Here is a 72089-nt window from a genome sequence, read left to right as displayed (position 1 = left end):
TTGGTTACCCGTAGCAGAGCAGTTTCACAGCTGTGCCGCGCCCTGAAACCAGACTGAAAGGGTTCCATCAAATTATTAGAGGTTAGGTAATTGGTGAGTTGGCAAGCTACAACACGCTCAAGAACTTTTGACAGGAAAGGTAAGTGGGAAATAGGCCGGAAATTGTTACGATTGTCAGCATCAAGGCCAGACTTTTTTAACATTGGGGTTACAGAAGCAATTTTAAAAGTGAGCGGCATGGAGCCAGTGTCAAGGGATGAGTTTATTATTGTTGTAACAGTCTGGATTATGGCATGAAGGCAGGATTTAAGTAGTGTGGTGGGGATGGGGTCCAGTACACAAGTAGTCGGCCTCATCTTACAAAGCAGGTTATTAACAAACGCAGAAGTGACTGGTGAGAACTTAGAGAAGGAGCTGGATGGAGTGGGAAAACAGGGAGAGATATAAACAGATGATATATTTATGTTAGTTGAATTATTTAGATCTTTAATTTTGTTACGGAAAAAGTGGAGGAATTCCTCACAGACTTCAGTAGAAGAGGTAGTTGGACCACATGCGGGTTCGAGTAGTTTATTAACTACAGAGAACAAAACCATTGGGTTATCATGGCCACTTTCTATTATTCTGCCATAATGGGTGTTCTTGGCAGAAGTTAGTGCTTCTCTGTAAGCTCTTTGGTGGTCAGAGAAAGCCTGGATGTGCACGGTGAGGCCAGTCTTACGTGACATTCTCTCAAGGCGTCGGCCAGCTGCTTTCATAGATCGCAATTCTGAGTTATACCAAGGAGCTGAGCGCTTAAAGGAAACCTCCTTATGTTTTAAAGGAGCTGTTTTATCTAATGCTGAGTGAAGGGCTGTGTTATAGTGGTCAACAAAACTATCTAGTGTTGCTGGAATAGGTGCAGACAGTAAAAGATCAGAAATGGATCCAGAAAGGATAGAGGGACAGATATTTTTAAGGTTTCTGTAAGAAATTTGTTGTTTACAGGTAAGAGGTGGGATAGGTAATGAGACAGTGAAAAATACTGCTTTATGGTCAGAGAGTCCCAAATCAGTGCTGTAAATGTTGGCAACAGATAGTCCAGAAGTGCAGATCAGGTCCAATATATGACCGCCAGAATGCGTTGGAAAATCAACATGTTGTGTCAAGTCAAAACAGTCCAGTAAGGACAGGAATTCATTTCTCAGTTTAGATGTGGGGGTGTCAATATGGATGTTGAAATCACCAAGAAGCATAATTCTCTGAGAGTAAGAGCTTAGGTGGGTCAAAAGTTCAATCAGATCAGATAAGAAGGATGCATTGTATTTTGGGGGACGATAGAGAACAATGAGTGAGACAGGACCTAATTCCGTTATTAGTTTAAGAGCCAGGCACTCAAAAGACAATGGGCAGTCAATTGGGATTCTTTTAATGTTTAAGTCTTCTCTGATAATTACTGCCAGCCCGCCGCCTTGTCTTGAGCTGCGAGGCTCTGAGTGGAAAGTGAAACCAATTGGAGTCGCCTCTGTGAGAGACGCAAATTCGTTTGGTTTTTGCCAGGTCTCCGTTAAACACAGAATATCAAGTTTGGTGTCAGTGATGAGTTCTGACAGCACCAATGCTTTGCCATTAAGAGACCTCGAGTTAAACAGTGCAACATTACATAATGAGGCTTCTTTCTGCACAGAGCCGCAATCAGGGTTTATTTCCACATAATGCAAATTTGGCACACCGACAATTCTATTTCCAGGGTCATGAGAAGGACGGCGTATTCCTGAGCAAATGCTGCCGGTGGTCTTTTCATTCGCAGCCCGGCGGTGGCGGCGACCTGACCCGCGATGTATATATTTCGGGCGCTGCAAAATACCGGCGTCCTTTAGGATGTTGCAGTCAGACCATTTGCTCTGGACAAACTGTTTAATAAGAAGGAGTTTGTCATGAGAGTATTTTAGCATGATACTGGGCAATACTTATCTGAATAGCAGTGGAGAAGCAGCACAGCACAGCGGAACCGGTAGGACAGGAGGGTGTGGTAGAGTAGGTGAGCGGCGATAGCAAAACAGCAGAAAGCATAGCAGGAGGAGGTAGCAGGAGTTGGAGGTTCCAATACACAGCCACAAACAGTAACGCTTGGTAATTTCAGGCGTGATCGCCCCGGAGCCAAAAGCCAGATTAGTATGAACATCAGATCAGTTCCCAGTCATAGAGTACTGTAAGATGAAACGGGAGCAGATCAGCAAAGCGAATTTAATATAATCACGGAGACAGATCATCCCGAGGTCCTAGATTGCCAGGCACAAAGAAATGCTTGTAGGTTCTCGTCCCGTGATCCACAGACTCAGCTGTTCCCAGTCAAAGTAGAATCCATAAAATCTGTAAATATAAGCCAAATCCATACAATTCGAGTCAGCTGTATCCACGAACTATACGTACAATAAAAGAAATAAAACAAACGTAAGGAAGACCTTATATGACGTTCCTTTATAAAACAGCGGAGAGGCTTTGTGAAGTCAGCTTCACAAAATAACAGATCCTTAACAAATTGTTATTGGTATATTTTCACTCAATTTAAAAAGGTTTTTTTCTTAATAAAAATTTAAAAGCAGTACTTCGCCACTGCAAAGCACGGGGATGTATATATATATAGATAGAGATATATATGTATATAGTGTATATAGATAGATAGATAGATAGAGATACATATATATATATATATATATATATATATATATATATATATATATAGATAGTTAGATAAATATATATATATATATAAATAGTTAGATATATATATATATATATATATATATATATATATATAGATAGATAGATAGATAGATAGATAGATAGATAGATAGATAGAATTATATATATATAGATAGATAGATAGATAGATAGATAGATAGATAGATAGATAGATAGATAGATAGATAGATAGATAAGAGATATATATATATATAGATATATGTGTATGTATATAGATATGTATATATGTGTATATATATGTAGATATGTAAATATATATATGTATATATATGTGTCTGTATGTGTATACAGTAATCCCTCCTCCATCGCGGGGGTTGCGTTCCAGAGCCACCCGCGAAATAAGAAAATCCGCGAAGTAGAAACCATATGTTTATATGGTTATTTTTATATTTTCATGCTTGGGTCACAGATTTGCGCAGAAACACAGGAGGTTGTAGAGAGACAGGAACGTTATTCAAACACTGCAAACAAACATTTGTCTCTTTTTCAAAAGTTTAAACTGTGCTCCATGACAAGACAGAGATGACAGTTCCGTCTCACAATTAAAAGAATGCAAACATATTTTCCTCTTCAAAGGAGTGCGCGTCAGGAGCAGAGTCTGTCAGAAAGACAGAAAAAAGCAAACAAATCAATAGGGCTGTTTGCTTTTAAGTATGCGAAGCACCGCGGCACAAAGCTGTTGAAGGCGGCAGCTCACACCCCCTCGTCAGGAGCAGACACAGAGAGAGAGAGAGACAGAGTTTGTTTTTCAAGCAAAAATCAATACGTGCCCTTCGAGCTTTTAAGTATGCAAAGCACCGTGCATGTCGTTTCAGGAAGCAGCTGCACAAAAGATAGAAACGTGAAGATAATCTTTCAGCATTTGTAGACGAGCGTCCTTATTGTCTAGGTGTGCGAACAGCCCCCCTGCTCAATCCCCCTACGTCAGGATCAGAGAAAGTCCGCGCAAGAGAAAGAGAAAAGTAAGCTGGGTAGCTTCTCAGCCATCTGCCAATAGCGTCCCTTGTATGAAATCAACTGGGCAAACCAACTGAGGAAGCATGTACCAGAAATTAAAAGACCCATTGTCCGCAGAAACCCGCGAAGCAGCGAAAAATCCGCGATATACAGTATATTTAAATATGCTTACATATAAAATCCGCGATGGAGTGAAGCCGCGAAAGGCGAAGCGCGATATAGTGAGGGATTACTGTATATATATATATATATATATATATATATATATATATATATATATATATATATATATATATATATATATATATGTGTGTGTATTTATGTATGTGTATATATATGTTGATATTTCTATATATATGTGGATGTGTATATGTATATATATATGTATATATGTAGATATGTGTATATGTAGATATGTATATATAAGTATATATGTTTATGTATATATATGTTTACATAACCTCTTTAACACACTACTTCTCCGCTGCGAAGCGCAGGTATTTTGCTAGTAACTTATAAAAACAGAATGTGGAGATTTAAAACAAAACAAATAACCCTTTAAAAGCCAAGGTTAAAACATCGCTGGAAGCAATTCTTTAAAACAATTAAAAGCCCAGTACTTCTTTTCCATTAGCGTCGCACCTGCTTCTCCCTCTAGGGCCCTGCAGCAGGCAAGACACTCTCTCTGCAGCTGACCTCTCTCACTCACTCCGGTCTGGAGGCTTTCCGATCCTAGCTTCAGTCTTGCTCTCATCCCAGACCAAGACTTAGCTTCTCTCCCAACGGCCAGGACTCCCACGCTGGAGATTATAAAAACTAAGTCATCCGACTCCCGCTGTCTTCCACGGTGAGTCCTCTTCCTCACTAGTCACTCCCACTCTTCTCCAAATGCGCAGAGGGAGCGACTACCATCAACTGCCCTAGGTGTTAACTACACATCTCACTATGGCCCACAGTCCAGCTGCAATCGAGCCTGCTCTTGCTCGTGCTCATTCGCCTACGCGCGTGCATGCGCTCTCTCTCTTTCTCTCTCTCTCTCTCTCTCTCACCGGCTTTCTCCTGCCCTGTGCACTCCAGTAACCTCGTTCTTTTGTCCTTTTTTCCTTCCTTCCTAACCGTCTCAGGCTTCTCTATATAATGGACATGGCAGCTGTGGCAATCAACAGTCCCCGGGTACAATTACGCTGCAGACCGTCCCTCACCTGTGCACTTAGGTGAGAAACACCTGCAGCACGAATCCACCCGGAAACCGCTTCAGCCACACGACCACGCCCCCTCGCAATGCCACGAGCGCTGTGATTATTTATTTTTTTACTTATTAATTTTATTGTAATCATTCCATACAAATAGATCAATTTATAACAAAAAAAAAAAATGAAGACAAATCAAACCCCACCCCTGAGAAGGAGAGCTTAGCCAAAGGATAATTGCTTAGGGCTTTTTAATAAGGCAACAATAAACAAAAGAAAGGAAGAAATATATATATAGGTAAATAAAAAATGGAGGAGAGAATTAAATGCGGTAATAGTTATTTCTCTTATTCTAAAAAAATATTGATTAGATCCTGCCAGGTTTTAAAAAAATTCTGTACAGATCCTCTAACTGAGAATTTGATTTTTTCCAATTGATTGTGATTATTTATTTAAAACAACTGGCCTTTGCTGGGAGAGCTGTGGACCCACAACACCACATAGGGGTGTAGAGCATAGAAAAGGTAGGGGACCATTGCAGTAGAGCCGGGGTACTCAATAGGCGGACTCCGGTCCGCATCCGGACCCAAATACGGTTAAATCTGGACCGACGCCAAAACAAACATGCAAATTTAATCATAATCCAAATGAGTTCTCAATGAAGTGCGCAATTGTGATTCCGCGCGATATATCTTTGAGGTTTCTACTCGGTTTGGTTGCTTCATCTATGTCCAATCACAGCAGCTGTAACAGTATCGTCATAGCAACGTTCCCACTACTCCCCGCCTCCCCCCAATACTCGCTCGCTCGCTCATTCACGGCAGCCAGATTTATGTACCGGTCACGTGCTCTGGGTCAGGCCGGTGAACAGGCAGTCTCATCACTCGCAGCCAGTGCAAATTTCGATAACTGAATTTTTTTTTTTTGCTGACTGAAAGTGAAGATGGCTGGCTCAAGACAGTACATTGATAAGAAAAGAAAAGTTGATTTTGAAAACCGCGAATTTAAGAGTGAGTGGACAGAAAAATATGCGTTCGTGCTCCCCGTGGGAAGCAGAAAACCAATGTGTTTAATCTGCAACGAGACGGTAGCAATAATCAAAAGTGGTAATGTGAAACGCCATTATGAAACCAAGCATGCACATTTCGAACAAAATTACCCTCAGAACTCAGAGGTAAGGACCATAAAAATAAACCAGCTGAAATCATCATATGAAGCTACAAGCAGTGTAATAGTTAGATCAGCCACACAACAGGAGCGGGTAACAGAGCCTCACTTAGAGTAGCATGGGTCCTGGGAAAAACAAGAAACCCTTCTCTGATGCTGAAGTAGTCAAAGAGTGTATGAGTGAAGTGGTGACTGCTCTGTTTGAAGGGACTCAAAAGGATGAAATAATCCAGAAAATAAACCAAATACCCTGTTCTGATTCCACTGCTGCAAGACGAGCTGAAATACTCGCTGATGATTTGCTTGAACAACTTAGTTCTGCTATAAAAAAAAGCCAAATTCATTTCATTGGCTGTGGATGAATCCACAGATATCACGGACAATGCACAACTCATGGTCTTTGTCAGATTTTTTGATGAAGAAAAGGGAGAATTTCATGAAGATGTTTTGGGTCTCACAAACCTCCATGGACACACAAGGGGGGATGATATCTATGAAGCAGTGACACAGATGCTTAGAGACAGAGCGATAGACCTGAAGCATGTTGTTTCCATTGCTACTGATGACGCACCATGTATGATTGGGAAAGAGAGGGGATTAGTGTCACGCTTGAGAACTCACCACCCTGACCTCATGGCATACCACTGCATAATTGACCAGATGGTTTTGTGTGCCAGCCTTGGAGAAAGGTACTCAGAAGTCATGACAACAGTCAAAAAACTAGTCAATTATCTGAGAGCATCCTCTGCTTTGCAACATTGTTTATTGCGCTCATTTCTAATAGAGGTGAATGCAACATTTGATGATTTGCTCCTTCACAACAATGTCCGGTGGCTTAGTAAAGGCAAGGTACTGGAGCGTTTTTGGGCACTGCGGAAAGAGCTGGAGACATTTCTGTTGGATCAGAAGAGTGCAAAAGCCAAACCGTTTGTGGATTTCATGAAGAATGATGAGAAAATGGAAATTGTTGCTTTTCTAACGGACATTACTTCCCATCTTAATGACCTTAATATGAAGCTCCAAGGCAAAAACAGCACAGTGTGTGACCTCATGTTAGCTGTCCGTGATTTCCAGAGGAAGCTGGAGGTGTTCAAATGTGACTTACAGCAGGACCTGCTTCACTTCCCAAGACTTTTGGATCAGACTGCAGGAAAACATCACCATCACAATTATGCTGAATTCCTGGACAAGCTGATTAAAAATTTCCAAACTCGCTTTGAAGATTTCCCTTTGGGAAAACAAGTCTTGCTGTGCATCAAAAATCCATTTCTTGTCAAAAATATTGCAGAATTCTCAAATGAAGCCACAAAAGTCTTCCAATGGGCCAGTGCTGCTTCTCTGCAAACAGAGTTAATTGAGCTACAAGAAAACCTAGCACTGCAGGAATCTCACTGTGACCTTGTCACCTTCTGGACAAAGATGGTTACTGCGGCAGGTGTTCCTCTCCTGCAGAAGATGGCCCTTCAAATTCTTACAATGTTTCCCTCAATGTACTGCTGTGAATCTGCCTTTTCCACTATGAACATGGTGAAAAACACATACCGCAACACCCTCACCAATGAACATTTACATCAGTGCCTCCGCCTTGCCCTCACACCTTTTATGCCCAAGTTCAAACAACTGGTGGCACAAAGAAGGTGTCACCTTTCACACTAAAAGGCCTACCATGTCATTTTTTTGTGTATAGTTCTAAAGTTTGGGGATTGCCTTTTTTTGGAGTTCTCTATTTGGAATTTGACCGTCACTTTTCCGGACCTCAGACTGAATGGAAATTTAGTAAGTGGACCTTTCAAATTTATATTTGAGTAGCCCTGCACTAGAGCCTACACTTTATACTTTGAGGAGTAAAAATGACAGTATTCATTTCAAGTCGTATTTCAAGTTTTGTCCAGTGTCACGGAAATCTCTCTATTATAAAAGAATATTTTGAGATGAGACTATTGCCAAGAGATTTTTTTAAGTCCAGCCCTCCTTTCAACCATTTCCGGTTAACGGCCTACACCCACGGTCCTATCACATCTCATTCGTGTGAATGCTTTGTCAGACACAGTTTCTGCACTCTCAGCTCTTATAAATTTTTACATTTTCTTCACTTTAAGTTCACAATAAGTGAAGATGTATTATGTCCAAATCTTATTGAAGAATTTCATCCCAAAGGGTTATCAACAGAAGAAATGAGTACATGGGCAATCCTAGCACCGAGAAATGATGAAGTCAAGTGAATTAACGTGAAAATTGCCGATCGGTTACACGGCATATCAATAGACTATGCTGTCAAACAATTCTGACATGTAAAATTTTAACAGGCGACAAGAAAGGTAATGTAGTACATTTTGTGGGGATGACATTAGACACCAAAGGAGATCTTGATATGCCATTCGTATTAAAACCCTTACAGTTTCCCGCTAGAATAGCTTTTGTTATGACAATTAACAAATCACAGGGACAAAAATTCAACAAAGATGGTTTATTTATTAGAGAGAAAGAAACGATATTCACTCTTGGACAGTTATACGTTGTGTTGTCACAATGTAAGTCCAAACATGGAATCAAAATTCAATGCAATATAGACGAAAAGTTAATTCAAAAAATTGTTTTTACTGAAGTTTTACAGTAAAAGTGTAAGTTTAAAAAGTATTTGCGTGTTAATTTCAAAGCCAAACAGAATGAAAATGTATAACGCAATGAATACCTCTAACGCAACATGAAACATCATTTTCTTTCAATTTATTACGTTTTACTATTTTTTACTATGGTTAATTACGCGCTGTAATGTAAAATAGTTAGTTCTATTATGGATATGTTACAATTCCCATGAAAATAACAATCTTTTTAAATTGTACATCTGCTTCTCCATACGAGAGTGGTAGTTCTGCGAAGTGGCTAGCGCGTAGCACCCACCCAGGGGTTGGTGAGTGAAGCGAACAGGGGGAGTCCCCAGTTAAATAAATAAATAAATAAATGAAGACATTTTTTAAAAAGTTCATAAGTAAGCAACAAAGCACTTGTTTCATGACACATGTATATTTATGTATTGTTTTTAGTTATTCATTGTCATGTTTCAGAACATAAATTAATTTGTTTGCACATTTATTTTCATAATTCATTTTGTTTGAAATCATCCTCCATGCACAGGTAATTTAAAAAGTCAATTAACATAGCATGTATGCATTTGTAAAGTTGGTGGAAATCTCAAAAGTATGAAAAGAAAACCCCATATGGTGACTTAGAGAAAAATAAAATGCTATGTAGACAACAACCAGGTCAGCCTCTGGAGCTGTTCAACACTACACTACAAAGTAATAAGAAATGAAATAAAACAATATCAAAGTCATCTAAAATTTGCATCTGACAATTTGCAACAGATCACAGTAAGACAACAGATTAAAGTAAACTGTACTATATAAAATTGTTTTTTAATTGGACATGATGAACGTCAAGGTCTTTTTTTAAACATTTAAAAGGAATATCTTTGTTTTCCTTGCAACCAAAGTTGTTTATGAAATTCTTGAATGTGAATCCTTTGAAGGACACATCTTTATTCCATTTAAATGCCAAAGCTTTACAATTGATTTTCCTTTCATGCTTTGGTGATTTTTTCTGAAAACATTGTGCTTGTAATTTTGTCTTAGCATAACATTGTAAGAATTATTCATAGCAAGATTCTTCTATAATTTTATGTTTTGTGATCCAACAGGGGTGCTGCAGCTCCCAAACTCCTGACACACAGGCTTGGACACAAGTTCGCTAGTGATCAAAGAGGATTTAATTGTGGGGAATTCTTACAATTAAGTGTTTTGCACCCCACAACCACAACACTGTCTCTCTGTTGCTCTCTGTCTCCTTCTCCTCTGCTCCTCTCGCAAGCTTTGTGCTGCTCCTCCCATTCTGGCTTCCATATTGAAGTGGGGCTGCTCCTTTTATCCCACATTTCCGGGAACGTGAAACTGCCAGATAAGGCTGAAGCCCCATACATTAGTTATTACCGATCCTTGCAGCTTCCCCTGGCAGATGCCACGGAACCCAACAGGGCTGCCCCCTGGGACTAAAACACCCAACATGCCCTGCAGGTATCTGTGTAGGAATCCTTGCATAGATATGCTGCCATCCAGTGTCTAGGGGAAGGAACCAGAGTGAATAAACTGTCTTCCCCTGTCTTTCCATTATAATGGCTTCCCGGGCTGGTAAGGATCCATGTTTGGTCCTGGCCAAGATGCACACCTATACAGTATCCAGTCTAAAAATGAAATGAATAAAGATAATATGAAGACCTTTCGATACACAGCTACTTTGTATTTTAATAAATACAGACATTAGTCCACACTATTAGGAAACAAAATTAGTAGGGCCCCTATGGGTAGTAATGTTTTAGGATTTTTTCCCTAAATCTTTTAATTTGTATTTACACTATCCTGCCAAAACACCCTGTGGATTAATTAACTTTAATTAACCCCTTATGTTCAAATGAAAACCTGTATAGCATCATTGCCTTATTCACATTTTATCTCCTTGTATCTACTTCAACTTTTCTTACTGTTTAAAACTACATAGTGAACAAGACAAAGAAACCTAATTAATTAGATTCTAACTACCAAATCAATAAGTGTATGCATTATTTGAAACTAAAAGATTTACACTTCAATGATCTATCCATCTTTGTCCACTGCCGCTTTATATCAGTTAGAATCCCTTGAAGGCATGGCTGTCTTATTTGGAATATAACTGAGTCAGGAATTCACTCTAAATGTTATTCTGGTTAATTGCAAGGCACACATAAAATTCCTTCCTCTCACACTCAGTCAGTTTAGCGTTGTTATTTCTGACAAAATGTCTTGAGATTGAGTCCTTGAAGTAAACTAGTGATAAAATTGATATATACCCTTTACTTTCTCTCTTACCATTTTACCAATTTAATTTGGTGCATACTCAATTTCAATGTCAGTTTACTGGATTTTCAAACTGCTTTCCCTTTATTTATCTCCGTAAATTTAAGTTTATTTATTTTGCCATTTTTCTTTTTTTCTTGATCTTTAATAACCCTAGTTCATAACTTTCATACTTTTCATTGCAGTTTTTTTTTCAAAGTCCACCATTACATCAAATAGAGTTGATTTTTTTCTCCATCCCTAATTATATAACCTTGTATACGAGGTGAGACACAAAAATAACTGGACTGGGCTTGGGGCTTTCCTGGAAAACCGTGTGGAGGTCATCCGGACATGAATCATAGAACTATATCCCCTCCTACACGCCCTCTCAAACCGCCAATCGGCTAAGTATATCCTGTGAATAGCTCAGTCAGTATTTGCACAACAATCGTTATAAGAGTTGCCGCAATAAGGTCGGGTGAAAAAATTGAACAAGGAATCAACATCAAATTTCTTGTAAATTTTATATTTTTCCACAAAGCAGTTTTCACTCAATTAAGCTTCCTGAGATTTTTACTTCTTCATGAAAATCAAAAGTGACCTGAAGGGAACACATTTTTCTTCAATGGATGAAGTGAAGACAAAAATGGCAAGCCTGTTGAAGACTTCCAGCAATGTTTCAAACAATGGAAGATACATATGGAGCAGTGTAGAGGTTGGAAGGGGGAGTATATAAAAGGTGACAATGTTTAGAATACTGGAATTCATCAATAAATATATATTTTTTTACCAATCTGGTTATTTTTGTGTCTCACCTCATACTATACATGAGCTTAAACTCTGACTCACAGCTACTTCTCAGTATAAACCGGGAATGCATGTTGAAGTCCCAGAGAACAAAATGAAATTCTAGGGTTGTACAGCTAAAGCTCCTCTCAGCTGCCCCAAGCGTTCCATCAATTATAAGCATAATGGAGAGTGCTGAATTGGCTCTTCTCAACAGTATGCTCAAAATGTCATAATAATTTTTTTTGGTTATTCAATACTCTCTGGTGGCTTTCTGAACTCCAACTAATAATGATATCATAATTATTCAGAAATTATTAATATTAATTATTTGGAGTCTCATTTTGAATTAGTACCTATCCCTGCTTACTACAAATAGTGATTCTATTTGATATTCAATTGTTTAGGCCATGCCTTCTGAATACTTTCTCATCCTTTATGTTTGTTTGTTAACTATTTAATAACTTTTGTGACCGTTACGATTTCTAACATATCTTAATCTAAATCAGATATATGAACAGTGGGTACAGTATATTCTATATTTTCACTCATTCCAGTTCTTGACTGTTCATATTCCCAGTTATACATTTTAAGCAACATAATTTTCTGCTTAATCTTAAGTGGATCATATTCATTTTTTAGTCTTAATAAATATATATATTTTTTGTGTTGCCTTTCCTTCTTTATTTAATATTAAATTAACAGTTTTCCTCAACCTCAATCATCTTCCTTCACTTGCTGCTTTCATCATTTCTTGCTACTTTTTCATAAGTAGCCAGATTTCTTACTGTATGATTTGTTATTGTAGTAAATTACAATTCTAGCCTATAGCGACCCGATTGATTTTTGCTCATTTTGTCACTATTCTAGTTAACTTACTATCCTTAGAAGGATTTCTCACTGTGACATGCTAAGATGGTTATAGTGTGGTTGTAGCATGTTCACCTTTTAATAGATTTCCCCTGCAGCTAGCACTATAGATGTTGATTCTATAATTGTTTGCCAGTTATTCCTGTCTTGTCAAAGCTGCAGTTCTAGCCTTCTTCCTCCTCTGTTTAGGAAGCTGGAGTTGTTTCATAGCTCCACTGTCAAATGGTCAGCTGTCCTTCCAAGGTGCACAATGATTGAAATGGTGCGAAGGTCTTTTCTCCTGCTGTAGTCATGTGGCCAGGGGCCAGGGCACAATGGAAGTTGATAAAGTTAATGGCATTGCAGCCATGATGTTGCATTGGGAGGTGGTGCAGCCAGAGGTGTTGAGGGCTACACTGCTTCATGGTGAAGTCAAATCTCCCTTGTGATGGTAAGGGGCCAATCATTAGATCAGGATGGCCCAAGGACCATGCCAGCTGCTGACTAAATACAGGAAGGGTTCTATTTTTTCATTGAGGGTTGTGCATCCACACTGGTTTCACAGAATGTAGAGAGATTCTTTAGTAGTGGCTGTTGTGCACCCACATCTCACATTTGCTAAAGTCCTTTTAGTTTTCCCAAACTTAGGTGACTTCCAAACTCCACTGCATGTCCTACACACACTGGAGCCTTAGAGTAGTGTTGATGCCAGGCTTAAGGGATATTCCAAAGGCCAAAGTGTCAGTGGTGTGCAGCTCCCACCCAAAAATCAGCACTGTGATAAGACAAAACCCCAGGCAGGTGGTACCTGTCCTTTTGATGCTCTGCTATTAAGATAGAAATCTCATTGACCAGGGTCCTGTTAAATCCACAAGGCCACTGCTCTAAATTTGTAGTGGAGTAGTGTGAGTAATGTAGATTCAGAGGAGCTAGCATATCTGTTTCATCCGCTTTTACTTGAAGATTCAACCTAAATCACCAAGCAAGTGAGGATATAATGATTCCTGGCATCTGTTGTTGGGAAGGTACCCAGGATGTTTGCACTCATCTCCATTGGGCTTTCTGCCTGAAGGGACTGAAGAGGACTATGTGACTAAAGGATGTGGTCCTTATAAGTAGATCTTTCATAACAGGAGTGGAAGAACAGTTTGAAATGATGTCTGCAGCCTGCCCAGTGAAACTCCTACACATTTACATTTTCTTAAGTTTATCTTAGATCCTAAAGCATGACAGAATACCCCCATGTGAATAATTGGCAATTCAGTGCTCTTAATGTCCATAGTTATCACTGTTATATCATACATGTGCTACTTTGTTGCCCACCACTTCCTGGCATTACTACTTCATACTAAAATCCTTTTGTCATTTCATACTTTAATTGATAATTGTTTCACACAGCTAACAAACAACTGAGATTACTTGACTTTAACCTGTCATGCTCAGCTTCTTATTTCATTTAACTTTCCTTTGTATGTTTCTATAAATTAGATTCATCTTCTAAACTGTCTCAGAAATCGCATAATTTAAGTATTTTTCCTATGCTGTAAAATGATGCTTGGTCAAATGATTTTTCTATATCTGTATTTAATACTGCAAAGTACCAACATCTTGCATAATTTACAACATCTCTTTACAAGTACAGATTTTCAATTCTGTTTCTTCCTGGAATGGCACACTCTTTTTCTGATTCTGTAACTTCATCCCACACTTTACACATTCTAATTGCTAGTATTCGAGCTAACATTATACAGTCTTGACAAAGCAAGTCTCATGTCTGTAATTTTGGACTTCCTATTTGTTTCTTTTCTTAAGCAGTAAAATCATAACCCACATTTTCTTTTAACATTTCTTTAAATGCTTGTGTTTCATCAATTTTAGGATTTGCCAAAAAGTCAAACAGCACTCTACATGCAAGCAACTGAACCTATACATCGTGTTTTAACACACATTTAAAGCTGCTTCAATCTCATTCACCTCTGTATCTTCATGCAACTCTCTAGGTGTTCCTTTTTTTACCTCATTCAATATATCTTTTAAACCTCTTTTTTGATATCTTCTTCTTATACAAATCTCAGTATAAGGTTTCTGTTATTTTCACTACTCTCTCTGTGTAATTTTTAACTTTCCTCTTCTTTATATCTTAAACTATCTATCCTACTCTCATTTTACTTTTCTTTTATCTTTTAAAAGAAAAACCATGAACATTGTTTATACTGTTTGATTGTTTCTATTCTACTTTCAAAGATCAATATTTTTTCTTCTTCCATAAAAGAGCACTCAAATTTACTTTTAAGTATTTTGATTTTCCTTTCCATTTTAAACCCACGTTCTTCTATATTATATACCTGTTGTAACCATTTCTGATTCTTTAAAAATCTCCCTTTTGATTTCTTTTCTCTTCCTTTTATCATGCCACACATTTTCCTCATATTCCCTCTCCATTCCTTCAATGCACTGTATTTTATATTGCCCACTATGTTTTGCTCTACAACATTTTTGTCTTTTGCTAACAGTCTTATTACATTTCTAGTCTCCCAGCTTTTACTTGCATACTTTAAAGTTCACCTTGGAACAAAGAGGTCTTCTGTGTAATTTTTTTAACCAAAAAAATTAATCATGGGATGGGCAAAAGTCAAGGGAGTAGTCCAAGTTGTATAAACACATATAAGATTTGTGAATAGTTCACCAAGTACAAAAGTCTAGACCAAATTCAAAACATTGCAAACATTATTATACCAACTCAGTGAAGACATCCCCTCATTATTACTGCAAATGAACCTTTGCTTGTGAGAAACCTCCAACACTAGATTATCAGGAGCTTTTCGCAGCTTTTATATGAGGGACAAGATGACTCTTACCATCATGTGACCTCAAATGTCTTGTGACTGCCAACCGGCATGACAACCAACACAAACTATATGACAGCGTCTAAAATGATGATAAATTGGTTGCAACCATCCAAAGCAGAATAAATTCACATTAAAATATATGATCAAGAAATAGACAGATGCAGCTATTCAAGATGAGCAAATAATGCAGCAATAATTTTTGATGCACTGGCTGCAGTAGACTGCACAAGGTCATACTGTTCTGGACATTTTCTATAAATTAACTGCACTTGCTTGAAAAGCCAGCAGGTGGAGCAGTGAATGCTTGATATGGTATGTGGAATACTTCAGCTGCCGCCAGAAAAGACCTGCATTTGAGTCAACACTTAGTGTTATATTAGTTTTAATTATAGTTTTTAAGTTGACACTGTTTAAACACTTTAATTTTTTATTGATTTTAAACTTTTATTATTCTGTAGCGTGTGAAGTTGATGTGTGTTTTTCAGGCTTACATTCACACAGAGAAAATCCAAGTAAACTTTGGTAACAAAAAAATAAAATATAAATAATAATATGTTTTATTTAATTGTTCCTTCCAAGGGATTCAAGAACACATTACCATATAAAACCATAAAATACAAAACTGTAAATAGTAGTAACACTTTAGCTAGATGATAATACACACATTCAAATTCTGTCTTCATAAATATTTTTATGTAACACGTTGACTTACACTACAGTGGATAATGGTTTACACATGCTTGAACTGATAGAATATTTATAGTCTGTATATTATAAGCTATAACTGTATAATGATTTGTCCTTGCCTAATATGTACTGTAAAGTAGTAAAAAAAACAACTTGCTGTCATTGTAAATAATGCACTGATTTAATACTACTTGATAGTAATAATTTGAACTTGTGCATATAAATAGCTAAAATATATCACAGGTGATTGTTTTGGAAATATTTCGATATTCTCTTTTAGGAACTTTGTCATTATAATCATAATATATAAAAGACTATTCTGACATGGTGTAACATTGTGGTTCAAAGGCAGATCAAAGCATTACCATCACATTTTAGTGTATTGTGTTTTTTTCTTTTTGTACATAACAAGTCACTTACATTGTAATATTATGGAAATTGAAAAGGACACTGGAGCACTGTGGCATTTGAATGCAGACCATGATCATTATCTGTGTGGAGTATGCATGTCCACCATGTGCCTTAAATGGGTTTTCCCTTTCACTTGCACAAAGACATACATATGTACTAAATTAAATGATTATTGGCTCTTGAGTATTGCATAGTGTCATTGTGAATGTTTGTTTAAGAAGGATTAATGTCTATTTGTGACCTTCATTGAAACTGATACTGCATGAGTGAATAATGGTGTTAGCATGCAGTGGTAAGTGTGCCCAGCATTGTGGTGGAGCTCACTTTCCACCTGAGGATGCCAGGATAGACTTTTTCGCTGTGCAACATTATATGCTGGACTTTAGAAGATTATTTTTTTCAGAATCAAATCATAATTGAAAAATCAACCAAATGTTTATATAAAGTGACAATTATTCCAATTAAACAGTATTTAAAATTTTATATGAAAGAACACTACTCCTCCCCACCCCACCCCCAATTCTCACCCTAATACTTCAAGGTATGAGTATATGGGTTGAAATACCTAAGCTCATAAATGGGGAGAAAGGACCCAGAGATGGCTCAGCAAACCTTAAAACTGATGGGACACTGCTCCAGCCATCGTCGGGAGTGGCCAGCTGTCCACTGCTGTAAAACATCCTCCAGATTCTGCTGATTGGCAATAATGGTCAATATGCATGCATTGTAACATAAAGGGCTGTTACTGGTTTTGGATGAAATAGCACTGAATTAGAAATTTTCACAAAGGGGTGTAAAGGAAGTAGTGATAAATGGATATTAATTTTGAGGTAGAACAAGCTTTCGAGGCAACTCAGGCCCCTTCTTCAGGCAAGATGTAATACAGAAACTGGAGTTCCCTATGTTTATATACACACTCTAGGACAAGAAACAACATTGGTAAATCTTTAAATGAGAAATTTTAAATGTAAAAAATTAATAGATTCTTTCAGGCTAGGGTTAATTTCACAAGAGAGAGAAGAACAATGTATGGTCAAGATCTTTGGATAAGATAACTGTCCAACAGTTTGTAATGAGTTTTTCAAAACAATGTGGATCTGTAGACAGGTTGTCTGTCATTCTGAGAGATGTAAACAATCCTCATATCTGGCCATAAAACTCTTGTCTTTATTCAAGCTATGTTGTAATGTACTAAATTTTAGCATGATTTTAACTTCTGGCAGGAGATGGCAAAGGAGCTCCATCACTATTACAAAAGACTCCAGAAACTCCTTATTGTCAACAAAAAGAAAAAGCTGCATAGACTACGAGAGAAAGCTGGACACTTAATAGCAAAAAACAAAGAGCAACAGACCTGCATTGTTAATCGCTCCTCATACACACCAAATGAAGCAGAGATTTCAGTACTTACAAAGGGACTCTCATATTGTCCTGCAAAGCCCATTGACAACATCAGACTCTGCAGTGATATGGAAGAATTCTTCAGAAAACTCAGACTAAAAGAATTTTTCCATGAGTTTCCACATGTTTTCTATCCGATTTCTTGTCCTAGAGTGTGTATATAAACACAAGGAACTCCAGTTTCTATATTGCATCTTGCCTGAAGAAGGGGCCTGAGTTGCCTCGAAAGCTTGCATATTGTAATCTTTTTAGTTAGCCAATAAAAGGTGTCATTTTGCTTGGCTTTTCTCTACATTAATAATGGCTAACACGGTACAACACCCTAGTACTAGAGGTAGAACAAGAAAGTAGAGAATGGAATAGCATAGCTGAGCCTCAGAGACTGAAATATCAGATGTCCCAGTCCAATCAGGCTGAAAATGCTATAGCCATACCTCCAAAAGGTAGGGCCAGGTTTTGGAAGATCAGGATATATTGATGCCAACATTGATGTGGCACTAATTGCCTCTTTACTTTATACCAGATAACCAAAGCATAATCATTGGTCTGAAATGGTCCATTGGTACAATGCAAGAGACTGTAGTTTTACAAGAGCAGAAAGGAAAGTCAATAATGATCTGGAGGAGGCAATTTTACTCTCAGTAGGTACATGGGCCTCATGTATAACGCCGTGCGTAGAACTCACACTATAACATGGCATAAGCACAAAAGCGGGATTTGTGCGTACGCACAGAAAAAAACAGATGCAGGAATCTGTGCATACGCAAACTTTCACGTTCTTCCACTACATAAATCCCGATCTGCGTGAAAAGTAACGCACGTGCACGCGCCTTCTGTCCCGCCCCAACTCCTCCCAGAATTATGCCTCTTTGAATATGCAAATCGATATAAATAGCCTTCTGTGAAATGACAAATGGAAAAGCAAAGAAAAATATAAGAATTTCAGCGAATACCAAGTGGAGGCAAAGGAAAAACGTACTATTTGTTGGTTTAAACAGTGGTATAATCAACAAAAGAAAGTTGATCGAGTGACATAGTGTCGGAGAAACTCGAAAGCTCAAGTTCACAAAGTCGCACAGTGCCCGAAATAAAAAAAAGAGGTTGTCACATATCAAACTCGGCATGAAAAGGCGACTCATAGCGGACCGTCTGAGTGTCATATGAAAGCTTATTAGGGTACAGAGAAAAAAAAAATAGGCACACACTGGGAAAAAAGCACGAAATGTCAACTTTAATCTCGAAATTTCCACTTTAATCACGTAGTTTATTTTGTCATTAAAGTAGAACATCATAAACTTCATCTTAAAATTGTTTAATTTACTAGTTTCTCAAGTAGCACGTTAAATGCTTTGTTCTGTGTTTGATCTTCTATGTGCTCTATGTGTGTGAATCACTACCTGCTTCCGTTCTTTCTCTTTCTCTGACAGGACACAGAATCCATTACATTCGTGATATTACAGCTCTCTGAATAATTAAAATACTGAGATGTATACGTGATATCTTTTTCATGATGATAGGAATGAAAGCATGTTATTAAACATGGGAACACGGTGGCGTAGTGATTGTTCATATCTCACGCAAGAGGCTTGCTGCTCCATGCGCGACCTTCGATGAAATAATTTATTACAGAAGTACTGTCTCTTTCAAAGATACTAACCTCCAATTCCTGTCCTTACTTTTCTTTCTCCAAATACCCAATCACCACACAATCAGCTCTGTAACAGACGTTAAGCCATCTGTAATCTTAGAACACCGATTCTTCAAAACTTTTAAGGAACATTGAAATATCTTCGTAGTACATGTTTAATTATTCTATCCATCTATCCTTCCAGTGTCACGTCAGCACCAGCAATAATACAGCGCAAGGCAGGAGCTATCTGTGAACTAGCTAGCGCTGCGCCACCGTGTCCTCACGTGTTTAATTATTAACAATACAGATTATTTAAATGAAGTTAAATTTTTTTCTGTATACTATAAGCAACATATTTTGCTGCATTTCATCTAAAAAATGATATCGTCATCATACGCGCTTTATAAAGTGCCGCAAATTGTGCAATATTATAACTGTAGTGCAAGTTTACAGTGGAGTAATCTATACTAATAAAAGGCAAAGCCCTCACTGACTCACTGACTGACTGACTGACTCACTCATCACTAATTCTCCAACTTCCCGTGTAGGTAGAAGGCTGAAATTTGGCAGGCTCATTCCTTACAGCTTACTTACAAAAGTTAGGCAGGTTTCATTTCAAAATTCTACGCGTAATGGTCATAACTGGAATCTGTTTTTTGTCCATATAATCTAATGGAGGAGGCGGAGTCACGTATTGCGTCATCACGTATTACGCCTCCTACGTAATCACGTGAACTGAAAATGAGGAAGAGATTTACAGCACGAGTCAAACGCGGGAACGAAGGTAAATGACGTTAATTGTTGAGTGTCTTTTAATACTGTGTAAGCATACATATTAACACATGTGCAATTAAACGTGTGCATTTACGGGGTGATTTCTCAGGCTTAAAAGCTCGCCTTTTATTAAAAAGGTAAATGCAAACTCTTTTCATTCTGAAGGGCACAAACCACGTTAGATTTCAGCCGTTAAATGCGCAAAAATGTCGGTGCACCAGATAAATAAGCGCAACATATTATCAGTTGTATTGTATGCTTACAATACATATAGAAATGTGTTAATCGTTAACTAATATTATGGGATGGTGTTTTTCGACTCGTGCCTTGATTTAAATGAGTGCATGTCTTGGTGGGTTTGCGTAGCTTATTGTCAATATCTTTACACCTCTTTTTAAGACTTAATTTAAAAAGGTTTTCTTTTCTTCTTAATTAAAATTTAAATGTAATACTTCACCGCTGCGAAGCCTCTCTAGCGCTGACGTCCGCGGTTCGATTACCATAAGCAAGTGCAGTGAGTGTGTACGCCTGATGAGCCAAGAATAAGGGCGAAAGACGTGTCGCGTACTTTTTGCATTATTTGACAGTAAACTGTTTTCATGATATGCTTCTCACAACTGAAGGCACCGTTGCTGATGTTACCTGACTTGCTGGCCAACCTTAAGCGTTACCTGGTAGGTAACCACCCACTCACTTCACTCCCTTACGGGAATCGAACCTCGGACGTCAGCGCTAGAGGCGAAGCTCCAAAAATTGCGCCACGGCGTGTGGTTCGTTTATTTGACAGCATGTAGATCGGGGTAATTACATTCACGGCATTCGTAGTCTGATTCACAATCTGATTGTATGGGTGGTTACCTACCAGGTAACGCTTATGGTTAGCCAGCAAGTCAGCTCGAAGTGATCACTCGAGTGAATACAATACAATACAATACAGTTTATTTTTGTATAGCCCAAAATCACACAGGAAGTGCCGCAATAGGCTTTAACAGGCCCTGCCTCTTGACAGCCCCCCAGCCTTGACTCTCTATGAAGACAAGGAAAAACTCCCAAAAAAACCCTTGTAGGGAAAAAATGGAAGAAACCTTGGGAAAGGCAGTTCAAAGAGAGACCCCTTTCCAGGTAGGTTGGGCGTGCAGTGGGTGTCAAAAGAAGGAGGTCAATACAATACAATGCAGTTCACAGAACAGAGCAATTCCTCAATATAGTAAGAAATAAAAAATATAAATTTTAGAAGTACAGAGCAGAATTTAACAGTAGATGATATATCCCATGATAAGATTTGGATTTGTGTAGAGTCCTGGAGACCTCATCCTTCAAGCTGCCTCCCCCATTTGGCCATTCCATGGCTGAAACAGTGCTGGGCCAGCCAATCCGATGAAAGGACCCCTCTTTCCCACGATTCCTGCGATCCTCCATCTGGGATGACTTTTCCTTAGGCAGGTGACTTTTCCTTAGGCAGCTTCACAAAAAAACAGATCCTTAACAAACTGTTATTGGTATATTTTCCCTCAATTTTAAAAGGTTTTCTTTTCTTCTTAATAAAAATTTAAAAGCAGTACTTCACCGGTGCGAAGCGCGGGAATTTGAGCAACTGACGCATACAGACATATTCATGAGTGCAGGTACTTCGGAAAGAAAGCACCGTGTAAACCTAAAGTTTAAATTAAGTTCATAGACCTAAAAAAGGTTGCCATTGATTTGAGGCAAGATTGCTTTTCTCCTGTACAACTGTACGTTGTATTCTTAACAGTAAGCTTGCACGGCTTGGTCATATTACAACCGGAGTGCCGAACTGACAACGTGGTATACAAACAGAACTATAACAATCGTAATAAACAAACAAAAAAAAAAAGTGAAGATCCTTTGGATTTAATAAAAACTCTCCTTCCTTGGCGAAGCAACGAAAAAGGAAGACCTTATATGGCGTTCGTTTATAAAACAGCGGAAAAGCTGTGTTAAGGCTGCTTCACAAAAAAACAGATCCTTAACAAATTGTTATTGGGATATTTTCCCTCAATTTAAAAAGCTTTTCTTCTTAATAAAAATTTAAAAGCAGTACTTCGCAGGGATTTAGATATATATATATATATATATATATATATATATATATATATATATATATATATATATATATATATATATATCTATACTAATTAATAAAAGGCAAAGCCCTGACTGACTGACTGACTGACTCATCACTAATTCTGCAACTTCCCGTGTAGGTGGAAGGCTGAAATTTGGCAGGCTGATTCCTTACAGCTTACTTACAAAAGTTAGGCAGGCTTCATTTCGAAATTCAACGCGTAATGGTCATAACTGGAACCTCTTTTTTCACAATATACTGTAATGCAGCTCGATGGCCGTGGGAGGAGGAGTTGAGTGTCACGTCATCACGCCTCCCACGTAATCACGTGAAAAGACTGTGAATGCAGTAGGGAGAAATGAAGGAGGAGCCGCAAACAGCGAAGAACAAAAAATTCATTAAACAATTGAGAAGGGAGCGAAACAATAAGAAGTGAGCGACTGAAGCATACAAGCATCTTCATAAGGGAAAAAAGCACGGTGTAAAACGTAAGTTTAAATTAAGTTTATAGAAACGCTCCCGCTGCGGATTGCAATAACATATTCGCGAGATAAAAGTTTAATGAGAAGACACGAGGTATAAACGAACCACAAGCCGTAGCGCAACGTTAGGGGCTTCACCTCTGGCGCTGATGTTCGAGATTCGATTCCTGAGAGCGGATGCAGTGAGTGTGTACGCCTGATGAGTCCAGAATTAGGGAGAAACACGTGTCGCATACTCTTTGCATTATTTGAACGTAAACTATTAAATCCATTCTATGATCTGCTTCTCGCAACTGAAAGATGGCACATGGCGGATGTTAGCCGACTTGCTGACCGCAACGTTAGGGGCTTCAACTCTGGCGCCGCAAACAGCGAAGAACAAAAAATTCATTAAACAATTGAGAAGGGAGCGAAACAATAAGAAGCGAGCGAGTGAAGCTTACAAGCATCTTCATAAGGGAAAAAAGCACGGTGTAAAATGTAAGTTTAAATTAAGTTTATAGAAACGCTCCCGCTGCGGATTGCAATAACATATTCGCGAAGTAAAAGTTTAATGAGAAGACACGAGGTATAAACGAACCACACGCCGTAGCGCAACGTTAGGGGCTTCACCTCTGGCGCTGACGATAGAGATTCGATTCCCGAGAGGGGATGCAGTGAGTGTGTACGCCTGATGAGCCCAGAATTAGGGAGAAACACATGTCGCATACTCTTTGCATTATTTGAAAGTAAACTATTAAAACCATTCTATGATCTGCTTCTGGGAACAGAAAGAGGGCACGTGGCGGATGTAAGGCGACTTGCTGACAAACCACAAGCGTGACCTGGCAGGTAACCACCCATACAATCAGATTGTGATTCAGAAAACGAATGCCATGAATGTAATTACCACGATCTACATACTGTCAAATAAACGAAACACACGCCGTAGCGCAACAGCTGTGAAAAGGGAGCTTCACAAAAAAACAGATCCTTAACAAATTGTTATTGGTATATTTTCGATCCGTTTAAAAAGGTTTTCTTTTCTTCTTAATAAAAAATTAAAAGGAGTACTTCGCCGCAACGAAGTGCGAGAATTTGGCTATATATATCTGCTTCTCGCAATTAAGAGGGCACGTAGTGGATGTTAGACGACTTGATGACCAAGCATAAGCGTTACCTGCCAGGTAACCACCCATACAATCAGATTGTGATTCAGACTAGGAATGCAATGAATGTAATTACCCCGATCTACATACAAGGTGAAAGTCTTGCAACATTCAAAGATGATGGTTTGGGATAAGTACACCATGGAACATAAAAGAGCTTATGAAGCCTTCAACCGAAAAAAGCAAGATCTCAGAGATCGTAAAAAAAAAAAAAGGAGATAATGTCGTTTTACTCGCTGTAGATTTTAGTCAGACATTACCAGTTATTCCACGAGGGAGACCAGCAGATGAACTCAACGCGTGTTTAAAATCCATGCTTCTCCCACGCTCGGTTATATGTTGCATGTTCTCGGATAGGTACACCAAAAAATGTATACATTTAAGCATGTAATGGGCAAAGAAAAAATGAGGTATACCCGAAGGCACTGCAGTAGTACTCAATGTAATTTTACTTCTTAAATGTTAATGTTTTACTGTTTAATAATTTATACGCTTCTTATATGTTGTTCAAATTCTTTTATCAAAATACCAGTGACAGCGCAATGCACGATAACATGAAGTGAATACACCATACGCATCCGCCCACGGCCGCCCTGGTGTGCGCAGATAGGAGTTGATTCTACAATAAAATAAAATAAACATAAAAAGAGCAATACAATCATCACCCATAAAGCGGATAGCAGACGTGACGTACTGTATGTGTACCAGATTTCAAGTCAATAGGTGAAACGGTTTGCGAGGTACAGGTGATTTAAAATCCTGGACAGACAAACGAATAGCCACGGTAGCAAATTATAGAAGAAGATTTTACTGTTTAATATTTATATGAAATGTGCTTCTTATATATTACTTCATATTCTCATATTATAATGATGTTAATGTTATTTATATTGATTTCTATGTTATTGTAAGTGCATGTATGTGTGTATATGTATGTATGTATGTATGTATATATATATATATATATATATATACATATATATATATATATATATCAAATATGTGTATATGTATATATATGTATATATATATGATATATCTGTATATGTGTGTGTATATCTATACTAATAAAAGGCAAAGCCCTCACTGACTCACTGACTGACTGACTGACTGACTGACTGACTGACTGACTGACTGACTGACTGACTGACTGACTCACTCACTCACTCATCACTAATTCTCGAACTTCCCGTGTAGGTGGAAGGCTGAAATTTGGCAGGCTCATTCCTTACAGCTTACTTACAAAAGTTAGGCAGGTTTCATTTCGAAATTCTACGCGTAATGGTCATAACTGGAACATATTTTTTGTCCATATACTCTAATGGAGGAGGCGGAGTCACGTATCGCGTCATCACGCCTCCTACGTAATCACGTGAACTAAAAACAAGGAAGAGATTTACAGCACGAGTCAAACGCGGGAACGAAGGTAAATGACGTTAATTTTTGACTGTTTTTTAATACTGTGTAAGCATACATATTAACACATGTGCAATTAAACGTGTGCATTTACGGGGTGATTTCTCAGGCTTAAAAGCTCGCCTTTTATCAAACGCGGGAACAAAGGTAACTGACGTTGTTCACTGTCTTTTAATACTGTGTAACCATACATATTTACACATGTGCAATTAAACGTGTGCATTTACGGGGTGATTTCTCAGGCTTAAAAGCTCGCCTTTTACTAAAAAGGTAAATGCAAAACTATTTTCAATCATTCTGTGATCTGCTTCTCACAACTGAAGGCACCGTGGCTGATGGTAAATGATGTTAATTTTTGAGTGTCTTTTAATACTGTGTAAGCATACATATTAACACGTGCAATTAAACGTGTACATTTACGGGGTGATTTCTCAGGCTTAAAAGCTCGCCTTTTATCAAACGCGGGAACAAAAGTAAATCACGTTCTTCACTGTCTTTTAATACTGTGTAACCATACATATTAACACATGTGCAATTAAAAGTGTGCATTTACGGGGTGATTTCTCAGGCTTAAAAGCTCGCCTTTTACTAAAAAGGTAAATGCAAAACTATTTTCAATCATTCTATGATCTGCTTCTCACAACTGAAGGCACCGTGGCTGATGTTACGTCACTTCCTGTCCAACCATAAGCGTTTCCTGGTAGGTAACCGGACACTCACTTCACTCCCTTTCGGGAATCGAAGCTCTGAGGTTTTCTTTTGTTCTTAATTAAAATTTAAAAGCAATACTTCACCGCTGCTAAGCCCCTTTAGCGCTGACGTCCGAGGTTCGATTACCGTAAGCAAGTGCAGTGAGTGTGTAATTACATTCACGGCATTCGTAGTCTGATTCACAATCTGATTGTATGGGTGGTTACCTACGAGGTAACGCTTATATTTGGCCACCAAGTCAGGTCGAAGTGATCACTCGAGTAAAGGCAGCTTCACAAAAAAACAGATCCTTAACAAACTGTTATTAGTATATTTTCCCTTAATTTAAAAACGTTTTATTTTCTTCTTAATAAAAATTTAAAAGCGGTACTTTCGCCGGTGCGAAGCGCGTGGATTTGACCGCTGACACATACAGACATATTCATGAGTGCAGGTACTTCGGAAAGAAAGCACCGTGTAAACCTAAAGTTTAAATTAAGTTCATAGACCTACAAAAGGTTGCCATTCATTTGAGGCAAGATTGCTTTTCTTCTGTACAACTATACGTTGCATTCTCAAGAGTGTGCTTGCACGGCTTCAGATATATATGTATATATATATGTATGTCTATATATAAATATGTAAGCTTATAAGTACTGCCTTACTTCTCTTTAAGAAAGGAAGATGTAATGATACTTGATTTAATCGATTCCATGTCTTCCTGGGTTTGCGTAGCTTATTGTCAATATCTTTACACCTGTTTTTAACACTTATTTACTGAAACGGGCTTTCACGAAAAAAGTTAGGGCTTTGCTACAGGATACACCCTCCACAAGTTAAGCAAGTAAAAATAAAATATATATTTCTGTTTTATTTAAACCTTTTAAGTTCGTATGCATAGCCCCATTTGGCTGTTTAATTTTTTTTTTTCTTTCTTCAGTAATATTTAATCTCCTTAAAGAAAAAGAACATATCCATTTTACTTTTTTTGTACCTCTTTAGTAATATTTTAGTGTAAAAGGATAACCAGTATTTAAACCTTTTATGTTACTTTATACATTTATTTTACACAATGTTGAAAAATTTATGAGAAAGCTACATATTTTGGCAGCTGCTGCTTTTGTTTTCAATAAAATGAAAAAAGCTCTCCAAGACAAAACGTCAATGAAGAAGAAACAGTTTGCACTATCTAAAAAGGAGAAACCCTCATTTATAAAACTTTGCTGCAGATGACTTAGCTTATTGTCATTATCTTTACAAGTTTTTTTAAGACTTATTGACTGAAACGGGCTTTCACGAAAAAAGTTAGGGCTTTGCTACAGGATACACCCTCCATAAGTTAAGCAAGTAAAAATAAAATATATATTTCTGTTTTATTTAAACCTTTTAAGTTCGTATGCATAGCCCCATTTGGCTGTTTAATTTTTTTTTTTTCTTTCTTCAGTAATATTTAATCTCCTTAAAGAAAAAGAACATATCCATTTTACTTTTGTTGTATCTCTTTAGTAATATTTTAGTGTAAAAGGATAACCAGTATTTAAACCTTTTATGTTACTTTATACATTTATTTTACACAATGTTGAAAAATTAATAAGAAAGCTACATATTTTGGCAGCTGCTGCTTTCATTTTCAATGAAATGAAAAAAGCTCTCCAAGAGAAAACGTCAATGAAGAACAAACAGTTTGCACTATCTAAAAATCAGAAACCCTCATTTATAAAAGTTTGCTGCAGATGACTTAACTGAAAATAAATGAATAGTTCCTATGTGTATAATACATATTTATCTATTTTACTTATGCCTTTATTCCACCAACTTACAACATCTGAGGTACAATTTGTTACATTACTTTTGTTTTTTGCAGCACAGGCAGGTGAAGTGACTTCCTCAGGGTCACACAGTGGTGTCAGTACCAGGATTTGAACTGACAAGCTCCGGGTTTACTGAAATATTACTGAACAAAGAAAAAAAACGAAAACGGGCAAATACGGCTATGCATACAGATGTCCATCCGTCCATTATCCAACCTGCTATATCCTAAATACAGGAGCCAATAAGTACATATGTTTATATACAGTATATATATATATATATATATATATATATATATATATATATATATATATATATATATATATATATATATGTGAATGTATGTATGTATATATGTATGTCTATATATATATATGTAGATATGTAAATTTGTATATGTATATATATGTTTATGTTGATGTGTATATGTGTATATACGTATGTATATGTAGATATGTGTATATGTAGATATGTATATATATATGTATATGTATATATATGTTTATGTGTGTCTGTGTGTGTATATTATATATATAAAAGACAGCAACACTCATAATAATGACAACACAATTACATTGACAATCATGTTACGTTATTTTTAAAATGTTTCCTTTTTTTTTTTTCATAACCTCTTTAACACACTACTTCTCCGCTGCGAAGCGCGGGTATTTTGCTAGTTGTACTTATAAGTACAAATAGTTCTACAAGGAGCACTTGATGGACTAATTGAGTGCATTTACAGTTCTTGGGATGAAACTGTTTCTGAAACGCAAGGTCCGTACAGGAAAGGCTTTGATGCGTTTTGCCGTGGACGACGTAGTGTGTGCTTGAAACTGTATACCGATAATTCTCTTTCCGATCAGCTGCTGCTGTGATTCCCCACTCAGATACAGTGATATAAATACTCCGAGTGGTGCAGTGAGAGTAATATGGAAAAAGATGATCCGCAGTGGCAACCCTTGTCGGGAGCAGCTTAATGGAAAAGAAGATGCAGTGAGTATAACAACGCTAAAGCAGTTATGGTATTTGCTACAGGTTAATTACAATCAGATGCATTACACTAATAAACAATATGCAGTTAATTTCAGTGTATATATAAAGCCGCGTCAGGAATGTGGGTCTAAGAAAGAAAGGGTAACCACACAGGAACAGTAGCACTGCTTTGACACTGGGTGCCGCCAGTCTGCAAAACCGAGCGGAGAAATTGCATACGCCAGGCTATGAGGTACCGTGGAAATGTGCGTGACTTTACGCCAAGTTTAGGTTTTATACATCGTGATTTGAGCGTGGAAACGTTCGTACACAACATTTCTGTGCGTACGCACCATTTATACATGAGGCCCCAGGAGAGGGACTTTTGAGAGTCAAAAAAACTGTTTGAAATGGTAGTAAGTGAAATTCCCAAATTGGGAAAAGATATTCCACCTCTACTTCATTCCCTAATTAGGGAGGAGTGTTTGAGAGATATTTTTGTTTCACAAAAACACAGAAAATAAAGATTTGATATTAGACCAATATTTGAAAGGAGGTGGAAAGGGCAAGAGAGTATTGAGGCAATTAAGCCAGGAAATAATGTTAATTTTAATAACAGCCAGTCTGGAATGAAATGATAAGGTAAGCAAGAACCAATGAATGGTGATTTCTATAATGCTTTTCAATACTCAAGAATAATTAGACGTTACACTTGATTGTACTGATGGAAAGATATCCAGTCCTAAGTATTTAATAGAGTCAGCATCTGAAGCAAATGCTGGTAAGGTCCATTGAGTGAAGGCAGTGTTAAGTGGCAAAAGATTCAGATTCATGCCAGTTGATTTTATAGCCTGAAAGAGACTGAAAGGATTAATATAGTTTTGGGACTATTGATGATTAGAGCAGAGTTAATTGTGGGGTTTAATTCAGTATATTATTTATATATAAATGTCTACGTGTGAAAGTGTCTGTGTCCGTCTGTTGTACCCGGCCCGGCAAGGCGGCCACAAGTCAGAAGAAGAAAGAAGTGCGAGGCTACAGCTTGAAGCTGAAATCGACGCCGTCGCCAAAGTGAAACTGCTCAGGAAAGACAAATGAGAAAGATACTCGCTTAGCCACTGATAGACAAGGGGTGCGATCTCATTCGCAAAACAAAACCCCTGACTCTGCATTTCAGTTTTTTGTCTGATGATTTCAATAGTTTCTAGGAACCCAGGCTTTTTACAGCATGGGTTTACACAGCCAGTATATAATTGAATATGTGTTGGTAGGAAAGTGCCAAATGCTTTTAAAAACCTAACAGTTGATAATCCATCCAACACTGGCAACTGGGCTTAATGCAAGGATCTCAGTGAGTCAAAATGTTTCTTGGATTTGACTGGTTTATCCAGCAGGGTAATGTTCTCAGCAGCCAGTTTGGGGAGCTGGAGGTAAAAGAGGGGTTGTTAGAAACACTGAGAAAATGATTAGGGATAAACTCAAAACAGGAGTTGTTTATTTGAAAGGGATTATTGACAATAGAGACAGATTTATTTTAAATGTCACAATTTAAATGCCAAGAGCCCAATGTATATTGCCATGTGTAGAACTGACACTAAAACATGGGGTACGGACAAAACTGGAAATGTGCAATGAACAAAAAAATTCAGATGCATAAATCTGTGCATTCACCAAGTTCCACGTACTTCCCCTTTCTAAATCCCAATGAGCATGAAATTTAATGCACATGCACGCACCTACATCCCCCCCTGACTCCTCACAGAATTTTGCATATTTAAATATGCAAATCAATATAAATAGCCCCTTCCATTCAGTGTTTTGTTAAAAGACAATGGTAAAAGCATGTGGAAAAAAGAAGAATTTGATGGAGTGATACAGCATGGCAGAGACACTGAAAAGTTCAAGTTCAGAAAGTCGCGCAGTGCACAAAATAAAATGGAAATGGTCAGATATCAAAGTTGATGTGAGAAGTGAGTCACAGCCCAACATCTGTTCATTCTGTTTCAGACAATATTACAAAAGCTGACCCCTGTGCTGAGAACGCAACTTCGAGTACTGCTGAACCCACCACATCTTCAGATGCTGGCTGCACACACCTCTGCCTCAGAAACTGCCAGGTGACCATGTGGCTCTGTGGTAATAAATGCTGTTGTGGAGTCACACAATGCAATAGTGGATGCTGTAAGGGATATGGCCAATGAAGTAAGCAATATAACGGCTGTACTATGTGATACTGACCACAAATTAAATGAATTGGTTAAAAAATAAATGCTGTATCTGATTACTTATTATTACATTCTGCTAATTACATTCAACAAACTTGTAAAGCTGTCTGATCTGGCGGATTATTTGCTGGGTCATGGTCCAGTTCATCATACAGCATCTCTTCAGGTAACCACATTATGCTGCATGCTACATGCTTGCACAATGTGACACACTTTCTGTGGATTACAGAGCAGTACATTAATAGAAAGGAAATGCATCAGTGCAGTGTTGCCATTTTATAGGCTCTCCCGCTATAGATGATGTAATGCCAGCTCACTCTTTTGGTGATTCATCCCTGGTTCATGTAACTTCTCCAGTGCCATTACAATAGAAATGTGCGTGGAGTTGTCCAGTCCAATCACAATTGGAAAACCGGGCATTGCTGCAAATTGCGTTTTTATATGTGCCAATTCAACCACAGTGTAAGGAAATGTTATACTGTATCTCTGAATGACAAGCGGATAATAGCATTCTATACACCTGGCATAGCGTGACTCAGTGATGTTTATGAAATACCCAATCAGTCATCAAATTCACATTGAAAAGTTCCTGTTGGTTAAAAACCCGAGAGTAGACAGAACTTGCAAAGGAGCAGGTAAAGCCTGCACCAGTTCACCATACAACTCCAAGAGGATAGCTCTTAGAAATCAAAATTGATTTAGAAGCCAGTCATCATCATCTATAAATAGGCACTCTCTTCTAATTCTTCCATTTGCAATGTCTTCTAACAACACTAAAGCAGCTATGAATAGTTTGGCCATTTCATTCACCATTATATTGTTACAGAATGTATCAAGTGAATTAAATTTGTAAACAATATGCAATTAATATTGGTGTATTTGATAAAGTTTACATCATGGATGTCAATATGAAAATGAAACATAAACAGTAGCATTGCTTTGATGCAGGGTGCTGCCGTATGCTCTTACTCTGTGACTCTCAGATTATGCTTTTCTATGCTTTTCTGATTAGAATGGATTTCAGTTCTGACAGTAATTTGGCATTCATATTCAGGCAAGTTGTGCCTCCGTATCCTGTATTTTTCCTCCATACATATTCTAGCCCAGTAGACTGTGAAGTTGTTGGGCCATTGAGTTTTTTGAAGTGATGTTTTAAAACATTAGCAGGGTGCACACTACATAAGATGTGACAGACGTAGCTGATCTACTGCTGCTCTATGATCTAAAAGTGATGTGACTTGATGTTGTAGTGAGAGAAAGGAAAAAACGGATTAAGCAGGCAAACATATCTGACAGATTGAAATCAGATGTAAACTGACATCGCACTCAGGTTGTGTGAGGGAGCTGCTGATGAATTACAACTTCACACTTCTTAATGAATGCAGACACCAAGGTGACTACATAATTGCATTCACTGCACAACTGCATTATGCCATCAGTGAGAAGTTTGGTCTCTTGAAATAGTGCTACTGTATGTCCACCTTTTCATACAACAGATAATTAAGGACTGTTGTCCTTTAAGGTTTAATTCAAGCCTTTTTTCATTCTAACAGGCTATATTTGGAATAATCATAATAATAGTGACACGAAGAGATTAAAGTAGAAATAAAACAAGTTTTAAACAATACTCCAGCCAGGCATTTGTGAAACTACAAAGAACCAGCAAAAGACTATTCCAATAACACAATAAATACCAGACAAGAAATGGTAAACAGTCTGCTCTAATTTGTCCAACACTCTGTCTAGATGTGCTATTTCCACCCCCTATCCTACTGGTAGCATGGTTAAACATACAGTAAATGCAGATTAACTATGTGTGACAGGAACAAAAATATCCATTACTACAAGGAACATATGGACCTCTGGTCCTCATGTAAAAGGCAATCGAAAGGTGTATAGTACACCATTAAAATGATAAACTTGAGTATTGAACTTTGAACATGTAGGTATCATGACTTGAGAGAGTATCAATAGAGGCTGTAATGGATGGCAAAGACAAGGAGTTGTTTAAACTGTGTATATGCTTATGGGGTCCTCAAATAAAGGACATGGAAAAAGCACCCACAGGTGGTGTAATATGGAAGTCCAAAATGAAAGAAGTGTTTTATTGAAAAAAAGAAAAGAGTATTTCAAAACACAAAGTCAAATGAAGGAAAGAATGGGATACATCATTAAATGAAAAGCCTGTGTTCTAATAGCGTTGGTCCATTGTAGGGGTGGTATAGGACAGTGCCAATAGTAGTATTTGAAAATGTTATTAAGGCAATCTAAAGTCAATTCACTGAAAGTAAAAAAAACTGGCCAAAAAGTTGCCATAAAAGGCAAAAATTAGCACCGAGTTATTATACAGTGGGTTTGAATAAATGTCTACCAAGCGAAAAAGGAAAAGTTAGTAATTGGTTTAACTCACTGAAGAACACCGTCTTCCATTGGTCTGTTTCTATCACATTTTAGAAAAGAACATCTACATCTGCAATAGAAGAAATCAGGGTACACTCTGTTCTGTCATTGCTTAGATCCAACACGTAATACATATCATCCTTCTATCATCCTTCTCTTCTGTCATCTATAAAAACAGGATTAACAGCACTATTGAGAAACACCACATAACACTACTTAACACTACATAAATTTACACCGGCTGTTACAGACTCAAATCAAATGTATGTTTTTATTCCATAATAGTAAGAATTAGGGCAGCTCATTACTCAAAACAAAGGCATCTGGGATCGAATCACGAATATCTTGATTACGAGTCAGCAGTTCTTACCGCTGCACCACCAAAGTGGTCGTATTAGGGTATGTCAATGTTGCACCCTAATGTTAGTTCTTTTTCTGCAGTTATATTCTTGAATAAAAGCGCACTTGTTTTTTTTATACTTGTACCTTTTGTGAAAGTGTTTATTTGATATTTGGACTTCAGGCTTCACACATCATACACTTCATGTCTCCATTTTGTCAATTATTACTGTTTTAACGATGTGTTTATATAGATTGTTATAGACACAGAACACACATGAAATGCATGTATTCTAAATAATGATATATTATTCACCCTATACAACTCCCAGCAACTCACACGCAAGTAAACAGAATTTAGCTGAGAGAAGTTTTTGCCCTTTCTGCATTGGTGGGGGGATGGGATAGCAGGCTGCTTGCGTTGATCGACACATTTACAACATAAAAGACGCTGCTGGAGGGGTGCGAACAGATTTAAGGTGGGCCGGGATTACGAGTTTTTTTCGCAGGCTTTGGTAATTTTAGTGTTAAAAAAAAGAGTTGGACAGTTGTTTATGTGCTTGCTAATTTTTCTTCTTAAAGTAATTTAAATAGTTTCATGGGCAGGCACAGTGGACAAACATCAGTCCACGCTGTGGAGAACTATTAATTCAGTGTTAGAAAACAACGCATTTTATGTTTTTTGCATTGGGAACTGACTTGATTGGTGGTATTATAACAATAACATTTGCCAGGATTTTATTGGTTTAGTATTTTGTTATATTTTATTTTAGTTTAGTTTACTTGTATATAGCACTTTTCACTGAGTATAACTTTAGACAAATGTATACACACTATTTTATATTTTCAGTGTGACATTCACTTAGTCAAAGCTATACATTAGATATGAATATATTTTTATCATTTTAACTTATTCTGGTACTATACATGGTGTATTGTTATATACTGTAATTATTCACTTTGTATTTTTTCAAGACCATTTTAAAATACCTGTTATTATTTTCTGTTCAGTGGTAGCATTTTGAAATATCTACAATATTAGTGTTTTTCTTTAAACATGAAGAATAAATTACTTTATGACAAATTTCTAAACAACAATATGTTGCCACCTTTCCAAATATGAGTAATTTGTACAAAAGTATATTAAAAATAGTATTTGGTAATACATAAAATTAACTGTGAAGATATTATATTGCAAATTGTACAGGGTTGACAAAATTTCAAGTACAAAAAAAGTTGTGGTTCTTAAATAAAACCTTGGGGTTTAGCAAACTTTTAATGCTTTAGTGCATAATTAATGTATCTGTGCCCAACTGGATTTCATATTTTCCCCGTGTCCACGGGGTGTGCTCTGGTGTTCCTCCTGCTGTCCAAAGAAATGCAGATTAGGTGAATTGGTGATAGTAGTGTGTGTTTGGTGTCTGCAATGGGCTGGTGGCTTGTCTGGGTTTGTCCCCAATGATAGCTGGGGTAGGCTCCAGCATCCCCTGTACCTCTGGTCTAAATTAAGCTGGTTAGAAAATTAGATAATATTAGATAAACTTTTTATTGATCTCATGGGGAAATTCATATGCACATATAGAATTTTAATTAAATGTTTTTAATCAACATATGAAAATTTTACAATTCAATATAAGCATATACTTAAATGAAGTTGTAACAATGGATTATTAAAAGCATAAGGAAAAGGAAGGAAGATAAGTTAACTAAATGCATCTTAAAGCTTGGGTACGTGAGGTATTTGCCTCATCTAGAGGAGCCACCAAGATAATTGCTAAGGTTAAAATGAAGTAGATGTGTAATGAACACACCCTTAAAAAGCAAGAACAAGCTAGTACAGTACAGAAGAAGTACTGTACAGTACAGTAGTACTGTAGTACAGTACAGAAGAAGGTACAGTAAAAGGTAGCAACAAACAATAAGGTTAAAATATTTGCAGTAGCTGTGATAGCTGAATGACTGCTATAAGGGGTAAGGAAAATGCTAATAAAGAGCTGCCTTATGCCAAAAAAAATTAGTTTCCACTACTTTAAAGAAAAACTGTGAGCAGTTTGAGGAAGAATATGTTCAAATTCTTTTTAACTTTGGCGGAACTGTTGTCACAGGCCATCTTCACTGGATTCCCAGAACAGAGTGTAGAAAGCAACTGTTTTTCTCAGTCGAGCCAAAGGAAATGACTACCTGGACTTTGGACTGCTGGGAGTCTTTTCTAAGCAGCAGAGTCTTTCCAGTTTATCTGTGTTACACATTCATTGTCTGAGAAGAGAATCTACATTCACGAAACAACACCCAGGGTGGTTAAACTTTATCTAGAGATGTCTTACAGAAATATTGGTATAATTTTGAGATACTGTTTCTATTTGCGTTAATAATATATTGATGATTCGCTGTAATACAGTATATAATGGAGGGAGATTAGGAATATGACCAAAGTTTTTCATATAGGATTCACTGACTTGCAAAGAATGTAAGCAATGTGTGAAAAGGCAGCCCCCGGGCACAGACAGACAGACACCAAATATCCAGAAACACACACATTTATTTCTCTTAAACACGTCTGCACCCACACTATAGTGCACAAACCCTAACAGTCTCTCTTCTCTTTCTCTTCTCTTTCTGTTCTCTTTTTCTTGCCTCCACTCCCCTCATCACAAGCTCCGTCTCCTTCCTCCCGACTCCGGCTTGTCCCTTTTATAGTGCCCCGGATGTGCTCCAGGTGCTTCCTGATAGCCTTCTGATGGCACTTCCTGGAGTGGCGGAAGTGCTTTATGAGTACCCGGAAGCACTCTGGGTGTACCTGGAATTACTTCCCTGTATTCCAGGGATCCTTAATCCTCCGTGCGCCGCCTGGCGGTGGCCATGAGTCCCAACAGGGATGAGCTTCCCAGCTCTGTTCCCGTGGCCCCCCTGCAGACCAGGGTGCTGCCCTCCCATGGCCCAGGGGAGGTATTGTCCCTCTCTTGGTATGTCCAAGGGTCCCAGCTGAGTAGGGTCCCTAGCCTTCTGCCACAAATGTTTTGGTAATAAATTACATTCATGATGATGATGTTTAAAGGACACACACATTTTACCAATGTGCAAATCTGTAAAGGTCTCATTGCCATGTAGTTCTTATATTTTAAACACATATTACTTTGTAAAGACACAAATGTGATAGTAGCACCTCTACCCTCACTGTGTCGTACTATTCACTTATTGCGGTGTTTTAGGCAATTAGTAGATGTTGGAGTACAGAAATATTAAAATAAAGTAGAACAATTACAGAAGTTTCTTTTAATGGTTAATTATACAAATTTAGATTCAACACATGAAAATTCAAAAATTAAAAGTACAGAAGTTTGTTGCTTAGTGATAAAACTGAGAGCCACACCTCTTATTGCTCTTTTTGAGACATTTTTCTGGTCCAAATAAAATGTTATAACTGTATCCAGTTTATTTTTAAAGAAACAGTTATTTTAGCACGAAAGTTCTTTTTTTGAGTTTCTCTATCCATCCTTTCATCCACTTTCAGGTCCACTTAATCCAGTTAAAGGCTGTGGCTATGTCAGCAGTACTGATTACCAGTCCATTGTAAAATACACATACACACACAGATTTCCTCATTTTGGGACAATTTTAAGTTGACAGTTAACGCAACACACTTTTTTTTAATGTAGGAGGAAAACCCATGTACAAATAAGGAGAACTCAAACTACACTTGGGCAGTATTCAGGCCATCATACAAATTCTGGTGCTGTGAGGGAGCAGTACTAAGTATATCCCAATCCCCCATAGCCTTTTAGTACTTTCTATTACAGTAACTTTTGGATTATGATCATTTAATCCTGACTTCACAGAAAAAAGTGTCATCAAGTTAAGTACAGGTGACCAGTCATATGAGCAGTTGAGTATAAATAGCAAAAGCATTAGTAGCTGCATGGCATATGAACTGAATGATCACCCTGTTTGCTTGTTTATTATATTCTTTTAGGCATTGCACAACAAATATCTGAAAAAATATTATACTCTTTTATTTGAGTTTTAAAAAGGACACATACTGAATGCAATAGCAGTTTGAACTTATCAAAGTGGCACTTTTCCTTTTTCACAGGCAGAGATTTGTGTTAGCCTGGTTACAACAGTTCAGCATGTCTGCTTCAAAGCAAAACTGATAGGGTCAAACTTTTTCCCGAGCGCCTAACCTGACATGGAATGTGTGGCACGGCTGCACCCAGATGTACACAAATGTCTGGCTCTGAACAGACAGCAGTGCTGCTTTAAAAGTTCAAACTCAAATTGTAAAGTTAGGAAAAAAATGCTTTCACAAAAATTGTCAAGTTTAGTAAAATAGCTTCTTTGGATTTTCCTTTTTTTTTTTTTACTAGTTTAGATACATCCCCTTTTTTCTAGTGAGATCATTTTCATTTTGATTTTTTTTCTTAATTTTTTACCCGTGTTTTTATTTTATATTTATGCTTTTAATTATTTTTTTCATTGTCTCCTTTTTGTTTGTGTTTTCATTTTTTTTTTTTTTGCAGCCAAATAACTTCATCCAAATGTTCTTTTGTGTTGTTGTTTTTAAGGTATGGGGACAGGCAGGGTAATGCATGAATTTGTTTTAAAAGATTGAGGAAAACTCCTCCATTCATAAAGAGAATTGACACAGAACAAGTCCAGCTAGGAGTTCATTAAGGAACAGGTTACATTTTCCAAACTAAAATAAATTAGTAGATCATTCATAAGTGGAATAGAGATAAAACAAAGCTAAACATCCAATATAATGAACATTCTGATCTGAAAAGGAAAATATTGTAACAATATGGACAAATCATCCAAGAAGCATGCAAATAAGGACCCTTAGGGCACAGAGGAGCTCCATCTGCCCACTCTTGATGCAAAGCAGCAATTGAGATCCAGAGGAGAGGGAACTGGGGGATGAAAATGAGGCACACCTTTTCAGTTTGGATTGTGGTAGTTTCACAAGCTTCACTCTGTGCAGGGCGGTGAATTTTTCTACTGTGCCAGTGATGAATTGAGCATGTGGGATAGTGAAACACAGTGCTTCTGGGGAGTGCTATGACCTAGAATCAGTAAATGTGGTTGGATGTGCAAGTCGCCTCAAGACAGAGTGAGGACTGAAGTGAAGGGGTCTCCCATGACTCTAACAATTGGAAGGTTGTAAATAGTTATTGGTTGCATTATTGTTTCTTCGAGTCTTTTGTTGTTAGAAATCAACCTTTTACTTTATGCATAGTGAACTGTCAAAGTGACTTTGTTCTGTGTTTCTGGGAGGGGGCATTACAAAATGCTGTTTAATCACTATTTCATAATTATTTCTGCTGGAATTAAAACAAATTAAAAAATTAAGTAAAACATCAAAAAAATACTCAGCATGGCTTCTGAAGCTTCATGTTAAATTTTATCATGGATCTTCAAACACACTGGACATCTCTATGGCTGAACATCACTACCATTGTACTCTTTTCAATGGAATTATCCCATCTGTGTTGTCATCGCTGTAAGAAGACACTCTAATGCCTCTACATGGATTAGTTCTTGTGGTCATACCTTTTATTTAACATCATCATGAAAACCTTTGTGAGGCTGGTCCTGAAACAGCTCCAACATCTAGCACTTGGTTTCAGAATATTCTGATCCTCTGCATTTGCCAATCAGACACACATAGGTGTGAGAGTGTGCTGATTTACAGGCTCCACAGAGTCTTCTGCCACTTGGACAAAGCCACAGTGTGGATAATGCTCGCTGATATTTCCAGACGCTTTAACATTATTCTGCCTCATTGACTGGGGAAGAGCTTAAGTCTATGCATCTCAATACCCCCACAATCTTCTGGATCATGAACTATCTGACTAACAGGCAACCATTTGTAGGGCTTAAGGACTGTGTTACAGAAATTGTAATGTATAATGCTGGAGTACCTCAGGGAACTATCCTGTCTCCTTTCCTGATTACCCTTAACACAACAGACTTCCAGTACAAATCCAGCACGTGACATCTTGTGCTGCATTAATAATGGAGAGGAGTTGGTGATCAGGAGGCTTGAGAAGGACTGCTGTCTTTGTGCTGTTAGATCTAACTGCAGCATTTCATACAGTTGACCATGGCATCCTTATCACCCGTCTAGAGCAGTATGTGAATATACAAGGAACTGCTTGGGAATGGTTCAGGTCACACCTCACTGGTAGACATTTTTCAGTCAGTCTGGGCAATTTCTCCTCATCCTCAGTGCCTATCACCTGTGGGGTCCCTGAAGGATTTATTCTGGGGCTACACAGATGATACACTGATATATTTTCCACATAAACAGATCAAAACAAATTCTCTTAACACTAGAATTACCAAAGCCTACGAAAAAACTCGTAAACCCGGCCCAGCTTAAATCCGTTTGCATGTCTCCATCAGCGTCTTTTGTTTTGTAAATGTCTCGATAAGCGCAAGCAGCAAGTAGCCTACTATCCCATCCTCCCACTGCCACAGAAATGGCAAAAATCACTCTCCCAGCTAAAGCCTTGTTTATCTGGGAGTGAGGTACCATAGCGTAAATCATATATTGTTATTTGGAACACATGCATTTTATGTGTTTTGCATGTCTACAAAGATCTATGTAAATGTGGTATGAAGTGTATAATGTGTGAAGACTGAAGTCCAAATATCAAATAAGCACTTTCACAAAAGGTACAAGTATAACAAAACAAATGCACTTTTATTCAAGACTATAACTGAAGAAAAAGAAATCGGGTTAGTGTACATCGTTGTCACGACTGCTTTGGTAGTACAGCGGTAAGAACTGATGGCTCATAATCAAGTCTCGAAGTGTCACAAAATAAACTTTTTGAGTAGTGAGCTGCTCTTATTCTATTACACAATAAAAACATACATTTGATTTGAATCTGTAACAGCCGGTGTAAATGTAAGGTGTTGTAAAGGTTAGCGTTTATTTTTATTCAGTTTTATTCTCTTACTTGCTTTCACGCTTGCTCCGATCTGACACTGCTGTTTTTGAATAAAGATGTGCTATAACAGAAGTGAACTCAGATGAGAATGAGGGCTCTAAATAGGAGAAAGAGAACAGAAGCCCTCTCTGCAAGAAACGTCCACATATAAGAACAACGCAGCTGTACCAGGCATAAAGGCGAAAGTTGGCACCGTTTGGATGCAGTAACAGGTTGGCCATCATTCTGCTAGTCAGTCTGCCCCACAACTGTCCTTCAAAGTAAAAGCATGGCTTATAGAGCTCTCCAAGGTAACATTAGACACCAAAGGAGATCTTGATATGCCATTCGTATTAAAACATTTACAGTTTCCTGTTAGAATAGCTTTTGCTATTACAATTAACAAATCACAGGGACAAACATTCGAAAAAGTTGGTTTATTTATTAGAGAGAGAAATGATATTCACTCATGGGAAGTTATATATTGCATTGTCAAGATGTAAGTCCAAACACGGAATCAAAATTCAATGCGATATTGATAAAAAGTTAATTCCAAATATTGGTTTTACTGGTTTTACAGTAAAAGTGTAAGTTTAAAAATTACTTGCATGTTAATTTCAAAGCCAAACAGAACAAAAACGTATAACGCAACGAATACCTCTAACGCAACATGAAATACCATTTTCTTTCAATTTATTTATGTTTTACTATTTTTTACTATGGTTAATTACTCGCTGTAATGTAAAATAGTTAGTTCTATTATGCATATGTAACAAATCCCATGAAAATAACAATCTGTTTAAATCATACATCCATTTTCCCAAAAACAAGCGGCAGAGAGTGACTAGTGCGTAGCACCCGCCCGGGGGTTGGCAAGCAAAGCAAGCCAATATAATATACACTGTACATACTGTTTGTATTGGTGCATTTATTAAAGCTGTACAGCACTTTGGTCAACTTCAGTTGTTTTTAAATGTGCTCTATAAATAAAATTGTCTTGACTTGAGTTTTGGTGCTGGGAGAACTACTTGCAGCTTGACATCAGAAAGATAAAACAGTTGGTAGTTGACTTCTATGTTAACGATAGTACCCCCTCTCATCCCAGTGGGTAATTACATAATTCAACAGAGCCCATGAGGAGGTTCTCCAGCAAAAATAAGTGACAAATGAAGTATTTTTGGTATGGCCCCAAATGGGCTTATTCACTGCAATTTGGAGTTATTTTCACAAGAAAGAAAAAAAAAATTATATACAAAGATGTTGTTCAATACTAAAATAATGTGTATTAACTGCAACAAATTTAAGAGTTCTAAAATTTGATAGTATATAATTTGTGGTTACATTTTACCTTTCCACTTACTCACGCAGGCAATGTCAGGTAATTTGACTAGTTCTCAAAGTATGTGGGAAAGGCCATATTGCACAAGAATATGATTTGATATAAAATTACAACATGCATGGAAACATTTATACAAGCCTAATTGAACTAATGATATGCTTATGTGATGTGCAAAGCTATAGATAAACATTGCAAAGCAGTCAGAAATGTGCCATTCTCAGTGCTGCAACTGTTAGCAAAACAAAAAGATACATACTGAAAGTACAGAGCAGCAACAATAAAAAGTGAGAAGTGCTGTAGCCTTTTAGATGCAAAACTCACTTGTTATATGTGGTAGAAGTAACACAGGAATTACTGTAGAAGTGGTGTGATTTATCATCAAGAATGAACTGATTGGGTAATAGATGACCTGTTGGACATTAGGTTTCTGGTAGAAAGTTGATGTAACTGGTGAACTAGGTGCATTTTCAATCCATGCAATCAAAAAGAGGCTGCAAGCAAGGCATAAAAATGCCAAGAAGAGTCTATGCAACCAACAATAAAAGAGTTAATAATCTACTGTTTTAAAAGTAATATTCAATGTGAAAGGATAGCTAATAAGAAAAGTACCGTATTTTTCGGACCATAAGACGCACTTTTTTTTCCTCAAAAGTGGACGAAAAATGAGGGTGCATCTTATAGTCTGAATGCTGTCCAGCAAGGCTGTTGTAAAAGGATATTTGTTTGCCCGTAGTGTCCCATGCACTGTCGCCCGCTGCTGCGTTCGCTTACTGTCTCTTACGGTACTTACAATTTACAGTTCAGGTGCTGGAGGTGATGTCAGCCCTCCCCGCCCCTCATAGCCACAGCCGCTCAATCAGCAATGCCATACGGACGGGCGCTGAGGGAATGCCCGCCCACCACTCTTTGACACACCAAACCAATCAGGTGCTGGAGGTGATGTCAGACCTCCACGCCCCTCATAGCCAGAGTCGCTCAATCAGCGATGTCTTATGGACAGGTGCCGAGGCAATGCCCGCCTACCACTCTCAGACACGCCACACACCCTGCGTCAAATGACGCGAAAGGAGGCGGGATAGCGTCCGTCAACAGTAGGAGTCAGATGACCTTGATGGCGATGACAGCGCGAAGGGGGAGGGGGAAGGACTTAATGTACCGGTATCTGGGAAAATAAAAGATTATTAAAACCATGACAGCTTGTGACAGTCGTCTCCTTTTCTCCCTTCTTACTGTGCAGGTACTAATGTACTGCTCCATGTCCAGCTTGTTGTAGCTGTGTTCGTGACAGCACTGCAAGTCCCGCCTCCTGGAGTCTCAATGGTCAGTCAGTCATTCAGGTCACATGATCAGCACAGCTCACGCCTCCCCTGTGTGTGTGTGACACTGATTGACTGACTGACAGGATCAGATCATCAAGGACAGGTCCAGACAGGAAGATTCAATTCCATCACCAGAAGTGTTCTAGGTACTTCTACAACAAAATGTGTTTAAACAAAAAACAAATGTACAGTGGTATATTAAAAAAAATAAAAATAAAAAAAAGCCCTGCCTAGGTGCTTTTTTAAAGGGCACTAACCAGCAGCAGTTACAAAGCAAAATAAAGGCATGATCAGCATCTATGCACTGCATAGATAGTGATCACACTACTCACCCATCCATGGAGCTGCTGTCCGCCCTGTCACCTGCTCCATTCGGCAGAGCACGGGTTCGTCCAGTCGGCCTCTTGATTGGCCGTCCGGGACTATGTGATGCCGCACAGTGCCCTGACAGACAGGCAAGGAGAGGAGTCTCACACATAGTCTCTCCTGCCATGCAAAGCCCTGCCTGTCAGGCTGGTTGGTGCCCTTTAATAGTAATATCGCCAAGCGGTATGAGTCAAATTACTGATGTGTACGGTAATATGTCTGTCATAACAACTGACAGTTCTTTCATTACTGTATTTTCCTCAGAAAAACACCAATTCTCTAACGGTACAAAATGTCAAAGACGAAAAGATTAATATATAAAATTCTGTTTAAACTGGAGGTAGTAAAATATGCAAAAGAACATGGAAACAGAGCAGCGGAGAGACATTTTGGGCCACCTCCAACTGAAAAAATGATAAGAGAGTGGAGGAAACAGGAGGATCAGCTGTAAAAACTTGATAAAACTAAGCACACTTTTCGTGGGCATGCTGCAAAATGGCCACAGTTAGAAATAGTCATGAAAGAATGGATCACGGGTGGCACGGTGGCGCAGTGGTAGCGCTGCTGCCTCACAGTTAGGAGACCCGGGTTCACTTCCTTGTGCCCTGTGTTGGCTGGGATTGGCTCCAGCAGACCCGCGTGACCCTGTGTTCGGATTCAGCGGGTTGGAAAATGGATGGATGGATGGAATGGATCACACGTCACCGGAATATGGGCTTCTCAGTTTCTACAAAAATGATCATCTATGAAGCCAAACGCATTGCTGTAGAGAAAGGCATTAAGGATTTTACTGGCTCACCATCATGGTGCTACAGATTTATGAGGAGAAGCGGCCTTGCTATGTGCACCAAAACTAGAATTGTACGAAAAATGCCACAAGAATATGAATCAAAGATTTTGTCTTTTCATAAATTTGTAATAAATGCTAGGAAAAAAAAAGATTTTCCAATGGACCAGATTGGGAATATGGACGAAGTCCCGCTAACCTTTGATGTGCCATCTATTAAGACGGTTGACCTCAAAGGTGCCAAAACAATAACCGTGAAAACCTCAGGACATGAGAAAACACATTACACTGCTGTGTTGTCCTGCTGTGCTGATGGCACCAAATTGCCACCGATGCTAATTTTCAAAAGGAAAACCTTTCCAAAAGATGTTATTCCACGAGGAGTTATTGTGCATGTTCATGAAAAAGGATGGATGGACGAAAATGTAATGAAAGTATGGATTGAAAAAGTGTGGTCCAAACGTCCTGGAGGGCTTCTGAAAAAATCTACTTTATTAGTGCTTGACCAGTTCAGAGCACATATTAGCGAAACAACAAAAAACAGATTTAAAGAGGTGAAGACTCATCTAGCTGTAATTCCTGGGGGTCTTACCAGCCAGTTGCAACCTCTCAACGTTTCAATTAACAAACCATTTAAAGTCGTTATGAGAGAAGAGTGGAACAAATGGATGGCAGCTGGGAATCATGATCTGACTCCTACTGGACGAATGAAGAGGACCACTATCACTCAACTTTGTGAATGGGTTAAAACATCATGGCAGTCAGTGAAGGAGGAAATCGTTGCAAGATCATTCAAAAAATGTGGCATTAGCAATGTCTTAGATGGAACTGAAGATAATATCATATATGAAGATAGTGAAGAAAGTGATATAAGTGATTGTGAGCAACTGAGCTTCATAAATTCTGACACTAGCGATGATGAGTTTTTGGGGTTTCCAGAAAACTAGAAAAGTGCTTGAGCCTCTAAGTCTTTCCTCATTTGTTAATGGAAGTGATGATGGTTCTTAACACCACTGTTGAGTTTACGCTGTTAAATATTACTGTATTTTGCTATATTTTAATAAATATTTTAGTATACCGGTACTATTTGGTTCAGAATATTTTTTTCTTGTTTTCCTGCTCTAAAAACTGGGCGAGTCTTATGGTCAGGTGCGTCTTATGGTCCGAAAAATACGGTAGTCAGTAAAAGACTTCCTTTTAATAGCGATTAGGTTGGATTCTAGTTTCCGAGTCATTCTTATTTGTTATTCATTAAAATCTTTACACTTGTATATTTCTGGGATCTTCACATCTGCTTTACTGCCAAAGTTTTCTAGACAGGTATCTGTTATAACTGGAGTTAAGAACATCTATTCTACAGTAGCTATTCCAAACAGTAGTTAATGTAAATGTGGTCCACATTTCAATAGTAATACTTGCTTACCATGACCGCCAGAGAAGGGCAACATGTTGTGTATTAGTTAAGCATACAAGAAAGAATTTCAGTGTACCTTGTAGACAGCACACTATTACAATCATGAACTTCATTTTTCAAGCCAAGCAGGCTGGTAAAAATAAAAACTAGAGAGTCTATTTTAATTTGAATGGCTGAGGTTTAGCATCTAGTAGCATTTAGATGAAAAGAAAATATAACAAAAACGTAAATGTCTTGTAAAAGTAGATTAGAATAAACTCTGGTACGTCATACTTGTGTTTAAGATGGGTAACGATCACATTGGGGACCAAGTGAGTGACTAACTTTGAGAACCAATACTGAAGCAAATGGAGAATTGACAATATGGATCATGTTGAAATTTGGCTGTGTTAAGTATGAAAAATAAGCCTGGCAGAAGTAAGATCCACCTTTCTTGGTTTTAAGGAACAGGAGACAGACTCTTGCCAAAGTGTGTGAAAATGATAAATTTGCATAAATATTTTTATTTTAAGCTGTGTTTGCATCTAATTCATTGTCCCCACAGTCCTACCCCTAAAAGCTAGCACATGAGATGACTCAACTATCCTCAAGATACACATCTAACTATGTGACTTTTTGTAGCACTACAAATAAACTGTTATATATTCTAAGATTTTTTCCACACATCTCAAGAAAAAAGAAAGTATCTATTTATAAAGAAATATATCACTTTTGTCAAGCCCATTCTAGCCACTGCCTCTGTTAGCACCAAAATTGGAATTCTCAACAAATACAAATATTCTCAGTAATACTTCATGTAAATTTATTATTATATAGTATGGGCTTCTGCTCTAAATTATCTTAAAATGCAAATTTTGATCTTCAGAGAGAATTCTAGCTCTACTTCAGGCATTGCAAGTGAGAACTGCATTTGGCATTATTTATAACAGTAGTAGATAGAGCCTTTGAAAATGGGAATCCAAAAAGAGATTCATTGGCACAATATGAGAGTCATGTTGAGTAGATAAAAACAGTGTTCTGCTCTTATTCATAGAAAACAGTAATCTTATCGTTGAACTATAAAGCCATATATTAAAAAAGCAAATGAAGACTAAGTGAACTATATTTTTTTCCTGCATTGATTGATTGGGAAAAATTGATACTAAAGAAAATATATGTGGACCAAATTGTGTTGTAATATCCACATGATGCAAGGTGCAACAAACATTTTAAAGAGTACCTCTGTTACAGTCTTTCTTTAATGTCAGCTTCAACTGTGCTGATAAGTTTACTCTTAGATGTGATTAAATAAATCAGTTAAGTGTTATTTTAGTTTATAGAAAAAGCACAGCACAAAATGTTAACTTGGTAGTTAAAGAAATATTGCAAATTAGCAAGAGTACAGTGTACAGTGTATTTTTATAAAATATGTTTGTATTGCTAGACATTCAAGGCTGTCTCCTTCCTGCCTTGCCTGCCGTGAATTCCCATTATTGAATTAAATAATGTATTTTACATTATATTACATATTTAGACTAATTGTAATATTCATGATATTTATGTGTTTCTGTATTTAGCCAAGAGTTACACTGTAGTTAGAAAACATAATATTCACTTTCACTTATATGCAGGTGATATTCAGCAATGTGTTTTATTCAGATTGAATGATTTTTCTTCTAATTTTTCACTAGGTGTTGTAACAGATAGGGGGCGCTATCACTCCCTTGAACCACGGACACCACGCCAGACACCAGATAAAATCCAAAATATTGAATTTATTGTTAATAAACAGTTCACAAAGCACCCTCCTCTCCACAATACTCATATAAATCAATAGCAATACTACAATAAACAATCCTCCACTCTCCCAGACGCGTTGCCACCCTTCCACCCAGCTCAGCTCGTCTGTCTGCGATTTCCCACAGTCCTTTATAGTCCTCGACCCGGCCCTCAGTCCATGTGATTATCCAGCACTTCCGGGTCAGGTAAAAACTTCTCTTTTTTTCTCTATTCGGGGCACCTCCATGTTGCGGGGAGGGCTCCATCTGGCAGCCTGGGGGTATTGGCCGGGATGAACGGCCGGCCATATCCCACAGTGTATATTTTTGTATAAAACATGAATAAGCAATGACTACTTGCTTTTGAATACAGATAAAATAAAGGTGTTATTAATTGTGGGGAAACATTCAGACAGCAGTGAGGTTCTTTCACATTTTAACTTAGTAGGTGTAAACATCAGTTTTATTAAATCAACACACAACTTAGTTCTGTTTACTACAGCCTGTCTTTAACCACAACAGTTCAAGAAAATACTATGTAAAACCTTTTTCAGGCTAAAATGACAGAAAAAATGAAGAATACAGAAATGACAATTCATGCATTTATTTGTAATGGAATTCACCACTTCATTCTGTCATTCATAGACTTCTAAAATTGTTATACCTGTAGCTTTAAGTTAATTCAAAATGCTTAGAAAGTGAGATAATGACTACTAACTCATGCTCTTTACTCTTCTACCTGACTTCTAGTTAATTTCAGGGCTAATTTCAAAATCCTTTTTCTTACATATAAAACTGTAAATGCCTTGGGCCCTATTTATCTAACTAAACCTATCAATGAATACATCAATGTATATTACATTATGATCATAAGGTGCTGTTTTTTACAATTTCCAAGGGTAAATGAAACTACTATGAGAAGCTAAGCTTTTATATTCAGTTTCAGAAAGCTGTGAAATGATCTCCCCATGAGAGATCTAGAAAAGCCCACTTGTAATATGAGACTATGGATTTGGATTTTGTTCTGGTAGAGCAGTGTGCAAATTCTAAAGAAAACATTCAAAAGGTTTTATGTATTTGCACTTTATAATTGCATAATTATTCCAAATGATGACTTTATCTTCTGTAAATGCTAGTGTTTTCACAAAGTTTCCTCCACAATATTTCAAACACAAAATATCACTAATCAGTTATGAAAACAGGGATAAGGAGTGTTTTAGGAAAGTAGATTTTTGTTTAATATTGAATAAAATTTTGTTATTGTTTTCGTATTTGAATGGAATCTTTATTATCAAGATATTGGAAAGTACAGTACCAAGTTGTTGCATGTTGCTTGGGCATGCAAATAAGAATTTCACCATTCTCTATAAATGTGACACTAGTACTACTTATTTTAAAACTACTACTACTAACATAGCCTGATCAGAGCTGCTGTTTGGCTCTCCTTATTATAAATGTGTTAGTTATTTGCATAAAAATGAATGTTTAGTGTTTTTATTCTTGGCATCCTGCTGTGCTCTTTTGCTCTGCTATCAAGTTACCAAACTGCTAATTCTGCTCATAGGAAGTGACTCCGGAGATATTAGTAGCTTCTTCAGGAAGAAAACAATTTCATCTTGATTTGATACTGTCCATCTCAGGCACAGTTCCACATGGGGACAACAGGGGGCATTGTACCCACAACTAAACAATCCAGCCTTCTTAGTTTAGAACAAAAGGATTTTTGAACACCAACCACTACTCATACTATAAAAACAGTTGTATGTTATGAGTGGTCACATAGTTACATAGATTGCTAATTCACACCAAAAGTGACACATCAATCCAGCATAAGCTCTCATCCATACAGTTCACACCAACTCTGCTACAAGCAGAAATAAAAACAGCAGCCCTCATAATTTTGAAACAATCTGTTGTGGTACCTTCTCGATATTCATGCATCAATTAAAGAGTAAAGCGTGGTTCTAGAAATTTTATTTATGTCTGTATTGTTTGATTACCAGATGAATTGAGCTTCCTAATTGTATATGGGAATTCATACATAATGTGTTTAACTTGCAAAATACTAGCCACGGCACCTGTCAAAGACAGGTAATACAATAGTTAAAAAATATTTACTATTTCTTGCTCTACGTTTACCTTCATTGCCTCTCCTTTGTATTTGCATGTGTGTGAATGTCTCTTCACCAGTGCTCCCTCTCCTGAGCAAATTTCCATAAAGCCCGTTTCTGAGACTCTATCATTATTTCTGAGGCACCTTTCTCCTCTCCTGTCCAGTTTTATACTTTCCGTCTTCGAAGATGACTTTCTCAGCATGCACCTTTGGTCCTTCTGGTTCTTTTATTCATACTTCTGCTTTTGTTGTGACACCAAAGCCAAACTGACCAATTATACCAAAACCAAACTGACCAATCAGATTGCTCTAAGGGCTAGACACACAGATCTTATTGTTTTATTATGTATTAGATTATGTTTTTTTTTTACTTTATTGATTTTATTGAAATCACACAACATTCCATACAAATAAATCAATTTTTACAAAAGCAAATCAACCCCCACAACCTGAGAAAGAGAGCTAAGCCAGCAGAGTAAAACTTAAAGCTAGCAAAAACAAGTAAATACATGAATTAATAAGTTAATAAAAATAAATGGAGAAGAAAAAAAAAGTGAAAAAGTGGAGAGAATCTGCTTCCTTGGTGCTTTAAAAGTTTATTCTAAAATGTTATTGATTAGATCCTGCCAGGTTTTGAAAAAGTTCTGCACAGATCCTCAAAGTGAGAATTTGATTTTTTCCACTTTCAAATAATATAAAACATCAGTTACCTACTGACTTAGAATAGGAAAGTTAGGATTCTTCCAGTTGAGCAAGATAAGTCTACGTGCCAATAGTGTAGTAAATGCAATTACAGTTTGTTTGTCCTTCTCAACTTTAAGCCCATCTGGGAGTACACCAAACACGGCCATAATGGGTTAGGAGGAATTGTGACACCAAGGCTGTCTGATAGGCATTTAAAGATTTTGGTCCAGAATGATGTTAATTTGGTGCAGGCCCAAAACAGGTGACCCAGTGAGGCTGGAATTTGTATTAGATTATCTTAAGGATCAATGGCTCTGTTAAGGCAGATGATTGTTGGAGGAAGTCAAAGATACACCCATATTACTTTTTAGGTAGGGACAATTAATAGGATAATGAAATGTCAAATAATTAGGTAAAGATTTGACTGATTTTATTATACAAAAATTTACTAGTGAGTATTCATTGTTATTTCAGTGTATATTGGAGCTGAAAGTGAAACATTGTAATGACTCCGTTTCAAATGAAATGTCACCATCACCTCTCACATAACATAAAAATTTCAGATGCCCCTTAACATCAAAACTGAGCCTTTGTCTGATAAAACCAACCATCAGCCCCAAAAAGGTTTATATGTCCAGGATTGCTATTAAGTGTTTTTTATTATTTTTCCTCTCCTCCATTGTCAAATGGGCATTTCTAAAGAGTGCCAATGGACTTTGACTTGTTTATGTTAATCTTTTTGAAAATGCTCTTATATACTTTTTTTTTAACATAGTTTGTATGTTCATGTATGTAACTTGTAAGCAACTTGTTCCCGAGACATTTTTTGTATAGAATTCAACATGCATTATGAGACTATACTCACTATAAAAATTGAATTGAAACTGAATATTTTTTAAAACTCTGTTTCCTTCCTGGAGCATCAGCCAGTGATTTACAATTACAAATCATTGTCACTTCCAGTTATTGAGAGCTGCATACTTTATGGTTTAATACTATATTGCTGTTTGTTCTCTTTGAAATAAACCAGCAACATATTTCAAAACAAATAATGCAATTTGTATGGAGATGAGCTTGTTGGTTTTAAAAGTTTTCTAAAGTATAATCATGAAAACAGTGGTCAAGAAAAATGGTTGCACTTAAATATGCAATAATGTAAATGCAATTTTTATTTTGAAAGATTAAAACATTCATTACAGACATCAGTAAACTGCAGTTGCAAGTCTTAATGATCATTCCTTTATTGACCATCTTTTTTAAAATAAGAGCACACTTTAGTTTATTGACTTAAAAATAATTTAATAACTAAATAGTCCTTGCTTTTAGCACTCAGAAGGTCTATAGGCAGACATTTAATTCACATCACTAAGTGACAAGGCTTAATTTGAACACTCCTTCACTGTCCTTCCATCCTGGAATGTGAACAGAGTAATTTTGAACATTTCTTATGTCTTTGTTTAACTCCCTGCCTTCTAGATTTATTTAAAAATTTAAGTGGAACATAATATAACAGATTATGAGTCACTGCAGAGAATCAATAGTATACAAATAAAATGTAGAAACATAAAAGTAAGTGGCTAAGCAAAATAATAAATTGATGTATTTCATTTTCTTACAGTTAAAATTGATTCCATGGAGTTTTGTGGCAGTGTTATTTTAAGTGATACCCATTTTTACCGTAGCTTAAAAAATAATATCTATAGTAAAAAAAATATGTTTCTGCTCTTCTAATCATGCATCAAAAGTATTAGTGCCAAAGAAGTAAACTAGTTAAATAAACACATTTATTACAATGAATGGATTTTAGCTCTCTCAGACAAGATGTGCTTTCATGATTATGAGAGAAATAGAGGAGGCAGAGTGATAGGCTGATAGCTCTTTATTAGGCTCTGTGATATACTGTATCCCTGATAAAACTCTAATTTGTTATGTTAAAATTATTTGTTTGATTGAGTTGTATGCTACTGTAATGCTCTGTTTTTCAAAAACAAAATTACATTGTATACAAAATGTTTTGAAAATTAATAAAAAAAAAAGAAAACATACTTTTAAAAGAAGAAAGCTGAGAGATAACATTCTGTCCATTAGCATAAGTGGAAATGAAAGTCTATGTTACTATACAACATACACCCCTTGCCTAAGACCTCCAAATCTATTGAATCTGTTATCATACATGCATAATTAAATTTATATCTCTCAATTAAAGAGGTTTGGTGTGCACTTCAATATGCCTGCTATTAACCTTACTGTAGCTTTCATGTCTGACACATATACAGTACTGTAGGTAATATTTGTGAGCACTGATAAACTTATGTTATGGTACTGTATGTTAAATGCTTAAATTTAATTCATGCGTTGCATGCTTTAGTCATGTAACACAGCTGGCAGCTACAGTTATGGGAAAAATTAAGTTTAATTTTATGGTTATACATATCAAGACCCTTTTTCCTCCCACAGTCCAAAGACATGCAGGTTAAGTGCATTGGCGGTCCTAAACTGTCCCTAGTGTGAGCTTGGTGTGTGGGTGTGTGTGTGTGTGTGTGCCCTATGGTGGGCTGGTGCCCAGCTTGGGATTTGTTTCTGCCTTGCACCCTGTGTTGACTAGGATTGGCTCCAGCCAACCACCGTGACCCTGTGTTAGGATATAACGGGTTGGAAAATGACTGACTGACTGACATATCAACACAGAACCAACAATTAGCATTGCCTTGCAAAGTCCTGAAATTAGAAAAATCCAACTTTACATGACAATAAATAAATAAATAAATGATTAGTGATGTGTTCTATTCCCTTTTATTGGATACGTTGGCATCAGAGAAGATGTTAAAAATGTCACACAGTAAAGCAGGTTGCAAAGAGGTAATTGTATACCTGTATAGAAATGGTCATAGTATACAATACATTCAATTAAAATTATATTTTCTTTTGTAAGTGTACCTGGGAAGAAATGGGCACAAGAAAGTTGCAAAGCTTGTGTCTCAAGTGATTTGATTATGGAAGTTCAAACTGTCAACAGGACAGGTAAAATAATTGTTTTCACTCGGGCACAGTTGGTGAATACTGTAGTGTCACATGCTGTCATTTTCTACAGCATGACACATTCAAATTTGAGCATTCTGGGTTGCTGCTGGTACTTCATCTGCCCCTAATCATGGCCCATATCTGACACCAATCTTGACACCAACCAATTTATGTCCAATGTTCAATCCTTACTACCTCACCTCAACTCTCACTTTCTCTTAATTGGTAGAGGGGGATTTCATATCCACCCTTGATCTCTCTTTTTCCAAACCTCTGACATGTTCCAAAGCAGCTTGTGTTATACAATTTTTTCTAAATTCCAGAGGGATTTCTCACTGTGGTATTTTCTCTTTTCTACAGCCAAGCAGTGCTCATTTTTCTATCCAGTAAAACTGACCAATTCTGATTTAGATTTTTCTCTTATTGATAATATGAGTAAATCGTTCCAATACTTTGATTTATGTACCTGTCTATAAAGCATTAAAACAACTGATCATTCTTCCAGTTTATTTTTTTAAAATATTTATGTATGAATCAATTTAGGCCCTTTAGAGCCTTAAGATATTATTATTTTTTCTCATTCATTAATGATTTTCCCTATCAGGGGGTGGCTAATTCAATTCCCACCTTGTATTCATTGTGTGACTTTCAAGTTGCTTGACTTACCTATGCTGCTAACATAAACAAATATATATAAACAGCTCTGTAATATATCCTGTCTTTTGTAAAGTTCATTGAGCCTGTGTTAGTTATAGAAGGGACTATATAACGTGAAGACTTGCTTAATAATTAAAAGTTCACATTTTCATAAAACAAGCACAACACCAAGAACTATAGTATTTTACAGTGCAAGTCATTTCCTACTGAATACAAATTAATAATGAGGACCTTGCCATCCACCCATCATTTTCTTAATTCACTTAATTCAATATAGGAAAACAGAAATCCAGAACATATCATGGCAACTTTGGGCATAGCATTAGAGTGAGCTTTGGACAAATCCATTGCAATGCACACTTATACACACTTATCTAAACCATGTGAATTTAGGGTTACCAGATAACATAATACATACATTTCAAGATATTGCAGGAGACTGAAAAAAACACAAAATATAAGGAGAATATGTAAACTATACACTGGCAGTGGCCAATCCAGAAATTGATCTTTTGTTTCTGAAGTTGTGAACACTTAACATGAAAAGGCGAATATCTGGAGCAGGGATAAAAAGTTACAATCTCATCTGGAGATGGAAGAGGCAAAGATTTGGAGAGAGGATTAAAGTAGGCAATTTATGGCAAGCTTAGGTACTGTGATATTTGGGTAGTGAGGAGAACCAGCTTATACCTCATATTTCAGACACTAGTTTAATGCTGGATAAAAGTTTCATTAGACTAAGCGGAAAAAGCAGTAGGAGAACTAGAGATATTTGTGAATGTGCAGTGATGGAAAAGGGAGCACAGTGCAATTAAAACTAAATGTGTGGCACAGGCCTTAAATTGCAGACTGAATTTGTCCATATCACTGCCTTGGAAAGTAACTAACATCATCCTGGCTGACTCAGCATCAGAAATGATTCACTCTGTGCCAATTTCTTTTTGATGACTCATTCTTAATGCTGGTGACATCAAAGATGGAATGAAAGACCTATTAAGTATGTTCCTTTCATGGACACCGCTCTAATCCAAATATCAATGCCTTTAAACATAAACCCGTGGTACAATCCAAGCTGGTCTGACCTCATCTTGCTGCCACTTACAAGCCTGTATTGACAGTAGCAGCTCTTTGTTATCCAAGCCAGAAGTTTTAATGTTTTTTTTGGGACTGGGGTGTTGTTTGTTTGTATCATATTTATTTATGTTGTATACTGTATGTTTTTGGAGCTTCTGTAAAATGGCTGTTTCCCTTTGGGATCAAATAAAGTATGATCTAATATAATCATACAGAGCCATTTTAGAATAAACAATTAACACAGATCTTTGAGAAATGAAATGAAAATTTTGAGTATAAAAGCTGTGTATCTATCTACCTGTAGAGAAAACAAAACAAGACAGACATATGAGGAATGTTTAAACTGTACACAGACAGTGATCAGGTGTAACACTGTAACCAGATGTGAGCAGGTGTGATACTGGATTCAGGGTGCTGCAGTGCTAATCTCTATACAGACTGCTGTCACTGTCCTGCTCAACTGACAGATTGAGGAGATCGTTCCTCCCCCAAACTATGCAACTCTTCAATTCCACCCAGGGGGGTAAACGTTAACATTTAACATTATACAAAGTTATTGTCTTTTTTTCACCTGCATTATTATCATTCTTTAATTTAATATTATTTATTGTATCAGTATGCTGCTGCTGGAAAATGTGAATTTCCCATTGGGATTAATAAAGTATCTATCTATCTATCTATCTATCTATCTATCTATCTATCTATCTATCTATCTATCTATCTATCTATCTATCTATCTATCTATCTATCTATCTATCTATCTATCTATATATACACACTTATCACCTGGCATATACACAATAATAATGAAAGTGTTACTGGGTAGGACAGCATTGAATAATTTATGGGTCCTAGGTTTCTCTTTTGTAGCCAAGAGTTCACAGTCAAGAAGAAGACTACTACCTCTTGTCCTGCCTCTTTTAATTCCCATTCTTCTACACTGTACATTGGTGTTTTCATCATACTTACCTTCACAAGGTTTATTAAGGTAAAAAATGTACACGTACACCTCTTACATTCTGAGCGGCCTGGTACCAGCCAGAGAGATCATTTAAAAATGTTTCACTATATCATACATGTGACTTCACAAACTCAGTAATTAAACTGTTACAATATTTACGGTTGACTTTTAATCTGGTGTTAAATCATACGTGTTGTGTTTCACAAAAAATATTTGAAAAAATTGTAGTAATTATTCTGTAAAAGAAATACCCAAGTGTTATACATCAGTCAAAGGGACCTGACCGATAGATTTCAACCAATGTTATGATCCTTCACACCGACCAAGCAAATACATGCTATAGGCTGAAAACCAGAAACATTGTTACACAACTCTTTTGATTTTTCATGGGCTCTCAACATATTACTTCACAAAACAACAGCAAATATCTACAAGTGACACATCAATACTTACAGTAGATTCTCTTAATTAAAAATGCATGGTACATCAACAGAAAACATTAGTGGAGCATCATTTTCACTTATTGTCCTGAAAAAATGGCTTCAAGTCAACCAAAACGAACCTTAAGCGAGGTTTTGGAGGTTATCTAATGAAGACAGTGATAAAGAACTAACGGATTTTGAGTCCAACACAGACAGCAGTTCAGAAGAAGAGTTTCCTGAGTAAGTAAAGTTGCTAAACAATTACTCTGTATAATTTCTATTTAGTTTCATTTTGATTGGTACAGATTGTTGTTAATCAAAAGTATTATATTTAATGTTATATTGGCAACAATATGTATATATTATGTACTAGGTGTACCCTGCGGCACCGCCCACATAGTAGTGAAACAGGACAAACTTTAAAAATCAATTAAAAAATGTTATTTGCATTGAGAATAATTTATATTGATAGCTTTCTTATCCAAGGGCCTCTTCATATACATTATTTTTGGTTTTGCTATCGGGGCAAGAATGTAGCTGTGATCTCTTTGCCAAAAATGTAAAAAGATGCGAAAGTATGTCTAGCCAAGCAGAAGGTAGGTACTGTACACTCCAATGTCAAATGTTGCCACAGTATCTGATCGTGTTCAGCTCTGACAGGAGAGCATACCGCGCTTGAGGAGAAGAGCACATAGCCATTATATCTCTGGCAATCAGCAGCTACCCTGTAAAACACACATAGCTGTGATCTCTCCCTCAAAAATGTGAAACGTTACTCCTTAACAATCTCTAGATGATAATGTCCACTAAACAGGCAGGTATTGCTAGCTAAGCAGAGGCAGGGTACACTCAAACACATGGTGAGAGGTACAGCGACTCGAATGGAGGCTGGCGCATGAGTGAGGAGGGCCCAGCCCGGCACCCCACTCCTGAAGTCATGCTTCCCCCTCCCCTCGGCCTGCAGCCTGTCTCTTGGATTCTCGCTAATAAATTGCTGATCTAAATCCATTAAGTAGTTCTCTCGTGAAAAGTGAACAGACATACAGACAGACAAACGTTGCATTTTATATATATATATAGAGATAATGTGTATGTAAATTACAATGCATATTTTTTCATCTCTGTTTATTAGTGTTGCACGAAATTGTCTACATAAAGGCATTTATAATTTTTACATAAAACTGTTTTGTGTTTGTGTGTGTGCATGTATATAGTTGTCATCAGTTTTCTGTCTTAGTGTCATTACTGGCAGATGGAAATATAGTGTATCAAAAAACAAAAATCTGAAAATAAAAATTAACTGAATGCCTAGTTTTTTCCTAGTTTAGCAGCAGTTTTTAAGTAAAGGAATTTTAGAATTTGTGTTTTGTATCAAATTTAATCACATTTGGAAAATTACATCAGGTTCTAGTGAAAAATTGACTGTCCTTCCTTGATTTTTGGAAAGATAAAGCTTTATTTTGTGCGTTCCCTCCTTATGTGAAAAATGCTCTCAGGATAGCCATTTGGAAAGTTTTTTTGAGAAGTTTTGGATAGGGGAGGGGGACCCATGATGCCAAATGCTATAACTATTTATTTCTTTGTGTCATCAACATGAAACTTTAGAGAGGTACAGTTGACATGTCTGGGAATAACTCAGAGGTGTTCAGCAGCAGTTTTTAAGTAAACAAATGTTTAAATTTGACAGAAACACAGATTTTCTAACATTTGTGAAGTTATCTGTCAGGTTTTAGTGACAAATTGGCTGTGCAGTTTTTATTTTTTGAATAATAGGGCTTTATTTTGGGGTACCCCCCTCAGGTGGAGATTGCTGAAAAATGTCCTCAGGGTGTAAGGGTTACAGAGACTGTGGCTGCCATTGCATTACTCAGTCCTAGACAAGATTATGGTGATTAGCCTAACAGCTCATAAATAAGGTACATATTTTCTTCATTTGTTATGGGACTGATAAGAAATACAAGTTCTCAGGAGAAAATTTGGTGTGAACACAGTTCGAAGTATTAACCTCCAGTGGAAAAATTTGTAGAAAACAATGGAACCCAAATTATCCAAGTTGTAATATAACATTACTTTGGACATGTAACAATGTGGCATTTTTGTGGTCAAATTGTATATGAAACAATGCAGTACTCAATTAATGAATATGCGTGTCATGTCTTCCAAGTAAAAAAGGAACTGCAACCTCATGCTTCTTCCAGAACACCAACTATATTTTTTTGAATGCAACAGAAGTGGGAAAGTAAAGCACCACAAGTAGTTACTCCATAAATTTCCCAAAAAATTTGAATGTCACAGCAGTCCTTCCCTAATATCAGACACTTTTCTTAAAATGCAGACAACGATCAGACTGTGATATTTGTTTTCTACTTTTTAGAAATTTGACTTTGCCTGTAATATTTTTTTTTCAATCATCTGTTTATTCATACTCTAATTAAATAGCAAGGTTGGTGTCCGCTATCCTAGTAGCATTTTGTGCAAGGCATATTCACATCCTCAGCAACACAACATCACTAAAGTGTTCATTTAGAGTCAACCTAGTCTCGCAGAGCCAGGCATATAAAAATACGTCTGGAGACAACAATTAATGAATTGGGCTTAAAAGAGGGTGGGAACAATTAGATGGTTCACTCAGTCTGACATTTCTAAACCAATCTAATGTCTCATGAAGGCGGAGCTCAGTGCAGGGGCAGTGATTTGATACAGAAAAGAGTAATGGTCTGCTTATTAACCTGGTCAGACAGACATCAAGTCTGTGGTCACAATGAGTAGACTTGCTATGGCTAATAAATCTCCAAAAAAAAACATTTAAAATAAATTAATGTTTGTTATATGTGTGGAGAATAGTTAAATTAAAAAAAAAAACATAACTTGTTGCAAAGGCAAGACCTTTCTGGAAAACCAGATTATACTTCAGCATTTAATGATATCAGCTGTGTCAGTGGTAAAAGTGAACAATATATTGCCACAGGCTGCTTCTCTGTCAGATACAACAATACTGACACAGTCAATGTGAGGTTGAAAGAGATGCTAGCTACATCTGCAAAAAGATGAACTGTAAAATATGCATTCAAACTAAATGGTGTGCTGTCACCGATGAAAAAAATGCTGATAAGTGAGTTGCTGAAGAAGAGCCATAGGAGATGTTGTTGTGTCTAACAACATTGAAACCACTCCTGCAGAACCACAAACAAAGCTGTACAGCACCCAATGGCTCACTGGATGTCCAAATGAATAACTTATGTAAGTTAACATTACTGTCTAATTGTAAATGATTTGACATTTGATACCGGAATATTTACTGCTCAAAAAAATTAAGGGAAAAATTCAATCACAATCCGGATCTCAATGAACAAGTATATTCCAAGTGGAAAATCTTTACTGAGTAATACTGTGTAATTAGTTAAGAATAAAATTATGTAACAATTGCCAATGGAAACCAAAATCACCAACCCGTTGAGGAATGGATTCAACATCACATCAAAAATCAAAGTCAAAAATCTAAATCACAGGCTGATCCAACTGCTTCAGTTTCATCACGGCATCTCATAATGTGACTCAGTAGTGTGTGTGGCTCCCACATGCCTGTATGCACTCCCAACAATGTCTGGGCAAGCTCCTGGTGAGACAGCAGATTGTATCCTGGGAGAGCTCCTCCCAGACCTGAATCAGGACATTAATGGGCTACTGGACAGTCTGCACTGGATACACCAATACATAACATCCTAGAGGTTATCAATTGGACTCAGATCTGGGGAACATGTGGGCCAGTCAATGCCATCAATGCCTTCGTCATTCTGGAACTGCCTACACACTCTGGCTACATGAGGCTGGGCATTGTTCTGCACCACGAGGAACACAGGGCCCACTGCAACAGCGTAAGTTTCGACAGTGGCTCTGAGGATTTTATCAATTTACCTAACATCAGTCATAATATAATTGCCTAGTGTGTGGACCCTCCAAGGATATGCCTCCCCAAACCATCATTGACCCACAGCAAAACTGGTCATGCTGGATGATGTTGCAGGTTGTAGAACGTTCACCACAGTGTCTCCAAACTCTTTGACGTCTTTCACATGTGCTCAGTATAACCCTGCTCTTGTCTGTCAAGAGAACAGGGCACCAATGGTGGAGCTGCCAATTCTGGCACTCTCTGGTGAATGCCAATCAAGCTGAACGATGATGGACTGTGAGAGCAGGTACCATGTTTCTAAAAGTTTGGTCAGAAACATGCACACCAGTAGCCTGGTATTGGTCCTGCTGCTGAGTTAATGCCCTTTTATGGCCCTGTCCAGTACTCCTCTTTTAACAGCCCATCTTCTGGTGACACAGTAAAGCTTCCTGCAATGACATGTATGGATGTGTAATTCTGGAGAAGCTGGACTACATGTGCCATCTAAATTCGGCTGCAAGTTCCTCCTCATACTACCAGTAATGACAAGGACACTAGAAAATAGTCAGGAAGGATAAAGAGAGACAAATTGTCTGTGGCCACCATCTGCAAAATCATTCTCTTTTTGCGGGCTGTCTTGCTGTTGCCTCTCCAGTGCACCCATTGTCACTTTCATTTGCAGCAAAGCAGGTGGAGCTTATTCACAATTGTGTATGCTTCCTAACTTAATGGACTTGATGTTAGACTGTGATTATTAAGTATTCCCTTAATTTCTTGAGCAGTGTAGTTGAAGAGTTTTAACACATAGTGTATATATACTGAAGAAAACTAAGGGAGGATTTTTTAGAAGAAACCCTGTGAGAGAAGCAAGTTTTCTCCAGAGATGTGTTCTTGTTTCAGAATCACTTGTGGCCCAGCAGGACTAGAGTCACAGGATTTGCTTTTAATAGAGTATAACTGATTATAGGATTACTTTTTCTCTTTATAAGTAGCGATACTTAACCCTTTAACCGCCAACTCCCTAAATATTCCCCAAGCCAGGCGAAATCTGAACAATTTTTGTTTTTTTACTTTTTTACATTTTTTTTACATTTTTTACATTTATTCAAGCAGTATTGACCACTAAATGTTGTGCAAGTTGCCAGTGTATACACGAAATCTATAAATGTAACCTGAATTCTCAGCTAAGCAAAACATCTTGATACCAAACCGTGCCCTTTTCAATGGTAGATACTGTTGAAACTGTAAGCGGCCCTTCCACGACAATAAACTTTCATCAACTGCAACTGACGGTCCTGGCATGTAGGGCAACTGAAATGCTTCAAATAAATGATCAATCAAAGGACGTAGCTTGAACAAGTGGTCGCGGTTTGGATCTTTCTTATCTGGCTCGTTTCTGTTGTCATTCAAATGAAAGAATTTCAGCAGCAAAGAGAATCGGTTACGTGTCATGACAGCTGCAAAAATAGGTGTTGCATACATAGGATCTGTAGACCAGTACATCTCAATATCTGGTTTTCTGATTATTCCCATCAACATCAAAATCCCAATGAATTTTTTCATTTCGTTTTCATCAGTGTCAAACCAAGCACGAACACGGGAATGTGGAGGTAAATTGGGATTTTTCTCAATAAACTGTGCTGCATACAGATTTGTCTGATGAACAAAATGTCTAATCAAATCAGGTGACACAAACAGCTCATAAAACTGCTCAGCAGTGTAATTGTTTACATCAACAATAAAGCCACACGTTCCCTCAAACGAATGCAGAAAAGGTAGTTCACCTCGGGCAGCAGCCCAGCTGAGATGCTGGGGATACACCCACTCAGCGCCGTCATCCGATGCGTCTTCATTCACAATATCATGCAGCGCACGTTGCTGCTCATCACTGTCACTAAAATCTTCTTCAGAACTGCTACAATCATGATCAGAACTGTCCAAAATCGCCTGCAAAGCCTCACTTGAAGTCAGTTTACGTTTCGCCATATTCACAGCTGTTACATGCGAATCACGTCACATGACCGGCCAAAACAACCACAGACTTGTCGAAATACAACGTAGTAATAATACCCACGCCAAACCGTCAGTTATACTACTTGCCAGGCATTCATATAACCACAGGCAAATGTGCCGGATAATTCCGGCAGTATGGCGTTAGCATTAAAACAGCGGTGCCGGATATATCCGGCAGAGGGCGGTGAAGGGGTTAAATTACTTCACTTACCTGCAATGTACGTTCAGGGAGGTTCTGGGAGAGCTATAAGAGGAGACATTCCTGGATATTTGAGCCACGTGTGAGAAGACCTGTCATCCCTGTGCGGGTGTGCCAACATCTCAGTGTTACTTTACGCTTGTCCAGCCTAATGTGTTGAGGACATTATTGGCAGGAAAAAGCAAACTCAAGCCAGTCATGCAAACAGAACCATAAGGTTCCAGAGAGAGAAAAAGAAGGAAGTTCAGGAAAGTTACCTGAAAGAGTAGGGACCATACACGTATGTATGCCAACAGCTTTGAGCATGTGACCAAAGCGATGCTGATATGCCTTGCATCTACCATCCAGAGAGGCTGCGTAAGGTGGAATTTATGACGGTGACACTGATTAGATATGCCAGGTCAACACCATAAGCAATTGGTAAGGTAAATGGGACCCGGCATATAAAACTGAAACAACACCAGCAGAGGTCGTCTTTTGACTGTCGGGCATTTAGTAAAGATTAACAGTGCCAGTTTGTTTTTTAACCTTTAACAGTATTCTTACATATATTTTAATAAATAGCTGTGGTATTTCATAACACAGTTATAGTATCATTGGTTAATTGGATGTATCAGGTGTACTGTGTAGCTGAAAGTGTTTTTCTGTATGTAATAATAGTGTTACAGGTGTAAAGCACACAAGCACACAGACGTGTAAATTAAATCTATATTTATTATATCATAATAGTAAGTCTGTACAATTTCTAAGTTTACTATTCTAATACATGGCCTCTGGAAGGTAAAGCCTATCTTGAATGCAAGAATTAAATTTGTAAAATGTCAACAGATCTCTTGAAATATATAACATTCATTAGGTTGCAACAGGCTTCCTAAAAGGAAACTGTACTGTGCTAGACACATGTACAGCACTACAATATATTATTGCTTAAATATTTAGGTCAAAAAATACCATGGATAACATTACAAATAATATAAAATACTTTCAGGTCAGCATGATTCTTCAAAGGAGCCTTGAAATGCACTGTTGGTTGCATTGTTTTAGATAACTACATATGCTGACCTTTGCAGATGCAGAATTTTGCTAAAAGCACTCAAGGCTATTTGATAATGTGCCATAAAAGCCCAGTCTTTTGCTCTGGTGAATGATAATCAGTATACCATCTGGTTGCACCACTACTGTAAATTGTAGTAGAATAAAGCAGCTTGCTTTGTGTTTAACAAAGATAATATAATACTTTGGGGAAATAGATGGTTCACTGCTTAATACCACAGCTTTTACTTCTCCATGGAGGATGTATATTTTTGAAAAATTATATAAAAAAACGCACACAATTACATTTAGAAGGTAATACATTCTGCTAACGCAAAAAGTCATCTAGTATAGTGGTATAAAAGTTGTCTTTAAATACAAGTAATCATTTGTTGCTCAACCCCAATAAAACAGTATATTGTTTCAGTTCAGTTCACTTCATTTGTTTTTCATGTTCTTTTATTATCAATTCTCTGATTATATAAAGACAAAGCTTATAAAGTTAAATCTGTAGAAATTTCTTGTAGGGTCACAGTGGACTTGTGGCACTGACATTTAATATGGCTCTTCAAAACAATGATAGCATTTTCTGTTTTTACCACAATCTATGAAAATCATAAAAAAAAATTGATAGATCCTCCACCCCTACAAAAGATACTATATATTGTCACAAATTCAACAAAAAGCCATAGCAAGGTTTGGGACAGACCCCCCGTATATTGTTTCCTGGCTGCAAAATTGAATAAATTGATGTACTGAAGTACACAGGTCAGAGTCCCGAACACAACTGAGGGGACAGAAGAAAGGTGGCGGCTTTTAAAGGCCCATATAGGAAGTGATATCAGAGGAGCCAGAGCCGGAGCTGGGAAGCAGAGGACAGAGCCTGCGAGGAGAGGAGTGGAGGCAGCAAAGAAGAAGAAGAGAAAAGAATTGATTGTGAGCTTTGTGCACTGTACAGGAAAATAAATAGTGTGTGTTTTGGGACTTCTGGCTGTCTCAGTGTCTGTCTGTGTCTGGGCTTCTTCTACAATATATTATAAGATAAAAGGCATTATGGTTGGAATCACATTCTTTTGTATAAAAGGAGGATGATAGTAATGTCATTAACCCCACCCTATCCAAGGAAAGTGGCAGAAAAGATGGCGAAAAGGCAGATTGAAAACAAACTTGAGGAAGAAAGAGAGAGATGGAGAAAGACAAAACCATTTTGTCTACTCAGAAACTATTTTATATAGCACCATTTCAAAATTGAACATCATCCCAAGAGTAAAGTACAACTATTCACTTTTACTTTTAACAATAGGAGCATAGCCAGGTTGAAGGATAAATGTGGTATTTTTTAAGTCAAAGTCATTTCTCCACAGGCATATATTAATTTGCTACATAAAACTGTGTTCTAAAATGAAGCCTAAAAATCTAGCCTATACTTGTCGTGGCGAAAAATTGTCAGCAAAAGGCTTTTTACCTGAAATGAAGGCTATTAGGACTCAGAGGATAGGCAAACCGAGTCTATAGTTTTATTGGAATAAAATAACAATAAAAATAACACGGACTCAACCCAATACGGCCAAATTGAGCGGAGCCCTGAACAGTTCAGAACTCAAAACTTATATAGTAATTTCTTATCACTCCGACCTCGCTCAATTAGCTCATTCTGCACCTGTCCTTACTGTCCAATGTTCATCTCTAGTTTCTGTTTTGCTTATTTTTGATTGGTCTTCGGCCGGGCAGATGTTTCCTTTTTTCCATTTTTGGGCTTGCTTGCGTCATTTCCTTTCCTAGGCCTTTCAAACTATTTTATAATGGTGGCCTAAAGGCTAAGCTTTAATTAAAAAAAGAAATATGGTATGTGCTTTTATTTAATCATTTGTTTGGCAGGCCTGACTTGCATTAATATCTACACTAAGGCTAATGCTTATATATTTCTCTATATTTATTTATGTTAGTACATCCATCCATCCATCCATTTTCCAACCCGCTGAATCCGAACACAGGGTCACGGGGGTCTGCTGGAGCCAATCCCAGCCAACACAGGGCACAAGGCAGGAAACAATCCCAGGCAGGGTGCCAACCCACCGCAGTGTTAGTACATGAATATACTAATTTTAGTTTTCATACATGACATCATCTTAACCTTGTATCAATGCCTTTGCTGTTTCTGCTGACTCACTATTCCAGTTGGTTTCTCACATGCCTACCGTGACCATTTTTCCTGCATTTTGTTACTGGTATCGTTCCTTGTTTTCTGGCCTTCAAGCAACAGGGGCCTCATGCATAACACCGTGCGTAGAGTTCGCACTATAACATGACGTAAGCACAAAAGTCGAAATGTGCTTACGCACAGAAAAATCCAGATGCAGGAATCTGTGCATTCACCAACTTCCATGTTCTTCTGCTACATAAATCCCGCTCAGCGTGGAAATTAACGCACGTGCACGCGCCTACTGCCCCACCCCAACTCCTCCCAGAATTACGCCTCTTTGAATATGCAAATCAATATAAATAGCCCCTTACCTTCAGCGCTTCAGCAAGACAATGGCGAAAGCACGTGAAAAAAAAAAAAAAAACGAATGTGCAATGGAGGTCCTGCTAGCTGAAATAGAGGCCAGGAAAAATGTTTTATTTGGCAACTTAGGAAGTGGCATTAGCTACAAAAGGAAATTGATGGAGTGGCATAGTGTGGCGGATGCAGTCAAGAGTGCTGGAGCAGAAAATCGTACTGTGACTGAATTAAAAAAGAAGTGGTCAGACATCAAAGTTGCCGTGAAAAGGAGAGTCGCAGCTCATTGTCTGCATGTTAGCTCCACTGGAGGAGGTACTGAACTCCCGGAGCTCACACCGTTTGAGCAGCGAGTTGCAGCAATTATTGGCGACACACTCATTGTCGGCATTGTACCAGAGGGTGAGGGAGATTCTGACATTACCACAGGTGCCAGTGAGTTTTTATTTCTTTTTTGATTACCATGATCCATACTCGTGTAAATAATTTGCATGAGTAATAAGACAAACAATCAAGTATTAATTACTGTTTATTTACTTCTAGACAATAGTACAAAAGCTGGGAGAAGCAGTGCAGCCGCCAGCAAAGGGAAGACGGCACCGGGTTTTAAAAGAGTACAGTTTCCAGCCTGTTGTTTTTAACCTTGTTTTAAAGGAATATTTATTGAAGGAAAGAACCATAAATTTAGACCCAATGTCACATATATTGGTCTCTTTCTGTTTTCCTCCGTACTGCATTGACATCATGCACCAGAAGGCGTGAGCTTATTCAGTGTGAGCAAGAGCATTCAGGTGGCCGGTTGCTTGTGTTATAACAAGCTTGACCTGGCAGCGATCAACGCACATGTACTGTGCAAGCCATGTATGGGGTCCACAGAGGAAAGAAGTTGCTTCTTACACAAGAAGGCGATGGAAAAAGAAAAGGAGGATGCAACATCGACAAGCTTCTGTTCCAAGACAGCCATTTCCCCCAGGAAAGCAAACTGAGTGAGCGTCAGGTACCCCTTCAGTGTAATAGGAACCACAGCATAGACAGAAGTGTGTACATTGCAACAGGTACACATGTCGTAAATGTAGAAAGGACAGTCCTTGGATGTGTGGGAACTGTTAACATTTGAATTTGATGATTACATATAGCGTGGAACTGACCTCTCTGTACCATTCTTTCCGCTGCATGTCCTGGAGAAGACAGAAAAAAAGAAATACCATGCACCAAAATGTGGAGACTGGGCAAGATCGAAAAAAAAAAAAAAAAACACGTGGTCACTGATTACAACCGCAAGATGTTGCATCCGTGTTGCATTCGTGCCACAATGTTTTCCGAAATGTAGTATACAAGTCATAAAATGAATAATTCCAAATACTATATACCGATGGCTCTGTTTTTGTCAGTGTGGCTTTGACATCATGGACCATAAGGTACATACTAATTCAGTGTATGCAGGAACACTCAATAAAACTGAATAAAAAAAATCAAGTGACAATAAGATAGAAATAAGGCAGATTCGCCAGCGTTTGTGTGTCAGCTTTTATCCATCCAGATCAGACAATTTCCAGTTCCATTGTCTCAAAACACCGCTCACATCTACAGTTATTCCCAGTTTCAAATAAAAACTAACAGTGTCAGATCCCTGGGGGGCGGGGGATTAGTCTGTATCGTGAGTGTGACTGAGAGAATAAAAGTGAAACTTTTACAAGTACTATAAATTTACAGCGGCTGTTACAGATGCAAATCAAATGTATGTGTTTATTGTATAATATTAACAATAAGAGCAGCTCACTACTCAAAACGGTAAATATACAAGGCAGTTAGGATCGAACCAGGGACTCTTGATTACAAGTCAGCAATTCTTACTGCTGCACCACAGAAACTGTTGTATCATCCTTGAACCTTTTGTGAAAGTGTTTATTTGATCTTTGGACTTCAGGCTTCACACATTATATAGTTGATGTCTACATTTTGTCATTTATTACTAAAATATGAAAAACTTGTCTGTTTTAACGATGTGTTTACACAGATTATTGTAGAAACGGCACACACATGAAATGCATGTGTTCCAAATAACGATCTATTATTTCCATTCTAAAACTCCAGCACTTCACTTCCAGATAATGAAGGCTGGAACTGGGAGAACTTTGTGCCCGTTCTGCAGCGTTGGGGGGATGGAATAGTAGGCTGCTTGCTGCTTGTCTTGATTGGCACATTTACAAGACAAAAGATGCTGATGGAGAGGTGCAAAGGGATTTAAGGTGGGCCAGATTTACAAATTTTTTCATAGGCTTTGGTAATTCTAGTGTTAACCTCAACTTTTATCACCCTGATTTTATCGATTATTTATTTATTGACTTCGAATCACTGCACTTTCTTTTTGGACAATGTTTTGATTTTGCTTTGACTGTTTTAAATAAAAGCACTTTTGCACCTTTACACCGTCGCCTTGCTCAGTTTGATTTCTCCTCATTGCACAGCTCATCTGGTTATCATTATCAATGGTGTTGGGTGGAGAGGATCCCAGAAGTAAGGTGGGAGCATGGAACAGAACCTGTATCGTCACCGGGAGGCCACAGGTTATACTAGCAGAACTGGACACAAGGCAGGAAGCAACCCTGTCTGTTGTTCCAGTCCAATGCAGAATCTATTAATGCACATAACATAAAAAATTGAATCCATTGAGTAGCAGTAGCAGTGCATGACTATGCTGTTCCAAATTAAATATTTAAATATACACTTAATAAACCTATAGATAGCAACTGATAAATATTTAAGAAAGAGATTACCATTCTATTCCAACTCATCATTAATTACTGGGATGTGCTTTGGTGTTTTCTGGCCTGAGTAACATTTAACTATTCATTTTCCAAATCTGAACAACAACATGCAGCTTAGCATGGTCCAGAGTCTGTACCAGAAGCTTTGTGGACAAGGTAGAAACCAACTCTGGATGGAGAGCCACTTGTTTATTTATCAATGGTGGCTGGATTTATAATAGAATATAAAAACATCAGTAGGGCCTGTAGCCTTGCAAGTTTATTTTGCTAAATTCAACAGAAAATATAAGCTACTGAGCCACACCAATTTAAGATTAACATATTTTGTTTTACTTTATTCTATACATGTCTATCTTGTTAAGTATTCACTGTATACTTCATGTTCTGACTTATCATTCCAGAAAGTAAGGTGGTTTTTATATGCAAATTAAAGACAGAAAAAAGATTTAATATTACAAAATTTTTTCTGCTATGCTGGGAAACTATGTAAGAAATGCTTTGACTACTTTCCATTGATCACAAGTAGTACTAATCAACAATGACTTGTTCAGTCTCTGAGCTGGCAAAGCAATGTTTCAGCAAATATTTCATGGTAACCTAGTAACAGCATCTTCTGAATACAATGAGAGCTTTCTAGCAAAATTGAGCACAACTTTATAATAGCAGTCCATTTAACACATAGATTTAAGCAGAAAGAATCTCATTACACAATTATCTGCCAATTTACATTTTAATTAAAAGTCTCTTCTGGCTTAAGAGTAATTAATTACATTTTAAGGAGACAAAGTCCCGAGTACTTCAAATGAACATAACAAATACGCACAGGAGATAAGCGACCACCAGAAGCCACATGTGACAGAGAAATGGAGCTGAAATTCCAAATTAACTATTTATATCTAGTTACTGAAAATAGCAGAAGAAATACACCTTATTTTTTTTAATACCCACATTCAAATACATTTTTTCATGGTGGCAAGTGAGATAATAATTGAGCAGCATCCTTTATTGGTCTTTAGTACTGTCAGATTGCATACTTTTAAAATGACTTGTTCTGAGACTAAACTGAATTGGCTGATCAAATTATGATTAAACTTCATCATGCAATTATGACATCAAACTTGTGAACATATTAAAAAAGTCATAACAACACTAGAGAAGGTCCAGAAAAAGAGAAGCTAGACTTAATCATGGACTGTAGCTTATGAGTTGTGGGCAAGGTTTGAAGGAGTTAGCAAATGTAGACTTAAAAGGAGACATTAAAGTATTTAAATTATGAAAAGAATATGTAAGGGTTTTGCAAGGCTGTTACTTGTACATCAGTTCTTCAGCAAGAGTGTCAAAGCACAAATGGGCTCTGTGTAAGAGTAGATCCTTCAGAAATATTACAATGGATTTCTATATGAGGTAGATGAAAAGTGCAATGAACAAAGAATTAAGTAGTATAGTTCGGATAATAATGAGGACTAAGGCTTGATGATATTTTATAAAAATTAGGTGAATAAGGACTGATAAGCAGTTGACTGACTTGTTTATGTTTATCCTGTGACTTTTTGTCACAGACAAAAAGTAGCCATTTTAACAATTAGGAAACACCCATGCATATGTACTAACAAAATTTACCATCAAAAGGTTTAAGCAGAACCCTTTTCTGCTTAATATTTTTATATGTACATGAAAAATTAAAGATATACTGATTATTGGAAGCTAAGAAAAAAACTTTTTTGGCATACATAGCAATATTAATGTGTCAGCACACAAATTAAAGCAATAATCCACCCAAAAAATATATTTTTTATACATTGCTTACTTTATGTTCTTTGTAGTGGTGGTGAAAAAATCATTAACTTCATGTTTTTGTGGGTAAATGTTGAATATTGGAGATTCAAACTGGGACGACCAGTTCTGGACAATGTCAAACGATGTGAAAAACATCCATGAAAAAAAAATTCTCATGTAACTCACATCACATGATTCACATTAGGGAATCCATTCCCGGGACTGCTGTAATTCCAAGGAAAACGGGAATGGCCAAGCTTGCATATATAGCGTGTAAAAGTGTAAAAATTGATCAAGAAATAACAGAGTTATAGTTGAAAATAATTAAGATGGCGCCATTGCTGCCGCTTGCACTTCATTGGGCAACAGCTTTGAACAGCAACTTGAAATTGCAATGCGTCAGTCTGTTGCATCCGCATTATCTGTGCCAAAAAACTTGCCATCACAGAATGATGACAAGAAACTGGATGCATCAGTAAAAGCTGAAATGGCGGTGTTTCAGAGCTACGGCAAGTCGCAGGCATTGTTTAGAACAAGTCTATCAGTATCTGATGACTGTGCCGCCTACTTCAGTGGAGGCAGAGCGTGCTTTCTCAGTGGCTGGTGTACTCTGCACGAAGGTGCGCTCTCACCTGGATGACCGCACACTGGACACGTTGTGCTTTCTACGCTCTTATTACCACAACTAAAGATACATGTACTTATATGACAGCATGAACTGCTTGTAGATAAGGGTTAGTCTTTTATTTGTGTCAACATATTGCAGTAGTTTTATTAAAAATAAGTGTCAGTCGTTCTAAAACTGTTCACATGTGAGATGCCCGTGCACTGTGTCATCCCCGGGAGCCCGGGATTCCCAGGAATGACATGCGGGATTCCCGAGTTCCTGGGAATGGATAAACCCGTCCGGGAATGGATTCCCTAATTCACATGTCCATTATCCATTCATATGGTTAAAACATTCAATATGTGTGCAGTTTCTGTTAAGATATTATTAACATTTACTTCCTGAATTGAAGATCTCCCTCTTTCCCTCATTCATTGGTCAAGTGCTGGGACAAACAAAGACACAAACACAGCCAACTCAACTTAAAGAAAACCAAAAATGCAATAGGTAGCTTTCTTCATTTAAATTGTTAACAACTTAATAAGAGGAGCATTAGAGAGAAAATTCACAAACTA

Source organism: Erpetoichthys calabaricus, chromosome 6 (genome assembly GCF_900747795.2).
Source record: "Erpetoichthys calabaricus chromosome 6, fErpCal1.3, whole genome shotgun sequence".
Classification (NCBI taxonomy): domain Eukaryota; kingdom Metazoa; phylum Chordata; class Cladistia; order Polypteriformes; family Polypteridae; genus Erpetoichthys; species Erpetoichthys calabaricus.
Note: the sequence above shows the minus strand (reverse complement) of the source record.